The sequence below is a fragment of the Ruditapes philippinarum genome, unplaced genomic scaffold, assembly GCF_026571515.1.
Source record: "Ruditapes philippinarum isolate M1 unplaced genomic scaffold, ASM2657151v2 ctg7939_1_1_1_1, whole genome shotgun sequence".
NCBI lineage: Eukaryota > Metazoa > Mollusca > Bivalvia > Venerida > Veneridae > Ruditapes > Ruditapes philippinarum.
This window is the reverse complement of record NW_026865547.1, coordinates 1-72,089: the sequence shown is the minus strand read 5'-3', so window position 1 is coordinate 72,089 and position 72,089 is coordinate 1. Positions and strand designations below refer to the sequence as shown.

General features: G+C 33.0%; 2 protein-coding genes and 2 long non-coding RNA genes across 6 annotated transcripts; 3 read left to right on the top strand and 1 right to left on the bottom strand.

Moving 5' to 3' along the window:
* The first annotated feature begins 607 nt into the window (after positions 1-607).
* LOC132729489 (uncharacterized) lies at positions 608-4,283 on the top strand. Of its 2 annotated transcripts, XR_009625632.1 has the most exons (5): positions 608-1,258; positions 2,794-2,970; positions 3,375-3,480; positions 3,648-3,758; positions 4,146-4,283. It is a non-coding gene; the product is annotated as an uncharacterized LOC132729489 (long non-coding RNA). The 2 variants fall into 2 exon arrangements; XR_009625631.1 differs by lacking the exon at positions 608-1,258 and having other exon boundaries at positions 2,689-2,970.
* A 15,714-nt stretch (positions 4,284-19,997) lies between these two features.
* Positions 19,998-22,116, top strand: LOC132729490 (uncharacterized). Its single transcript, XM_060715261.1, has 2 exons — positions 19,998-20,470; positions 20,832-22,116. Exons 1-2 carry the CDS (start codon positions 20,167-20,169, stop codon positions 21,275-21,277), a joined length of 750 nt encoding a protein of 249 aa, XP_060571244.1. The 5' UTR covers positions 19,998-20,166; the 3' UTR covers positions 21,278-22,116.
* An 18,394-nt stretch (positions 22,117-40,510) lies between these two features.
* On the bottom strand, positions 40,511-70,386 carry LOC132729492 (uncharacterized). 2 transcript variants are annotated; one of them, XM_060715263.1, is made up of 6 exons: positions 70,238-70,386; positions 43,777-44,396; positions 43,293-43,451; positions 42,458-42,847; positions 42,193-42,252; positions 40,511-40,669 (listed from the first exon to the last, which is right to left on the bottom strand). In XM_060715263.1, exons 2-4 carry the CDS (start codon positions 44,356-44,358, stop codon positions 42,617-42,619), a joined length of 972 nt encoding a protein of 323 aa, XP_060571246.1. In that variant the 5' UTR covers positions 44,359-44,396; positions 70,238-70,386; the 3' UTR covers positions 40,511-40,669; positions 42,193-42,252; positions 42,458-42,616. The 2 variants fall into 2 exon arrangements, with proteins under 2 accessions (XP_060571246.1, XP_060571245.1); XM_060715262.1 differs by lacking the exon at positions 40,511-40,669 and having other exon boundaries at positions 41,263-42,252.
* Positions 55,772-59,121, top strand: LOC132729493 (uncharacterized). The gene is made up of 3 exons (XR_009625633.1): positions 55,772-55,850; positions 57,921-58,115; positions 58,935-59,121. It is a non-coding gene; the product is annotated as an uncharacterized LOC132729493 (long non-coding RNA).
* Positions 70,387-72,089: the final 1,703 nt, after the last annotated feature.

Here is a 72,089-nt window from a genome sequence, read left to right as displayed (position 1 = left end):
CCAAAAGGAAAGGTTTGCCGCAAACTCGCCGCAACTTTGCCGCAAATTCGCTGCAAACCTTTTAGTTCGCCAAAACACTGTGTCAAGTGTTTGCCAGATATCGCCACTAGTGGCAACTCTGTGGCAAACATTTGGCGACTTTGCGGCGAATTCACCAGAATATTAAGTTGTTCGCCAAAAGTTTGCCAGAAACTTTCAGTGGAAAACTAATTTGCCAGAGATTGCCAGAATCTTTCTATCAAAAAAATTATTCGCTGAAAGTTCACCAGAAACTTTTCTATAAAAACAAGTTTGCCAGATAATCGCCACATATCAGTTCTGAAAGTTAATCCAACTTTGTTCAGTAAATAACTATTTTGCCAAGGAATTATATTATTATGCACATATAAAAAAAGTCCTTCATGTACCTACCTATAACCACGGATGTAAATGTCAATTAAAGTCCGTGCTATAACCTACCTACCTACCTACCCAGCCTTATTTTAATGGGTCGGGAAGTGGAAACAAACAAATTTTTATTTTTTGCCTAAGAGTTATCAAATTGAAACATCATATGTATCATGGAGGGTATTTTAGTTCACAATAACAGTTAAAAGATTATAAGGTAGAAGACCCATAATGAAATCGGCAATCTTCGACAATTACCGCCATATCTCGCCATTTATCGTAACGAACTTCGTTTGTTTACGTATAAAGTCGGAATTCTAATAATAGCGAATATCCCCGGTCACGTGGTAGTATTCCCCAAGAAAATGACGTAATTTCCGCAGATATCTAACATGGCGTCTTACAGCGTGATACGCTCGGTCGATTCAAAAAAAGTGTATAATAAAAAGATGCAGAAAACTCAAGTATTCCGACTTTATTATAGAACATAACTATAGTGCAGGTAACCAGTATTACGTGTCAACCAAACCAGCTCTACAAGACATCAACTCTTCCTAAATCGGTTGATAATGAGGGTTGGAAAGAGGGAAGAAAAATCGTTGAGTTTGGCGTGTTACGGTCAAACCTAAGATTTTGTAAAAAATGTAGACTTGGACCAGTTGGCTACCATTAACAGCACTGATTAACTTTTGACAACATGTTAGGTGAATTTAAACAGGGCGGTCTGGTTATTTGTATGTGAAATGTCGAAACACAGAATGCGGTCATGTGAATTGTGTTCCCTATGGAAAAAACACACAGACTCTAGTAGATTGAAGACCTGTGAAAGTTGGAATGCCATGTTTCGTTGTCAACACAAAATTAGGAACAGGTAAGTGATTAATGTATTGCACGGGACCGGAAAGCACTCGATATATCTATTGTCCTAAATAATCGTTATAATAATCATATTATAATTATAAAAACATGTTGTCTGGAAGATTTTGATATAATCGATTGGTAACACTTTCAAACCAATAAAATAAAGTTTTCATGTATTACTTTGATAAACTATATTGCTATTCGGTAAAGTACATGTACCTTAGCAGGACCGGAAAGCACTCGATATATCTTATTTTCCTAATCAAACGTAATAATAATCATATTATAATTATAAAACATGTTGTCTGAAAAATTTTGATATAATATATCGATTGGTAACATTTTCAAACCAATAAAATAAAGTATCCATGTATAACTTTTATAAACAATATTGCTATCCGGTAATGTACATGTATCTTAACAGGACCGGAAAGCACTCGATATATCTATTTTCCTAAATACTCGTAATAATTATCAATATATATTTATAAAAATGACTTGTCTGTAAGATTTTAATCTAATAAATCGATTGGTAACACTTTCAAACGGATTAATTAACGTTTTCATATGTTTTTATGAGAAATTTGAGTGCTTTCCGGTTTTTCGGTGCTATCCGGTGCTTTCCGGTTTTTCTATGCACCCGCATCATAGTTTACATTAAGTACTATACACAGGCGCTAGTCACATAATCAAATATTTTACATAATCGGTCTATATATGTATATAAAGATATCTTTATATACATATATAGACCGATTATGTAAAATATTTGATTATGTGACTAGCGGTTGTGGTACTATATACTGATAATGAATTCATAGATGTAATGTCTCGTACCAAAATGAATATATCGATACATTATGATTTATCAGTGTTTATTTACTTGTCTTCCAATGATGTCAAACATGTAAAATTATGCGGACCAAATTTATGTTTCAGATTTTTAAATAATTAATTTATTATACAGAATACATGTATCTTGTTTGTGTTTAGCTGTAAAACACTACTCCTTATTGTGAAAGAAGCCGCTAGCCAAAAGTTCTAGCCGTACGTGACTCACATACTCCATATAATTTTGAAAAGTGCCGTACGGCTAGCCAATACAGTGTGTCCTGGCTAGTCGTACGTGACTCACGTACGGCTAGAACTTTTGGCTAGCTGTACGGCTAGCCACTTCCTATTGTGAAATGTTTTATAAACTTCCCTCTGAACTGTTTTAATTTCCCCAAAGTCACTGAGAAATTTGAAAAACAAATGATAAAACGTTGCTAAATAAAATTTTGCAACAATGCAATTTTTAGTAAGACATTACAGAATCCTACATGTACATTATATAAAAGACACAGTTTACACTATGCTGCCAATACACACAGTCACAGTAGTACTAATATTCAACGTACATGAGCCAGCTAAAAATAGCTCTATATAAATTTATGCAATGTGTTATTATCATGGTTATGTAAATTACAATCCATGTGAAGTTTTTTTTGGACAAAATATTTGTATACTTTAATGAAATAATTTGTTTCTTTCATTTTCTTACAGCAATGATTGATAGTGTAGGTGGGCCGGTGAGGGTCAACAATTTGTTGTCAACACTAAATATACCAACAATTGGAAATAAAAACATGAAAAGAAATGGAGAGACGTGTTGGAAATATCATTGAGACAGCACTGGCTTCTATGCCGACAGAATCTGCTGCATAAGATCAAGGAAATGGAGTAAGACACATTTACATTTACAATGATATTTTCGAAATAACATGTACTTGAATTGGAAGAATTTCAAAAATTATTTTGTAATTATATGTCTATGCATATTATCATGGTATAATCCTATATTGCTGGCACACTCATGGTTTAGGGAACCAAAGAATAGTACTCTATATTCATGTACATATTTCTTTTTTCAAATTAACATGAATGTGTAATTGTTTTTTTAAAAAAGTATTTATTTCTACATGACAAACTGGGTCCGCCTGGGCTCCTTGCCATTGGTACGTTGCTTGGTCATATGGGGGTTGCGTTCATTGAACGCCGCCTTTCCTTGTTGATCTTGTTTATCAAATTTTACCTTCATTGGTTTAAGACTAAAATTCATATTAAATACATGCATTCTTTTTAAGGGATGTGCATCATGAAGAATCAATGGTATCAGAACACAACATCATGGAAGATCTTATTGACAAGATCTCGGAGGATGTCCTTTGCCAGATGTTTGCCAGCACTAAAGTGAGTACTGGTAGTTTGTTTTCTGTATTTTGTTTATTTACGAAAGTAAAGGACTATGCAAAACTGACTGGTGTTGTTGAACTGTTTGTGTTATGTCAGTTGCTTCAATATATGAATATCTCTCCATATATACTGTTTGTACATATGTATTTTTTTTTTTATTCAAGGTCTATTCATCAGTCAGATGCTACAGTTACAAATGACAGTGAATGGTCAGATTTATACAATTGTGATTAACAATCATCAACAATACATCAAACAAAAATGCCTATTAAACTGTAAGTTGAAATCTATGAGGTTTTTTTATATATATTTATAATCATGGTGGAGCAATTAAATGATAATACTGTGATAATTTTGTAATGCTATTTTGGGTCATCTTCAATAGAAACAATTTGATGTATCTTCATGTGATGAATAATCAATATGCAGTCCGAATTATTTCATAAAAGTGATTACTAAAATTGGTCTGGAAAAAGTCGTGCAATTAGCATTAATAATTAACAAAACTTATTTTAGTAACTGTATGAACATTGTGTTACATTAATTATAAATATGTTATTGTCAATTCATTGGTGTTCAATCTTCAATATTGTCAATATTACGTTTAAAGATGAATTTTAAAATACAGAAAATATTTTTGAAATATATTTTTACAATTACAGTTCTCACAGACAGTCAAAGGTTGAAAACAAATCAGAAGTGGTCCACATCTTAAAAAACCTCACAGCAGATTAAGACTTTCCCCGAAATTTCCCTGTAAAAACCGCAGTGGTATGTCCAGTGCAGTAGATACTGCCTGGCACAAAAAGAGGATTTGACAGTTTAACATGTAAGTAAAATAAGATTATTTTTATCCCCCACAATGTGGGAGCATATAGCGTGGCACTTGTCAGTCTGTCCCCAAAATCTTGTGAACGCAACTCCTCTTTAAACCGGATGGCAGATTTTGCTTAAACTTCCAGGGATTAACAAACTTAATGTGTAGATGGTAGTAAAGGGAAGGAATTTTTTCTGCAAACTAAATTAAACAGAATAATGGCCCTTTGTTGATTTTTAGTTTTCAACTTGTGGCACATGTAGTCCAAAAACTATTTGACCTAGAGTCATAAGATTGACAGAACAGTGGCGTGTGGGGGCATCCGTGTTTTATTGACACATTTCAAGTTTTTCTCAGTCATCATGTCAGTAATGATTTAGAAAAGTATCTGTGTATATTTTAACCACTGTTATTGATGTATAATTGAAAAAGTGAGTTTTGCATACAAGTAGACTGGTTAGTCAACATTGTTCTTTCAAACAGTGGCATTTAGAAGAAAAAATCCTAATGGTTATTTGAATTACCCTGGTTCTGACCTAGCTGTCATGTTCACAGCATGGTTCATTTTTGTGTCGCCTCTAATGGAGTAGTGGCAACATATAGGGATCGTTTCTCCGTCGTCTTTGTCTATCTGTCCGTCCGTCACAAAAACTTGTCCGGACTACTCCTCATAAACTACTGGTGCAATTTCATCCAAACTTTACAGGAATGATCAGTACCAAGTCTAGTTGTGCATTTTGTCAGCATTTTCCGGTTCAATGATTTTTGTCAGAGTTATGGCCCCCCCATTTAATAATTTTTATTTTTAAAGTTTGTCTTGACTACTTTCTCTTATACCACTAATGCAATTTCAATGAAACTTTTACAGGTTTGATCTGTAGCTTAAGTCCTTGTGCATATTTCATGGGTTTTCCGGTTGAATGATTTTTGGATGAGTTATGGCCCTTTGATAAAAAGGTGTTTTTTTCTGTGTGTTGCCAGATACACAAAAGCTTGTCCTGAACTACTCCTCATAAACTACTGTGCAAATTTCATCCAAACTTTACAGGAATGATCAGTACCAAGTCTAGTTGTGCATATTGTCAGCATTTTCCGGTTCAATGATTTTTGTCAGAGGTATGGCCCTTTTTTAAGTTTGTCCGGACTACATCTCTTATACCACAAATGCAATTTCAATGAAACTTTACAGGATTGATCTGTTGCTCAAGTCCTTGCACATATTGCACAGGTTTTTCGGTTGAATGATATTTTGGCAAGTTTGATGAAAAGGTGTTTTTTTTTTCTGTGTGTTGCCAGATACATAAAAGCTTGTCCGGACTACTCCTCAAAAACTACTGGTGCAATTTCATCCAAACTTTAAAGGAATGATCAGTACCAAGTCTAGTTGTGCACTGTCTGTCTGTCTGTCACAAAAACTTGTCCCAACATGAAATTGGCCATCATTAAGGCGACACATGTGATCACTGATCGCTCTTGTTTGTTATTTTGGTGTTTTTTTAACATGATACCTTGATTTCTTAACTAAGTTAGATAAACTTATAATATATGAGCCACTTGTCATTTGTAAATAAATCTAGGTTTTGCAATGCAAATACATGTTCATCCCAACAGATCAAAATCAAGCCAGCAATAAATAATAATTGCCTTTGGTGTTTATTTTCTTCATTTGTAGGTGGGCTTTACTAATAGATTACTGCCACTTTAACTTCAAAGTGGGGTTTTGGGGTATCATTCACCTTCAGTGATAGTTCTATTTTATCCAGTATAAACATGGTAACATGGAAATGAAAAATAAACCTTGTTTTTTTCAGTGTACTGCACCAATAAACTAAATATGGAGAGAAGCTTAGTCACCAAAGCAGTCAACACCCAAAATACACACAATGGCCAGGGCACTGAAACTTGGGAGAGTGAAAGAGTAAAGTAGTGCGTTTTTAGCTAACAAAGTGACATTGCGAGCTTTTGTCTATCTTTCGTCCGTAAACTTGATCTTTAAACAACATCTCATAAATTGCCAAGCAATTTCATGCAAACTTACGATATTGTCTAGTCAGTTTTTGTTTTGCTTGCAATGGTTATATGACATGACTAAAGACATTTAGTTTTATTCTTAAGTTATTATGTTTATGTTTGTATAAGACCCAAATATATTGTTAAGATTCATTTTTACAAATTTGAAAGCCATTATTGTTCTAGTCAGTTTTTGTTTTGCTTGCAATCATTATATTACATGGCTAAAGACATTTAGTTTTAATCTTTAATAGTTATGTCTATATTTGTATAAAGACCCAAAAATATTGTTGAGATTCATTTTTACAATTTTGAAAGCCATTATTGCTCTAGTTTGTTTTTTGTTTTGCTTGCAATTGTTATATGACATGACTAAAGACATTTAGTTTAAATCTTTAGTTATTATGTCTATGAGGGGCGTCCGTGGCCGAGTGGTTAAGGTCATTGACTTCAAACCACTTGCCCCTCACCGCTGTGGGTTGGAATCCCGACAGGGACTTTGGAATCTGTCTTGTGAGGAAGCTATCCAGCTAGCTTAACTGAACGTCAGTGGTTCTACTCAGATATCCGTTCGTGCCTGAAATAATGCAAGGAAGGGCACCTGAACGTCACGATATGACCTTTACTGTGTTGATGTGACGTAAAAACCCAAAACAAGCAAACAAAAAATTATGTCTATGAAATTCGTTGTTTGTATAAGACCCAAATATATTGTTGTGAAAAAATATAAACAATTTTGAAAGCCATAATTGTTCGTGTCAGATATTGTTTTGCTCACAATCATAATGTTATATGACATATGAGTTTAAATCTGAAGGTATTATGTCCATGAAATATGTTGTTTGTTTAAGACCAAAATATATTTTTGAGATTCATTTTTACAATTTTGAAAGCCATTATTGGTCTAGTCTGTTTTTGCATAACACATAACGCTATTGTTAGTATTTATTGTTATTAATAGTGATTTGTCTAAGTGGATGTCGAAGTATGTATGTTATTCCATGCCAGTTCATGTTTGAATGAAACTTTTTGTCCAGATAGAAGATTTCAAACTGTAACTTTTCTGATTTTTATCTTTTACAAACAATATTATATTTCCCATTTATGGTGCTAAGAAATACTGCAACATGTGCTGAATAATAGCTATTGTCAAACATTGTTTATATGCTCCCCGAAAAATTTCGGCGGACCATATAGTCATTGGGTTGTCTGTCCGTCTGTCTGTACGTACATACGAACCTGAATTCGTGTCCAGCCCATAACTTTGTTATTTCAAGTTGGATTTTAAAACTATTTCACAGAAATGCTCACCATATTGAGACGACCTGTCGCCCGCAACATTTGGGTCGCTACCTTGAAGGTCAAGGTCACAGCATGACCTTTAACAAAAATTGTGTCGGCTCATAACTTGGTTATTTGATGTCGGATTTTACAACTATTTCACAGAAATGATCACCATATTGAGACGATGTGTCGCACACATCATTTGGGTCAATACCTTGAAGGTCAAGGTCGCAACATGACATTGAAGCAAAATCGTGTCCGGCCCATAAATTCGAAATTCGTTATTTGAAGTCGGATTTTACAACTATTTCACCGAAATGATCACCATATTGAGACGATATGTCACATGCAACATTTGGGTCATTACCTTGAAGGTCTAGGTCACAGCATGACCTTGAAGCAAAAATGTGTACGGCCCATAACGTCGTTATTTAAAGTGGGATTTTACAACTATTTTGGAATTATCACACTTTGAACTTTGTCTGGGACATAACCCTGAAACTTCAATAGATATACTTTTCTGTATCTAGGATCACCCCGGTTCAACCGGCTCTTGTTTTAATTAAATATTAAGTAATATGAACAATTCATGATAGCATCATAACTAAAGAGTGGAAATTTATGAAAGTCAAATATGTATAGAATCATTTGCTAATAAAATGTGTGTAAAATTTATCTCTTTTTGGGAATTAATTTCTTTATTTTACAAGTTTATCAAATTTCATTTTATTCTACTGATATGTTTGTAATATTTCTTTTATTTTCTATTGAAAAAATGTGTTAAACCAATATGTATTTGTTTTCTTATAATTCAGCTAGTTTTTATTATTCCAATGTTTGAAAAAATTGTTTGCCAGAACTTTACCAAAATGTTTGCCAAAATATCGCCATAACATATTTGCTGAAACTGGCAAATATGCAAATGAAGTTTGCCGCAGTGTTACAAAAAGCTTCTGGCGAAAATCCGCAAACTTACTATGCAAATGAAGTTTGCTGCAAATTTGCCGCAAACTTTTGGCGAACATCTGCAAACTTTTACCATGCAAATGAGGTTTGCGGTAAATTTGCCGCAAACAGAAGCTACCTCCCCCTATAGTTAGCGGCAAGTTTGCCGCTAACCTCATGAGTTGCGGCAAATTTGCCGCAAACCTCATTTGCATGGTAAATAATTGCTGAAAGCAGTTTGCCGCAAACTCACCGCAATGTTTGCGGCAAACTTGCCGCAATGTTCACCAGAGAGCCCTTTTTTTGGTAAGGGGACATAAGAAAAACAAAAAATAATAATACAAACATCTCTGTTTCTGTTTAAATCTGAAACCTCGTGGTAGAACTACTTTCAATCCGTATTGTTTCCGAGGTTATTATAGATAATAGCCGAGGCAGTTCCGGATGACCAACTAAATGAAGTGACGTCATAATTTATATTGCAAATGACACGTCATACTATACATGTAATCTGATAACAAACAGGCTAGACGATTTTCTAATTTTTACTTTATTTCGTCGGATAATTATTTAATAAGTGAACGAATTGTTTCAAATGTTTGTGATTGCCGATTCGACTTTTGTTTGATTGAAATTATCGTAAACTTTTGAATTTGAATTTGACAATTCAAGACAAAATGTGCAGTAAAGTTTATGTTATTGTTAGGATATTTTTGGATCGACAGAACAGAACATATCGTTTATTAGATTTTAGATTTAAACAAAGTTTATCATCTTTACATGCATTACATTGAATATAAAGGTCATGTCAATTAAATAATAAAATTAATATGAATGTAAATATTATTTACGTAAATGAAGGTATGTGTTGACAAGCAAATTAATTAACTCATTAAACAGTCGGCAATAACTTTAAATATAGAGTTTATGATAAGTCACTTTGTCGTAGCATATTTTCTCGAATTTTAAGTGCACATTTGATGAACATCACCAAATTGGTCATTGTCTTGTGATTCACAGATCTTAGCAGTTCAATTAGCTTAAACATACTTGGTCGAAGTGTAAAATATTCATTAATATATCGTTTTCTAGCTAATGACTCTGTATCTCGCACATTTAAGCATAAAGTGATATTCGTCCTCTATCTCGCCATTTTCACAAATTTGACACAGTCTATATTCCCTGTCTATTCTATTATTTCCATAACGCCCGGTTTCTATGCGTAAACAGTGCGCAGATGTTCTCATTCTTGTTATGAAAAGTCTCTGTGTTTTGTTCAACAAGTCTAAATAAGAATCATATTCGAAATTCTCTTTAACATGTTTATATACCATTAGATCTATTATTCCCTGCGGTCTGGAGGGTATTGGTACGCGTTTAACTTTTGAGGCATGGAGGAGCACGTGACCTGTTTTCGGTACATGGAGGAGCATGTGATCTGTAAACCGTACATGATTGGTTAATTGACCTTTTCGAAAACCTAGCTAAATAACGTTTGCCGGTACGTTACGGATTTACCTGTAGGGAATTAGTCCGAATTACACCTAATTAAGAACAAAAAACTATTGCGTGATATTAATTTTCTAATTTTCTATAATTATTTTACCATTTAAGGTGGAAAAACTTGAATGATGTGTTTGAAAATTATCAATGTTTCTTTAATATCTATCTCAAATTTTACAAACAATAAATTGTTTATAAATACTGAAAATTATACTGAAAATCTACAAAATTAAAATATTCGTAGTGGCATCTGCCATAATAAATAGAGATATTTTCTGCGTAAACTTGTGTGTTTACTTTATTTATTTTTTGCTCGGAATAATTCATAAAATGGTAGGCCTATTTAATCATTTTCTTAAAAAGAAATAATTGTTTTATGTCCGACCTTCTCCGGTCTTCAACGGTCACCAGTTTCGAAAGACCTTCTTCTATATTGATCGTTTATTCATCCTGATACAAACGTTTATTTATCCCCCAACCCCCAAATAATGTTGAAAATAGTGAAATGAAATATCTTTATATCATTAAAATGTTCACCGCAGGAAACCATTTTATTTGTAATATAATAATGAATATGATTTTATAAAAAGTTATGTTGACTACAGTTTGCTATTTTTAGATCATATATTATATGATCTAAAAATAGCTGCAATCTCATTGGTCCAAACTGTAGTCAACATAACTTTTTATAAAATCATATTCACTGGGTGTAGTATCATATTAACTGGCTGAATTGGATTTTCCAAGTCTAAATATAGATTGAGACTCATATTCAATGACCATACACCGTAGACTGTTAATTACGTGTGTTAATTAAAAAATAATTGTTGCGTTTTGTTCTTTATGGCATATTTCTCGATTGAAATATCATTACTTTACTGTTATACTTAAAGGCTAAACCGCATCGATGAGTATAAACTTGAATTACTTTTGTATGCGCAGCGTTCGCGTAGTTGTTGCACGCCTAACACGTGCGTCTTTTTTCCCGCGCTTCAACGAGGCAAAATTTGTACATGTATATAAGGATGTACTTTTTCGTGATTTTTTTTAATTCTTAGCCTATTCATATAATAAAACAATTATTGACTAGTGAGCCATTGAATATGATGTGATATTCACCGGCAGAAAGTCATATTGACCTCGGTTATCGCCTCGGTCAATATGTCATCAGTTCTGCCGGTGAATATCACATCATATTTAATGGCTCACTAGTCAATAATTGTATAATAATACAGGTTTGCTATCAATATCACTTCTCCACTCCTGAAGGAAACAGTCAATCACTCTTTGTTTAAAGATCCTGTAACACATTTTTTTCATGGTTTTATTTCATAAATATGATGCTCAAATTAAGATTTGTCAATCTTGTAAGTTCAAATAAGCATTATTTATAAAGATATTACCCAATTTAACATTTTGCGTAAATAAAGGGAGGTAATTAGAAATTTATTTTCTATAAATTCCAAGTCAAATTTTCCAATAAGAAATAAATGCATGTAACTTATTGATTAAATATAATGTGCACAAATATTTGCAGCACACATTTTACATATTCTTGGATGTTTGAAAATTGTTTTATTTGCATAATTATATACATATATAATATTTTGCAAGTGTATGATACATACAGTAACAATATCAATCACAAAACATACAGGATCTTTAAACCACGGATTCAAACTTTTACCGTCAATAATACTGTCCTGTATTTCACAAAGATATCCATATCCATAGTTTTCTAATAAATCTTTTATCTTATAAACCCAGTTCTTTTTACCATGAATAGCATCATTTAACAGCTCCTTATAAACGTTTTTAATGATACAATCATTGGAATTTAAAACTTTAATCCAGAACTTGAATATCTTAACAAAACGATTTATATAAAGCGGGTAGCTCTCCATATACAGACACAGTACTTACTGACATTTTAACATTAAGAAGTCTTTTACAAAACTTTAACTGCACTCGTTCAATTTCATTAGCTTTTGAATTACCCCACACTTCTGCTGCATAACTTAGTATAGATGTTACAAAAGAATCAAACAGCTGACATTGATTTTTTAAGAGTAAAATCAAATTCACGGATATTATAGTTTAACAAATTCATAGCTTTCATTGCTTTGCCAATTCACAATTGTTGATTACAGTTAAAATTACCATTTGAACCAAATACAGTTCCAAGATAATTAAATGTATCTACAATATCCAACGTTTTCCCGTTATACTCCCATTTTTCATCGTCTCTCAACGCACCTCTACGTCTAAATACCATTATTTTTGTTTTCTCTTCATTAACCTTTAAACCCCAACGATCACAGTAAATTCGTAGATTGTCTAAATGTGACTGCAAACCCTGCACTGTTTCAGACAGTAGAATCATATCATCAGCGTATAAAAGCAATATAAGTGTCAAGTCTGCTATATTTTACACTATATTACATTTACATTATCAATATTTGAACCCAAATTCAATTCGAAATCTTCGATGAAAATTGACCACAGCACAGGCGAACATATCTCTCCTTGCTTTAGGCCTATCGCTACTTAACTGAATTCAGAAAACGTATTGTACAGTGACGTACTTGACTTTTCACGTGCTCATACATCGACCTCACTACACGTAACATTTTCCCAAATATTCCAAGGTTAAACATTTTGTACCATAACGCGTTCCTATAAACGCTGTCGAAACATTTGCTCATATCAATGAACGCAGCATACCAACGAGAGCCATTTCCAAGAAATCTTTCTATTAATCCGTTTAAAGGTAAGAATTTTATCGTCTCACATTCAGTTGTATCTTTTATCACAGGAAATGATCTCGAGTCAAAAGAAAAAAATGGCCGCCATGTTTCAGGGGCGGAGGAATTTGCTTCAAGAATTATTTCTTTGATCAAAAACGAACCTTTCTACAAAATTCGCTATTTAAAAGTAGATTACTTTTTAATTTTGACAGTTTTTATGTGTTACATAATAAATAGAAAAACATGCTACTGTCTGTTGATATCAATTTTATCAGGCTCGGCTGATATGGGCAGAAAGGGCTCGGCAAGCCTCGCCCTTTCTATCCCATATCAGCCTCGCCTGATAAAATTGATATCAAAAGACAGTAGCATGTTTTATTCTCTATAAACATAGCGTTAAAGCGCGATAATGTTAGTGTTACACTATAGGCGCGTCAAGAAAAATGACTTGTTAACAGTTAACCGTTCTTATTTTATATATGTGATAGATAGAATATTATATTCGTGTTGTTTCAATACTTAATGTATTGAACTCTTTGAAAAAACCAATATGCTTGCCAGAGGCTCGCATAATTATTTAAATATGATTTTATTCAACTCGTTCAATAAATTTAATATTAAACCTACACTCATTCAATATCCTCTATTTATCACACACCCGTGCCGATTTTGCGACTCCGTAAATATGGTATTGCACGGCTTTGCATATATTTTGAAGTGACGTCATTAGCGTAATACAAACATAGGATATTTAATTAATGAGTCAAAGTCAAATAGTTTATTAATGTCTCTTCATACGTACAACATGATATAAACTGTAGTTTAAAACATAATAAAATACGTATGCCTTTCAATACAGAAATATAAGAGACAAATCAATCTAAACATTACTTAAAACGTTACATAGCATCTATTTTAAAAGACCAAGTATTAAAATAATGACTTGGCCTAAAATATTGTTAACAGATTTATACAATGTTGTTAATAATGTGAAGTTTAAATGTATATGAATCATGAGGAAACTGTGTGTCCATCTGATACTAGTCTAGTAATATGTATCCAATAAATTTTACACTCTTAACAAGTGTGTCACAAAAAAAAAGTTATTGACAATAAATTGATCCATTGTTAACTGCTATCTAAAATATCAGCATTAAGTGAAGTTATTTTAGAAACAATTATCCAAACCCCAATGCTTCAAATTGATGCTGATAGTATATATCCACAATTTCAAGTTCTTTTTAATTGTGTGCCTGGACTAAAAAAAATGAATACTTAATGAGTGTAAGTTCAAATCTGAATTTATTGCACGAGTTGAATAAAATCTTATTATGCGAGCCTCTGGCAATTACCGTATTGTTTTCTGAATAGCGTTTTACTATTTCATATTCAGATAAATAGTTACATACAATATCAACATGCACTGTTATATGACCGAGTGAACCGTGTACCGAAATTTTGCTGCTCCTTAAACTTTTTAACCGGTACGACTAAATAACGCAACGGAGATTTTTTGGCGCAAATGGCACAAATTTTACTCAAGATTTTCATCAAATATTAATTGTGGTTGAAGGCATGCAGCTTTATATACTGTTTATTCCAATCAAATGATATAAACATTTTTTTATGTAAATCTGGGACTTAAAATACTTTATGCCCGTTTTGGAAAATGTAGAGTAAATGTTTCCATATACTTACCAAAACATTAACCGAAAATTTGCTTATTGAATTTTACAAGAAACTTTTATTTTGATACTGCTTTTAATATATATACATGTGTATATCATTTATTTTAAATTTAGTTTGATGACATAACATAAATTATTCCCTTTGTAGAAAAAGTATCGCTAAAGCGAAAGAAAAAAGTCCGTTTCTCCGGCATATAATCTTTCAAAACATTAAAAAAAAAATGAAGTGTAATACAACTTTTATTATGATACTGTATTCAATGTATATAATAAATTCTATTTGTTTAATAATTGTAATTTATAACCATTTATTGTGTCTTTTATGCAAAAAATATCCCCAAATGGAGATAAAGGTCTCTCAGCTAAGATATAGAGGATATTTGTTTAGTTCAGTGTAAGATCGGAATATATTTCACCGAGTGAGCACCAAAAGGTATATTTCACGAGTGGCGCAGCCACGAGTGAAATATGAACTTTTGGTGTTCACAAGGTGAAATATATTTCAATCTTACACTAAACTAAACAAATTTTCTTTTTATTACATGCAAAGAAACGTTTTAAAAAGACAATAAACCTATACTGAATTAAAAGCGCGCCAAATAATAATTGAACGTGACGTCATTTGCGACGTCACGTCATTAAATTGGCACCCAGTACTGTGCACGCTGGTATTTCACTGAAACAACGTAAGGGGCTTAAATTCAAAACAGTGAAATTATCAAAGTGGTAATTTCACTGTTTCAAACAGTGAAATTACCAGTTTTATATCACTGATATATTTCTATAAACCACTGAAAAGCATGTAATAAACAACAAATAATAGCCCGTCAAGAGAACTCAGGAACTAACTAACTAACTAACTAACTGACTAACTAACTAACTAACTAACTAACTAACTAACTAACTAACTAACTAACTAACTAACTAACTAACTAACTAACTAACTAACTAACTAACTAACTAACTAACTAACTAACTAACTAACTAACTAACTAACTAACTAACTAACTAACTTACTAACTAACTAACTAACTAACTAACTAACTACCTAACTAACTAACTAACTAACATATTTACATACTAACTAGTTTACTAACTAACTAACTAACTTATACACATACTTTAAATTAATTTTCATGCTGTAAAATAAATAATTTATTATGGTGGAAAAATTTGGAAATGATTGAAGAGTAGATGGATTTCGCAAGCATGACGTCTATTAGAAAGTATCATGAATAAATTAATATTTTAAATAAACAAAAAAGTTTTACGCTTTTCCTAGTTAATGTGAGACGAACCCGAAATGACGTCTGTATGGGCGCCGCCATTTTGAAATGGACGTCACGCAGGTTACAACGTAAGTCAACGGGGAAAAATATAATTTTAACATTTTGACCATATTACTGACTTTATGGAAAAAATGAAAAACATGCCTAGAAATATTGACGTCAGGATTATCATGATATTAATTTAAATGATTTTACTATTATATTTAATAAAAAATGGAATATTCAAATTTGATGGGACAGACTATAGTGTAATATCGTTTTTATTAAAGGCTACTACTCTCCTGCGCCGAGGAATTTAATATTCTTATTATCACATACCAAAAATACAGACCATTTAAAGTGAAAAATAGTGTTTGACGCGCCTATACACTATGTTTGTATAACGCAAATGACGTGACGTCAAAATAATTTTATATGCACGGCCGTGCAATACCATTTTTACGGAGTCGCAAAATCGGCACGGATAGGTGATAATGTTTCATAAAGGTAAAAAAATCAAACAAAGTTATTTTTCCATACAAAATGCTCATTTACAATGATTGTATCATAGTTTGGGGACGTTTCTGTTGAAAATGTGTCAGAGTTAAATCGTAAACATATACATGCACAGTGCGTTAACTAGAGTGCAGGTATTAGTTACCCGCACTCCAGAGCATGTCCATTGATTGGCTCATTTTTGCTGGGGTTTACTTATTGTGACGGCAGAGAAAGGAAAAGCGATAGAAATATCATATTCAAATGTTCTTTCATTGGTTCCTTTTTTTCTGGGGTTTCATATTGTGACAACAGGGAACGTGTTTTTATGTTTGACTACGATACAAAGAGAAAGAACATTAAAACACTCGGCTATGTGATTACGCCCCCTCGTACAAATCAGATAGCCTCGTATTTCGATGCTCTTTCAATTACTTATTACCACTTTGTAACAGAGACAAAAGAGCAAAAGAAAGTTTATGTAATGAAAGTGTAACATGATACCAAAAAAACAGAATGTGTTTTTGAAATAAAAATGATAGCATTTTGAGGCCTTAGGCCTTTAAGGGAGGGAGAGACGTAGGGCTGGCCAAAGACTGAGTTTATTTAATTTTCGTCATGTATCATGTACATGTACTCATGTGGTACTTTTCAAGTGTAACAAGCCTAGAATACACCAAATTCATGAATGGTATAGCAATGATAAAATGACTGATAATATCAGCTTATTAGCGCTGTGTTTCAAGTAGCTACTGATTTGTCTGTAGTGGTCTTTATGTAAAGAGAACTGCTGAATAAAAAGGAAATGGTAAAGTTTAACTTAAAATTGTATTCTTCTCAAGGTTTTATTATATTGTGTTGCTATGTCGTATGTACTTCTGTATTTTGTCTTTATTTGTATAAGTGAAGTACATGTATAGTGTACAAAACTAGAAGATTTAATAATACGACATTTTGTCGGGTTTAGTAATTCATGACTGATGATGATTATCGCTTGGGCTGTGACATACTAATATTGATTTATCTAGGCAAGACTTAACATTAGCTTCTAGTTCAACATTAAACTTCTCTGCACATGCGGTTCATTTCGAAAGGGAAAAAACTGCTTACAAGCGAAATGAAATTTGATAGGAAATATCGATACGGATCAAAACGAGAGTCGAACCCGGGTCGCCGATTTTAAAATCCAAAGCTCTACATATCCAGCTTTTCTAAATTTTAAATTTCGATCTTCGAGCTGGCTCGAAATTCAACTGCAGCTCGAAATTAGGGTTTTTTTAAATTTCGATCTTCGAGCTGGCTCGAACTTCAACTCCGTTTCGAAATTTGGGTTTTGAAAATTTGAATTTCGATCTTCGAGCTGGCTCGAAATTCAACTCCAGCTCGAAATTCGGCTTTTTTTAAATTTTGAATTTCGATCTTTGAGCAGGCTCGAAATTCAACTCCAGATCAAAATTCGTCTTTTCTAAATCTTAGAGCTGTCTCAAAATTCAACTCCAGCTCGAAATTCGGCTTTTGAAAATTTGAATTCCGATTTTCGAGCTGGCTCGAAATTTAATTCCAGCTCGAAATTTGGGTTTTGAAAATTTTGAATTTCGATCTTCGAGCTGACTCGAAATTCAACTCCAGCTCGAAATTCGGCCTTTTAAACTTCGAATTTCGATTTTCGATCTGGCTCGAAATTTAACTCCAGCTCGAAATTCGGGTTTTAAAAATTTTGAATTTCGATCTTCGAGCTGGCTCCAAATTGAACTCCAGCTCGAAATTCGGCTTTTTTTAATTTGGAATTTCGATCTTCGAGCTGGCTCGAAATTCAACTCGAGCTCGAAATTCTGGTTTTGAAAATTTTGAATTTTGATCTTCGAGCTGGCTCGAAATTCAAATCCAGCTCGAAATTCGGCTTTTTTAAATTTTGAATTTCCATATTTACACTCATCATGATAAAATGCCACATTATGTTCACGAGCTGAGACGGCGAGCGAACATATGTGGCATTTTATCATGTACAATATTTCACGAAAACGAAAATAAACTTTTTTATTTAATTTCATTATCAAAGAAAAATGGTTACGAATCCCATTGCTTGCTACGCAACTGTAATGTACATCGCGCAGTAATATACTGATTATTTATAGATGCGTGACGCGGTTCAATGCACATGGAATTTTTGTAAATTTATTTTATTTTATTTTATAGTTTTTCAAGCGAAATACAGAGTATTTATGGTTAAATAAATGTGATATGTAATTGGTTTGCATTTTTGAAATAGCGGTCGTGTTTACGCGCTGTTGACGCTACATAGTGACGTCACGTAAACAACTCTTTTTAAGTATCAGAAACTGGGAAGAAAATATGGCCTTATTGATAAAAAAAAACTCTGTATTTCATGTTTTCCAGTGTTTTACCGTAATATATCTACGGAAGCGTCCTGGTGCCAATTCATAATGTTCTATAAAAAGATAAACTCCTACGTAGGAGATAAAAAACCCTAATTAGGAGTTTGTAACTCCTACGTAGGACTTTTAAACTCCTACGTAGGACTTTGTAAGTGCTACTCAGGACTTTATAACTCCTACGTAGGACTTTATAAGTCCTACGTAGGACTTTGTAAATCCTACGTAGGACTTTATAACTCCTACGTAGGAGATATAAAAGCCTAATAGGAGTTTATAACTCCTACGTAGGACTTTATAACTCCTACGTAGGATAAATTTCAAAGTACTGAAAGCACAGAGTTCGACGGACATGTATACTAGAGTATTACTTAAAATAGCATATAATGTAGGAAAATAAATTATAATTATGTGTCAAGTTGTAATTGTGACAAGCCGCTTTAGTAAATGCCAGAGATGATTTTGTCATTCTCTGTATATATTAAACAATGATTCTGTATTATGTACGTTTAGTTATATTTCTTATACACATGTACACAAAATGGATGGGTTAAACTTTGTTCAAAGTAGGATATACAATATAATTCATTATTAAACATATAGAGGATATTTGTTTGTTTTGCATGTAAGATTGAAAAATAATTTCACTGAGTGAACACCAGATGCAATATTTTCACGAGTGGCGTAGCCACGAGTGACATTATAATGGCTGGTGTTCACGAATGAAATATATTTCAATCTTACATGCAAAACAAACAAATGTTCTCTATATGTTTAATACGAACACGTATAAAGCAATTTTTCGGGATACATCGCCAATGCTTACAGACACCTCACCCTAAGACACTGTACAATCAAGAAACCTGAGACACTTTACTAAAAGGTGAAGTGTGGCGGCATGGCCGTGTGACTAGTAGCCAATGATCGCTTGCCGCATGGGTTCAAACCCCGTTAGGCGCAAGCCGTTGTTTCCTTGAGCAAGAAACTTTACACTCATTGCTTTAAAGTACGTACTGGTTGGTTCCAGGAACGGATTCGAAAGTGTGTCTATAAGCCTATAGCTTCCTACACAATCAAACTTAAATAATTCTGTATGAACAAAGGTGAAATGTCCTCTATATTAAAGATTTGAAATTTTGCCGGGGGGGGGGGAGGTAAGTGTCTAGTTCCTTCGCCGATATACCGGTCCGGGAATGTTGAGATTAGCAAAGCATTCTGTATGCATTTCTTATAAAGTCATAAAGTCCTACGTAGGAGATACAAACTCCTAATTAGGCTTTTTTTATCTCCTACGTAGGAGTTTACTTCTTTATAGAACGTTATGAGTTGGCGCCAGGACGCTTCCGTATATTTTTTCAAATTATCCGCGTTACAACGTATAGCGGATAATTGTTGTCTTGTCCTTACCGTGTTAATAAAACTGGATTGGTCAGTTTTTTGCTTGACTTCGTCGGAGTATATATAGTCACTGGGTGTGACTAGTAATCAGTTTCTATCGAGTATCTCACAGAGAACAGCCATTATCTTTTACAAATGTTTACCATGTCGAGGGAAATGAGTAAAAGTTCTGTGGAGGAGAAAGTCACAGATTTGTTGGCTCTGCATAAGCAGCAAATGCTAAAGGAGATGGAAGGCATGTTTCTTAAAATAACAGCGACTTCTCAGAGCAAGCTTTCCAGTCAAATTGCCTCTTCTTCGCTGACAACAGTCAAGTTTCGACGTAAAAGCAACGAAGAGCAATTCAAGGTCAATGCGGACGTTTTGAGCAAGCTTGAGGACGCTGAAGGCTCGCTGTCAGTTGATAACATGGAAGAAACCAGGCAGAGTATTATTAGCGGTACGTTATGCTATTGTACAATTTATCAGCTGTTTTTTCTATTTTTATCACAAAATTGTAGACGTCTAGCCTATAGTTTATTTCATGTTACGCACGTGGAATGTGTGTTATTTTATAACGGTCAACTGTCTGTGTACTGCCCGGTTTGTTATGACTGTGCTGGTTTTGTTTGCCGCACGTTGAAAGTAATAATGTAAATATCCAGTTTTATGTTGTTTTTTGTTTTTTAAAACGTACAAATGAGTGATATCATATCGAAATACATGTATATTGGTATAATATAGTATACGGGAGATAAGTACTGAGTTAATAAGTAAAATAATTTATATTGTTTTGTCACGCTTGTTTGGCATATTTTCAGCAAAATCGTTGCTTCAGCATCGCCAGAAGATGATTAAATTGGCCGATGCATCGGATTTAGGATGGAAGGTCGTATCAGAATACGAAACCAACCCGCTTGCTAGTGATAGTGACGATGAAAAGAGGATGTACAAGGCAGAAGCCCGTGCTAACATGAAGGCGAGAGCAGACAGGACCAAGAAAGTGAGGACATCTAGGTTCAATCCTTATCGTAAGAGGGCATCGTCACCACAGGACAGAAGAATTGGCGGTTTTTATCCTGTTCAACCTACAGGCACAAGACGTATTCCTCCAGGACTTTATTTTGCCTGTGGAAAAGCAGGACACTGGAAGGGTGCACCGGAATGCGCAGCAAATATATCAAATAATAAGATAAGTACCTATTATGTTAATAGTAATATAAGTTATGTTAGTTCTGCAGACACGAAGTCTGATACAGGTGAGTAAATCCTGAATATGAAAAATTTGAGAGTACTTGGAAAGCTAAAGGGCTTGTTTAGTCTGACATGGATGAGGTCTATAAAATTAGTGAAAAGGCACCGGAAGTGCATGTCGAGCTGTACTCTGATGACGTCATTCATTATCTGGAAGTAAGTAATATGCAGGAAATGTTTGTTCAGGCTCCGGAGGAAATAGTTTTACCTGTCGGTAGGTTGAAAAGTTGTTATAACAAGTTGGAATCGGTGTCTTCCAGTGAGTACTAGTATATCAAAAATGTTATAAAAGAAGGTTACAAGTTGCCTTTTAAAGATATTCCTGAGAAAGTAGTGTTACGAAATAATAGGTCTGCGAGAGAAAATCCTGTTTTTGTAAAGAGCGAAATTTATTCTTTACTTAGGAAAGAAATTATTTCTGAGGTAGACGAAGTCCCTTATGTTGTTAATCCCTTAACGGTTGCATATGGAAAGTCCGGCAAGCCTAGGCTAGTTTTAGACTGTCGACATATCAATGAATGTTTACATTTGTTTAAGGTCAAGTTTGAAGACGTTAATGTCGCAAAGCAAATATTCGCTGAAAATACATTTCTATTTACTTTTGATTTAAAGGGGGCATACCATCATGTGAATATATTTCAACCACATAGAACGTATCTAGGGTTTTCTTATCAACATGAAAACACAATGAAATATTATCACTTTAATTCTCTTCCCTTTGGGATTCGAACCGCTGGGCATATATTTACAAAGCTTTTAAGGGAAGTCGTAGCTTTTATCAGAGGTTATAGTCATAGAATAGTGATGTTCTATAATAAATTCTCGAAATGCACAACTGTTGTTGTTTTATGATAAGGTAGAGATGAGACCAAGGGGGCCGTTTTATCAACGCTCTACGACACGTCGTAGGCTAGTTTTTTGTCGCAGACATGTCGCAGAACGTTAACACCGTTTTATTAACGTTTGTCGTAGCCTACGACGTCGTAAAAAATGTCGCAACTCTACGACAGGGTTAGGGCTGTCGTACGACGTTACTGTAACGTCAAGACCGGCGATAACTGTTTACATGTATACATGCTTAGCACATTAATTTTTATGAAATAACTTTTTCAGAATAAAAAAAACAAACGACATATTTCAATTTGTTTTCTTTTAATGTCAATCGCTTATAAAGGGACTTTATACATGCGCTCTAAGTATAAGAAAGAGACAGAATATACAAATCTTATACCCTATAAAAATGTCTAAAATATCGTTCGTTTGGAGCAAATATACCTTTACGGTCATACTCTATTCTATTAATAATGAGTTCCAAAGATGTCTTCGGAAAATAGAATAAAAAATAAATTAACTCACATCTTTTTTATTTCACATTAATATTGGAAAAATCATAATATTTTAACTAGATTTTACATAAATTTAGATATTTCTTTGAAGAAACCCATATGGTATAAAATCAAGGACACAGGAAAGTTACTGTGGTCATGACTCCGGAAAAACAATTTTAAAAAGAGAAAAAAAAATAGTCAATAGAATATAAAAAAGATCAACAAGACAAGGCGACATTAATTAAAAGTTACCGTGGATGAAAAGCACTAATGTTTAAATTATCAATTTTATGGTAAACTGCAATATACAGTGTACATATAATAATTCAGTCTGCACAGTCTGCACAATTTGCATGGTGTATTAATTATGCATTTTAAATCTTTAAAAAAAATCTAGAATCCGAACTGTAACTACGTAAATTGCAATTCCGGATGGGGAGTTATTTAGTATACTACAACTACATGAGATATACGTATATATATGTATAAGTAGCCTGTGATTCATGGGTTGATATATTTTTTGCTTATTCATAACTTACGCGCTATTTAATACTCATAATCGTCATAGGTAACACAACATCTTTGGTTTTGATAGTATCAATATATGAGCCGCGTCATGACATGATCAGGATCCATGCTGTTCGCTCTCAGTTTCTCTACTTGTTATATGGTTTGTAAGCGAACAGCATGGATCCTGATCTGACTGCGCGGAGGTGCAGGCTGGTCAGGATCCATGCTGGTCGCAAACCCACTATGTTGGTTTTGTCATGACGCGGCTCAATTATGTCAATTTGCCGACAAGAAGCACATAAAAAATCGACAGATTGGAACCCAGGCTAATCTATGAGAAAAATTAATCCGCTTTCCGTAAAAAAACGCAACAACAACTAAAACAACAACAAAAAAGCTACATTTTAAAGTGAATTATTTCATATAAATTACAACGGGCGTTTCAATTTAAAAGCAGTGCGATTAATATAACTTTACGAAAATATGTCAAAACATCAATTCATTATTTCAATACTTTAGCAATAGTAAATCTATAAGATTAATTATATATATTTATTTCAAACTACGAGAAGGAACAGAACTAGTTTGAAATCTTGTGTGTACTGAATTCCTCGGAAAATGGGTAAAATTGTGCGCCACACGTTATACTACATTGGGTGCCATTTAAGTAATTCATATGTACAAATCATTGGTTTTATCATGATAGCTAGTACTTTAAACACAATTTTGGCGTTTCTAAAAAAAGCAGCTACAATTGTTTCTAACGCGCAAAAATCCTTTCATAAAGGCCCATAAAGCCCTAGAAATGCTTTTATTTTGTAAAGCTTTTTATCTATATTTTTTTATTTTTATTTTTTTTTATTTCCATTATCATTAACCTGAACTAACGTTTGCTGCTGTTAATTTTTGCCAATCAAGAATGGTGTTAATGATTTAGTAATTTGTATGAAAGTCAAAATTTTGCTATAGTAACAATTTTAATACTTTCACATTCACAACTACTTTCTTTAGAAATACAGGCAAAACAAAAATGTAAGTCTGCACAAACTGCATGATATATTAACAAGTTTGCTTCTTTAAAAAGAAGCATGCGAGAGGTCTTTTTGCTGCTGTGAGAGATTTGTGTAATTCGAAAATATTTGGGGATATTTTTTGCATAAAAGACACAATGAATGGTTATTAATTACAATTATTTAACAAAATAGAATTTATTATTATATAGTATCATAATGAAAGTTTGTTTTACACTTCATTTTTTAAAAATGTTTTGAAAGATTATATGCCGGAGATACTTAAAGCGATACTTTTTCTACAAAGGAAATAATTTGTGTTATGCCATCAAACTAAATTTAAAATAAATGATAAACACATGTATATATTTATATTAAAAGTAGTATCAAAAATAAAAGTGTCTTGTAAAATTCAATAAGCACATTTTCGGTTAATGTTTTGGTTAGTATACGGAAACATTTCCTCTACATTTTCCAAAACGGGCATAAAGTATGTTAATCAATTTTAAGTCCCATAATTTACATAAAAATGTTTATATCATTTGATTGGAATAAACAGTATATAAAGCTGCATGCCTCCAACCACAATTGATATTTGAGGAAAATCTTGAGTAAAATTTGTGCCATTTGCGCCAAAAAAATCTCCGTTGCGTTATTAAGTCGTACATGTTCAAAAGTTTAAGGAGCAGCAAAATTTCGGTACACGGTTCTCTCGGTCATATTGAATGGTGATATTGTACCTGTTATGTTCACTGTTACTATTTATCGGAATATGAAATAGTAAAACGCTATTCAGAAAACAATACGGTAATTGATTTATACAATTAAAAAGATTAAAACGGAATGACACATCCACGTAGCTTTAAGTGACGTAAATGAAATTTTCCGATTTTTCTACGTACCGATTTGTTTACTTCGATGTTAATTTTTCGTTTAAGTTAAGTCGTATTTTGAAACGGAGCATGCGCAAAACCATTTTTGTAGACTGCTCCCAATGATTTTACGCTATAAATGAGATTCATTCACTACAATCAGATACGCAAAAATGGATGCCGCCAGCAATCGGTCTGAACACTGTGAAGAGGTCTGATGACCTCTCCAGTTATCTATTTCAATTCTTTTTAAGACTTGAAAAAATATAGTACCCGAACTGTATTTACAATGCCGGGAGTAGGGGATTATTTAGAATACTACATGAAATATATGTATAAATACCTTTAAACAATTAATATAATTCTGAAAAAACACTATTAAATAAATATACATGACACTTAAATGGAAATATTTCATTAAGATTACAAATTGGAACAGAATACAATTACAATTCGTTTCAATTAAAAACGAAATAAATAAAAAAATCAAAACAGCAATTTATTATTTCGATGCATTGGCAATGGTATATCTATACTATACATGTATATTATATTTTTTGTTTCAAACAACTAGAAAAACAAGGGACTAGTTATTCGCTTGTTCATATATTCGAGTCTGTACCGTATTTCTCGGAAAATACTATGAAAAATGGCTATACTCGAGTGCTTTCAGGTTATTATTTTTTTAGTTTTTATATACTGTGGGTAGCTTATATAGTCACGGGTACTCTGCACCTTATCTCGTTAAAATCAGTTGAATAACAGCAAAGTTTGAAAAAAATGTGCGTATTCCTTACGTGGTGTAACTACTTTCAATCCGTATTAACTCCGATGTTATTATAGATAATAGCCGTGACATTCCGATTGATCGCCACACGATATACTTGAAAAGCCCGGTGCTATTTAAATTTTAATTTACTATTTAAGTACTATTAACATACTTTTTGGCGTTTCTTAAAAATGCTTTTGATTTTTAGTTTTCTGTTTTAATTTCCAAAAGTGGCTGATCGGTCGTTTCCATCTTTTGCGTCTGTTAATTTTTGGCAATTTAGTTATGATAGTTATTTAGTATTTTGTATAAAAGTCAAATACTACTTTGTTGACATTTTTGGTTAATAATTTTACATTCACCGCTTCAAGTCATAAGCGGCTGCATGCTTTGAAATAGTTATTTAAAGTCATTTATAAAACCCGTGTTCAGAAACTTGCTTAGACTGAGACATAATGTGCCTTTAGCATTCAGTACAGACCCGGCATTAATGGTGGAACCGTAGCGTGATTTAGTATTTTAAGGGTTGAATCGAGTGCAGAAAATATATGCTGTATTTCTCACTAAATTTGTTCTTTTAATGACATTAAAAAATATTTATCCATTTTCTAATAATCATGTAAATTTATCCGTTTGATAATAGTCATGTAAATTCTACCAGTACTTTAAGTACTTTGATTTCATATGTGACGTCAAAACGCGCACTGGCTAGACTGTGTCTCGCAAGAATTATTGTCTACGACAAAGGCTGCGACGTCGCAGAAACACAACGTCTGCGACACGTTTCATAAAACGGTCGTACGACGTTGTCGCAGACGTACGCCACCGACAAAAAATTGTCGTAGACTACGACACGTTGATAAAACGGCCCCAGATGATTATATTGTGATAAACCACTAGTGAAATTTATAAAATATAATTTTCGCTGAAGCCGGACTTTATCCGAATGCGGATGTAATAAGATCATAACTAAATTGAAATACAGACAAAAGTGAATGCTGTTATCCGTACATTTTGCTTCTTTAGGAAAAGGAAGTCGATGTCATCATGCATCATGTAAAAATATAACAAGCTTTAACGGGATTATAGTTCAAAATTGTTGATGTGACGTCATGATGTGATGACGTCATATAGGAGAATGCGCGACGTTACGCGGCAAAATCAGTAAAAAATACTTAAAATAACTTAAAAAGCATTAAATAAAAAGAAAATTTATTTGTTTAACACATAAGATTGAAATATGTTTCATTCGTGAACACCAGCTTTTCTATTCTCACTCATGGCTACGCTATTGCATCTGGTGTTCTATAGAGGATAATCAAAAAATATGCACGACCGTGCAATACCATATTTACGGAGTCGCAAAATCAGCACGGGTGTGTGATAAATTTCATTATCACACAGCCGTGCCGATTTTGCAACTCCGTAAATATGGTATTGCACGGCCGTGCATATATTTTGACGTGACGTCATTAGCGATATACAAACATAGTGCAAAGAGCGCTTAAAGTTAGCGTTATACTATAGGCGCGTCAATGAAAAATGACTCTTATTTCACTTTAAACGGTCTTTATTTCACTTTAAACGGTCTTTATTTTTGGGTATGTGATATAAAGAATATTAAATTCGTGTAAGTTCATTACTGAATTTATTGCAGCCGTTGAATAAAACGCAATAAATTCAGTATGGAACATACACTCATTCAATGTCCTCTAAAATAATAACAGTTAACTGAAATTATTGCTCGAGAGATGATACAACGAGGTTATGTTATGTTTTGTATGGTGGCTGATTTGGAACGCTTTTGTGCGTCGTGTTGGCGCGAGCGACAACAGGACAAAGCGCAAACCGGCGCGTTGTCGGACTTTCGTCTTGTCGTCCTGTCGCTAACGATGTACGCTAAAAGGCGTGTTGTCGTGCGGCGTGTTGTCGCGATGTCACAGTGTCGCTCGGTTCAAATCGAAGGATTGGCTTATAAGCCAAGCGACAGGGCAATAACGCACCGCACGACAACTTGTCGTTTGGTGTGTTTCACTTGAGACATGACGACAAGACGACAGCGCGACAACGCGCCGACAACGCAACGCGCAATCTACCAAATCAGCCACCATAGTTTTTTGACAAGAGCGGAATGCTACTTTGCTACCCTAAACCCAATGGATCCACTGTCAATGCTGACTAGATATTATTCAAAGGTATTATTTAATTACTTATTTTAAATTATTTCATGATCACATGTTGTCTAATCAACCGTATATGACTTCATTGATATGTAGTAAATAAGCAGCGTGTTACATTACCCATGATGATAATATTTATACCAAGAACTGAACTATCAATTAATTGAAAAGAATAATCCACAAATTAAAAGAATATAATATTTATATTTTATAACCTTATGCCATCTATAAATACCAATTTCTTAATAACAACTGTTTAATTGAAACGCTGAAAGCACGTATTAGCTATCACGTGCGCACGAAGTAGATAAAATATTTCTGATGGCCACTTTATACCACGGTAACAATAGATACAAAATATAAATAAATATATATACATGTACCATATATTTATATAATTTCTCTATCGCCATCACCCCAGTAATACATTAAATGGTTGCTGTATGTACAGTGACGTAAAAATATCGTCTGCCACGATGTTGATTATCGAGGCTGATGACCTTTACTATACGAATCATTGCAAGCAAGAAATCACATGTTTAGGTGGATTAGTATTAAGGTGACATACAATTCTATCAGGATACAGAACAATATATGAAGAGAACAAACAACCAACAACACGACGCGCGACGAAATAAGCGACACTGGCGTGAAAATAGGCAAATTGTTCGCCATACTGAGTTTGAACAAATAGTAAAAAAGGAATCCTATAGCTATGTGGATACGTCATTAACTAAGCCGGAGTAACGTATGCATTACTATATGACATATAATGTCCATCAGGCTGCAGTAAAGCCCTTTCCCAAGATAAAACTAATGCACTTATAAATACATAGATATAAAACATATATACAAATGATCTATAACCAACACTATAAAAACTAGGGTGCACAAGTTGTTCACTACAGCCTAGTAGGGCTGGCACTACAATAGGGCATAAATTGTTGTATGTATCTATGTCGTAAAAAGTCATCTGCTTAGCAACAGCATAAGACATATACCCATGGGTCTTCAATATTAACAACGCGAATCATTAACAACAGGGATCAAATAAACTATAAAGCAAAGCGCACTACAAATCGGGCGCGGCAAATAAAATCGGTGTTTTTCTATAATTTCCAATCACTAAGTATGACTTATTGATATTTTATTATGAATAAAAGTATATTGTATTCTTAAATAAATAAATGCATTTATAATAAATACTACACTTATCAGAGCGAGTATGAATCATGTAGACATATTATGTTCATCAGGTTGCAATACAGCTCATACTCAAAGTAATACAAAAACTCTTACCCCTATCACAATCATAGTCAAATAACACTCTTGTATGTTTGATTATATTGTTAATACATGCTTTATCATAGATAGAACTGTCACTGATTAGCAGTGAATCTATAATTATATTGTAGTAAACTTTTATTATTAAACACATGATATATTTTCATCCTTGTAAGTAAGAATTGTTATTATTGTTGTTGTTATAGTGGGGGTGGGAACTTTGTATGATTCATTATTACCCGTTTTAGATTACAAATTCATAGGAACATTCCGCTCTGTACATATAGCCCGTGGAATAAGAGTGGAATGCTACTTTGCTACCCTATACCCAATGGATCTACTGTAAATGCTGAATAGATATTATTCAAAGGTATTCTTTAATTACTTATTATAAATGATTTCATTTCATGATTTTATGATCACATGTTGTCTAATCAGACGTATATGATATGTAGTAAATAAGGAACGTGTTACATTACGCATTTTGATAATATTTATACCAAGAACTGAACTATCAATTAACCACAAATTAAAAGAATATAATATTTATATTTTATTACCTAATGCCATCTATAAATACCAATTTCTTAATAACAACTGATTAATTGAAACGCTGAAAGCACGTATTAGCTATCACGTGCGCACGAAGTAGATAAAATATTTCTGATTGCCAATTTATACCACGGTAACAATATATATTAAAAAGAAATTATATATATCTTTTTAGAAGAGGCTATTGAATCATTAAAGGAAATCCCACTAGAAAATAAATCTGATGTTAAGTAAAGATATCTTTTTAGAAGAGGCTATTGAATCATTAAAGGAAATCCCACTTGAAAATAAATCAGATGTTCATTCTAATTTAACGAAGAAAGATAGATCAGCATTGAAAAGTATATTATCAAAAAGTCATTTATCATAAAAGAAGCAGATAAAGGCGGTACTGTAGTTTGTATGGACAATGGCTACTATAGAGATCACATTTTGAAAATGTTGAGTGATGAAAGTTACTATTCAAAGACAGATGTTAACGCAGATTTAAGGACACGGAAAGAATTAATTGATATTGTAAATAAACACGGTAAAGGATTGGTAAAGGAGGAATCAACATATTTGACTAATTTTGAAAGTTCAACCAGCTTTTTTTTACGGATTATCTACAATTCACAAAAGTAGGAAAATTGAAGAGGCAATTAATAATAATAAATCTGAATACATTAAAGTTTCTGCACCAGATGATTTAAAGTTTAGGCCTATTGTAGGGGGGACCTAACAGTGTTACACAGAGACTTAGCCACCTTTTAGACCTCATATTAAAACCATAATGCAGACAAGTTCCAAGTTTTATTCGAGATGACTTAGATTTCCTGAATTACTTGCCGGAAAATGTAGAAGAAGTTTCTATTTTAGTTACCTTAGATGTCGTAAATTTGTATACAAACATTCCACATGATCTGGGCTTACAGACAATTCAACACTGGATAGAAAATTTTCCCGATAAAATAGATACTAGATTTCAACACCAATTTATATTGAAATCACTGCAACTTATCCTAAAGAATAACGTATTTTATTTTTGACGGCAAATATTATATCCAGAATAAAGGAACAGCTATGGGTACCAAAGTCGCCCCAACTAATGCTACTGCAGAAAGACATTTAAGATAAAACAAAGTATAAACTGTGTTTAAAAAAAAAATGTAATATATTCAATAATTTGTGACAACTGTAAACAGTTTTATATTGGCCAAACAAAAAATGAATTATGTAAACGTATGCATTTACATAGGCAACAAACAAACACTGAAAAACTCAGAATGTTGCAAGTAAATAAACATTTACATAATTGTTCAGGAGGTAAATTTAGCAATTTCCCTCTATATAAGATATTAATCGAAAGTGACAATTTAAGAGAAGAAAAAGAAAAACTTTTAATCAAATTATTAAAACCATAGCTAAATGCTCATTTGTAATAATCGTTTAACAAGGCATATATATATATATATATATATATATATATATATATATATATAAGTACATCATATTTATTACAATCTCTTCATTTTTAATTATGAAAGAAACGCTTGCGATTTTATTCAGTTCAATTGTTTGTTTATTTACTAATATTTATTGAGTAAAAATTGTTTATTACCATACAATTTTTGGCCATAAAATCATTAACTTGTGAATTTTATTACCTCCCTTTATTAAATGTCATTAATTCACAGTCAGATTGTACGGATTATGCTCAAAGTCCGTAATATTATAATTTTATAGTATAAATAACCATATTGTGTTTGCCGGGAAATACGTTATCATTTAACGTTCCCACTTTTTTTCATGATTTTTTTCATGACGTTACGTCATTTGTTTATATGTTTATTGTTTATTAAAGTTTCGGCTGAAGATATGCGAAGAATGCATTGAAAGCGCTACCGAATTTACATAGAGTTTGTTATTTCTTAAACATTATAATTATAATTTCAACACTGCACAAGGAACATTTATCACGTTTTAATATATATATATATATATATATGTTTATATAATATCTCTATCACCATCACCCCAGCCAACACATTAATTATAAAAAAGGCCTCTACTGTGCCGCTATGATAATGTGAGAGTGACGTTGCAATTTTTGTGTACACAAAAGTTTACAATTTTTGTCTGAATAGGTAAAACAGGGTATTTAGAAGTGAATATGATTCAAAATCAGAAATAGAATTCGAAAAGTCTCGATGGCAAAGTTGGTTAAGTCACTAGGATGCCATACAAATTAAATTGTATCATGAGTTCGAGCCACACAAGTTGTCAAACCTTTTTTCCTTTTTCTTTCCCTATTTTTATTTTTACATGATATGCAAATTAATTGGAATATAAAGGCAGTTTTGTTATAATTTCGAATAATTTATATATACCGGAAATAATAATTTTTATTCTGTGTAGTGTGTAATATATATTAGTAGTACTTTTGCAGTGCATAAGTTTTTCGTGCCAACTTAACTATAGTTGAATCAATTTATGTACATGTATGCATTCCGTATCGGGTTGCACCAACTTGCTAGATATAGCAACATTTAAAAACAAAAGTGAAATAAGAAGTTAATAGAAAATAACACAGCGCTAATAATCTTTACAAGAAAAAAAGAAATTCTTAATCGATTGATAATTATACAAAAAAAATTGGGACCGAACCTGGCTGTCTTGCATTGATATGTAACTAAAAATTTACCACACAACGTTACCTACTGTGTTACGCCGCCAGTTGGTAAATTTGTCGATATTTTAATTTATATGGCAAGCCTGCTTGACTTAAGATATTAAACACAATATGATAACTGTTTTACACCGTTAAAGTGGACTTGACCACCGCGTCACTAAATAATTATCCTAAACGCACAGTACCTATGAACAAATATGTGTAAAAAATTATCAGGAACCCTTATTTTTGTTTATCAAAATATATGCAACAAATTTCTTTTAAAATCAAAGAACAAGTCGACAGTTTTGTACTGGACAAGTTGTAGTTTGAATAGACAGTAATGTTAGAAAAGAAAATGTATTGAGAGAAAAATACCTTTAGAAATGAGAATGATTGTTCTGTAATAATTATTGCATCTTTATGTTGATCTAAATATAAAGTTCAAAAGGGGAGAAAAATCAGCCTAAATGCAAGATAGAATTATGGATCTTGGTCAATGACCTACAATTATAACCCTAAATGCATATGTGGAGTTTTAAATAAATATCTTAAATAGTTATTGAGATCTTTAAAACTTGCATTTTAACATTAACCAAAATGACTAAGTAGAAGAATTGGTTAAATCAGTCTAAATGCAAGACAGAGTTATGGAACTTGGTCAGTGAAATACATTTTTTTTTGTACAATTATGACCCTTCATGCATATGTAAAGTTCAAATCAAAATCCCTGATAGTTATTGAAATATGTAAATTTACACGTAAACATTAACCAAGAGACTAAGTAAAAAAGGGGGAGATAAATCAGCCTTAATACATGACACAGATATGAGTGCTGGTTTATAGTTTCAGAGATATGCAGCATGTTAAACTTAACCAAGAAAAGGAGATTTTTTAAGTACAAAATGGAGCATAATTCAGTCAAAATACACGGCAGAGTAATAGATCTTAAGATGTGGCTTCAATTATGACCCTTAGTACATGAGTAAAGTTTCAAGTAAATATCTTTGAAAATTTTTGAGACCTGTAACCTTTAACCAATAATTTCTAAGTTTCAAAGGAGCATAATTCTACAAATATTGCAGGCAGAGTTATGCAACTTTGCAAACTGATGTACATTGTTACTACAAAAAAAAAATTGTAAATTTCAATTGAATATGTCAAGCAATAATTGAGACATTTAACTTTCCAAAAATTTTTAACCAAAATTTCCAAGTTAAAATTGGCATAATTCTGTGAATATTGTAAGCTGAGATTTCCAACTTGTCAATCTGATGTACATGTACATTATTACTATAAATACGTATTGTAAAATTTGATTGAGTTTTAATTGAATATCTCAGGCAATAATTGAGGTATTTGACTTTACAAAACAATTTAACCAACACCGACGCTGACGTGGACGCCGACGCCGGGGCGACTGCAAAAGCTCTCCGTATTTTTCGAATAGTCGAGCTAAAAAGACAACAATAAATACTTAAAAACAATTAGTAATACAAACATTCTCTTTGTTACCAGTAAAATTTTAAAATGAAATATCATATCTTTAAAAGTTTTGCTTTCGACATATTAGGGACGAAATTAAACAGCAAAGAATAAGATATCTCATATGTATGACCTAGATAGAAAAACAACAATAACATAATTAACATTTTTACGAATTGTTGTCTCTACTTGATTAAAAATTTAGCTAATCGCATTCATTGGTGTAGCACTTAATTGCAATTTAAGTCAGCATTTTAATCAAAGTCAAGAAAGTGATACCTATCAAAATAAAACATCATCAGATATGCCCATGCAATATTTTGTCTTCAACGTTAAATATAATCTATCTAAATTAGTCAAAATAAGTATGTGAGTATCTGACCAAATTAGGGCAGAAACTAGAATTTCATATGCTTGATCAGGATGAAATGTACAATACAAAAGCAAATAGTACTCATAGAATCACTAACACACTATATGAAATTAATATTGATTCAAACATCAATATTAAAATCGCAAGATACGGAATGCATGTTGACCGGATAGTAATGCTCTAGTTTGATGGAAACGTATCATCTTTAAAATTATTGATTCACGTATTAATATTTATTAATTATTTATCGTGGAAATGAACATCTTCTGCCACCTAAACCAAAAAATATGATAAACAAGATCAACAAGGAAAGGCGGCGCCCAGCGAACGCAACACCCATACGACCCAGCAACAAGTACAAAAAAAAAATTGTAAATTTCAATTGAATATGTCAAGCAATAATTGAGACATTTAACTTTCCAAAAATTTTTAACCAAAATTTCCAAGTTAAAATTGGCATAATTCTGTGAATATTGTAAGCTGAGATTTCCAACTTGTCAATCTGATGTACATGTACATTATTACTATAAATACGTATTGTAAAATTTGATTGAGTTTTAATTGAATATCTCAGGCAATAATTGAGGTATTTGACTTTACAAACAATTTAACCAACGCCGACGCTGACGTGGACGCCGACGCCGGGGGCGACTGCAAAAGCTCTCCGTTTTTTTTCGAATAGTCGAGCTAAAAAGACAACAATAAATACTTTAAAAACAATTTAGTAATACAAACATTCTCTTTGTTACCAGTAAAATTTTAAAATGAAATATCATATCTTTAAAAGTTTTGCTTTCGACATATTAGGGACGAAATTAAACAGCAAAGAATAAGAGTATCTCATATGTATGACCTAGATAGAAAAACAACAATAACATAATTAACATTTTTTACGAATTGTTGTCTCTACTTGATTAAAAATTTAGCTAATCGCATTCATTGGTGTAGCACTTAATTGCAATTTAAGTCAGCATTTTAATCAAAGTCAAGAAAGTGATACCTATCAAAATAAAACATCATCAGATATGCCCATGCAATATTTTTTCTCAACGTTAAATATAATCTATCTAAATTAGTCAAAATAAGTATGTGAGTATCTGACCAAATTAGGGCAGAAACTAGAATTTCATATGCTTGATCAGGATGAAATGTACAATACAAAAGCAAATAGTACTCATAGAATCACTAACACACTATATGAAATTAATATTGATTCAAACATCAATATTAAAATCGCAAGATACGGAATGCATGTTGACCGGATAGTAATGCTCTAGTTTGATGGAAACGTATCATCTTTAAAATTATTGATTCACGTATTAATATTTATTAATTATTTATCGTGGAAATGAACATCTTCTGCCACCTAAACCAAAAAATATGATAAACAAGATCAACAAGGAAAGGCGGCGCCCAGCGAACGCAACACCCATACGACCCAGCAACAAGTACCAGCAGCATGGAGCCCAGGCGGACCCCAAACAAAAAACAGGACAGGGCACAAGAAAGAGCACGGACAGGTTAATCACTAAATGATAAATAATAAGTAACTGATTAGGAAATCAAAAAAAAATAAATAATTGACTAAAAGGCACAGGGTAAGGGGACAGGAGACCGGGGGAAGGGGGGGGGGGTTAATCAAAGAAACAAAAACCAGAGGTAAAGGGGGAAGATACTTACCGTAGACGAAGAAACAACAAGGGAAACAAGCAAAAGTGTCATCAAAACAGTATGAAACAACATAGACATACATATGAGGATCACAGAGGGGTGCCGCCTTGGACCGGTCAGCAGCATAATAATGACGCTGGGGAGTTTTAACCGGCCAACGCTGCACCAAACCTTAGAAAAGGCTTTCTTTACGACATCTAAACAAGGATATTCTAGCTTTTTCATTCAACATTTGTTTTGGTGCCAGTGGACAAGGCAGCTAATAATATTATAATTGTATGAAGAATCCATTACATTAACGTTTTGCATAAGGAACTAAATAGCACTAATGCGTATTCTAAATATGCCCGGGAAAAGTTACCTTTCTAGCATTTAATTCTAACAAAGCTTTTTTACTAACGGTATTGTTAAACATTATACTGTGTGGACCTGTGACGAAGTTTGTAGAGCACTCTTTTTTCTTTTAGACAACATTTAGGTCAGGTTTGGTAATACCCTAGTTAAACAGATCATAGAAATTCCTATGGGTACTAACTGTAAACCCCTGGTCGCCGGTTTGTTTTTGTACTGCTATGAAAGAGACTTTATGTTGAGTCTCTCTCAACAACAGGATGTTATAGTCGCATTTAATAATACTTCCAGATACCGTGATGATATTTCTAATTTATATAATTCTTATTTTGTTCAAATGGTGTCTGACATTTATCGCAATGAAATACAACTTAATAAAACGAACTCTTGAAAGTTTAGTACATCATTTTTGGATGTTCATATAACTATCAACAACAATTCTATTCACACGAAACTCTATGATAAAAGAGATTACTTTGACTTTTGTATAGTTAATTATCCTCATTTTGATGGAGACGTACCCCATGCAACATCTGTTTCTCAGTTAATAAGATTCGCTAGAGCGTGTAGCAACGAAAAGGATTTCAACGAGCGGCATATTTTCATTACCAAAAAGCTTCTTAAACAGGGCTACCGCTATCATTAATAACGGAAATATTTTACAAAATTTTACAATCGTAATTTTGATTTAATTTCAAAATTCAATAGTGATTTAAAAACTCCCTGTGACAAGGGATTAGCCAGCCTGGTTTTTATGGCGATGTGTTTTACAACCATCGTAAGATTTTGGGTCATGGTAATTTTTCTGCTGTTTTTACTAAAATCATAAAACTTTTTATTCAAAGAGGTTATGACTCTCCTTTTTTAAGACATACTGCATGCTAAGTGTTCAACCCTTTTACAATTGGACTCTACAGTTTCCTCTTTTGATTATATCTGACAGACCAAGTGGGAGACTCGTTGATGTATAGTTCTTAAAGATGCCTTAATGTTCGTCTTCTGCCTTGCTTCGTGGGGCCCTTGTAGGTGATTTTCTTGTTGCTCTGTCTTTCTTTAGGACATTGAGTACTATTGTTATGGTCATTGGGTTTACTTTTATATATTTCTACATGATCATTTTGGTGTTTTACTTATTTAATCTTTTGTAAACCATGACAACTGCTAGAATTTCACTTGGCGGGGATTCATTTTATATACCCTGTCTCGTTTATAGGAACATGGTGGGGCTAAGAGTGAGGTTGGTGCACCATTAACCGGTTTAAACTCCCCAGTAGTACTTGTGCTGCCGACCGTTCCAAGGCGGCGCCCCTCTTTTTTCCTCAGATGTATGTCTATGTAGTTTTTTACTATTTTGGTGACACTTTTGCTTGTGTCCCTTGTTGTTTTCTTTAAAATACCCCCGTTACCCGGGTTTCCTGTCCCCTTCCAATGTGCCCTTTAACTTTGTGGGCCTATTTTTCAATCACTTATTTGTTTCTTTGAATTCATTGTCATTTACAAATCATTCAATCATTTAATTCTTTTCTTTGAACTCCTTACAAGTTACAAGTTATTTATCATTTTAGTGACTGGCCTATCCGTGTTCTGCCTTGTGTCCTGTCCCGCTTTTGATTGGGGTCCGTCTTGGCTTCTTGCCACAGATTCTTCTTGCTGGTTCGTTTGGGGGTTGCGTTCATTTAACGCCGCATTTTCCTGTTCATCTTGTTTATCATATATATCATGCCTTCTTGACGCCCTGATATAGTTTTCAAAACGCTTCTAATTAGCCAATTGCCTAAGTCATCTTTTAATTCTGTTACTTATGGCAATTGATGGTGTTACAATTAATTATTGTTTTTAGGAAGTCAAGGTAATATATTGTTTACATTTTGTTACTTTCATGAAAAACAATTTTATATTCAGCGCGTCATCTTCCGGTGATAGGAACATAATAAGCTCTAAAGCTATTAAATCGTTACACCCAACTAGCCAAAACAAGATATTTATACTTCAAAACTTGCTGACATATTATTGTTATATCAAACTAACTGACAGAAGCTATACTAGTGTTTTATCCCACTTGTCGACATAAGCTAAACATAATGTTACAACCAATTTCTTGACGTGAGTACTTCATAGTACCTTTTTATTCATCTTGCCGACACAAGCTATATATATCGCTACATCCAATTTGCAAACACAAGTTTTACATACTGATATATCTGACTTGCTGACAGAAAAGCTGTAGAATGGTGACTCTATTGCATTAATCATTTTTTGCTATTGAAGTGAGTGATTTTAGATTTCAAATCTTTTTTTTCCAATTAGAAGAAAGGAATTTTTGTTTATATTTTATTGATATGGTCACGTGCATATTATTTGGTGCAGAAATGTTGAGCATTTGAATTCATTTTTTGATACTAATTCAGAAATATATAATTATGCATCCAGTAAAGTATTTGTTGCACCTGTTCACACGGCCAGACAAACAGCTGGACATACAATTAAAAAGTATAAGGACCCTTTGGTGGCACAACAAATCGGAAATGTTGTTAAATAAAAAGTCAACAAAATAATGTTTACAGTTTCAGTAGCAAAGAACTGCTCAAAATAATGTTGATTATTGATAAGCCCTTTTTACAAGGTGGTTTTAATCATCTCTGATATCAAGCTCATTTCATAATTATCACTGGGTAAAGTCTAGCAAAGTAGTTTGATACTCTGAAATATGACCATAAATAATGTCCATAAATGGTGTCCATAAATGATGTCCATAAATGATGTCAAATATGTATTCTACAGATTTCAGTTGACCGGAACACGCTTGTCATAATCATCAAGTAGAATTAAATCAACACTGATAGCTCTAGCAAACCAATTTTCTATATATTTAATATTTTCGTGTTTATACGACAGAAATTGAATTACTTGTTCAAACGGATAATATGATTGGTATATTCTCGTCAGCAAATTCCTTATCTAAACTTAAGGATCAAATAATAATGTTACTGTAGGTGCATTCTTTATTGAATCGATTACGTATACAACATGATTACAAGTAAAATATAAACCTTGATTGGAGTAAAATGCAAATTCTCGCTTTTTTAAGTACAGATGGGATTTTGTAAACAAGTGCCTCCTCATAAAATGCACATCCATCAAAATTTGGACGTTGACCAAAAGTAAAACATTCCAAATGTTGGTGCTGAGTCTATTTCGTACATATTTATTGCCAAGTTTCCAGACGAAATTCTCTCTAGAACCATAGTACACTTTTTACGCTAACAACATTATATACTAGTAGCTGTTTCGGATGTGCAAAGTAAAATGTAAGGTGTCTGGTAATTTGCCTTGTATTTTGATATAGAACGCATTACAGCTCTCTCTGACATGTGTCTAATTCTAGTTGCATCACCGCCAAACTTTTATTCTTCACCTGGTCCTTGTGATATCTTATATATTCAATGTTGCATTACGCATACTCATGTGAAAATAAGTAAATTGTATAAAATGTCAAACTTGTACGACATTTGAACTTTCTGTGATTGATGTACGTTGGTAAGTCATTATAATGACTAGTGATGAACGTGTTTGTTAAAGGGAGACACAGGCAAAATTTTCATATTTTAGTTTTGAATTTGTCATTCATTATTTTGTAAATGCCCTCAAAATGAATATATTAAACAGTCAAAGGTACAATACTTTTCTCCATATAAAGAATAAAATGGTGGTTTTCTAACTTGACCCGCGTGGGTCAGGTTAGAGCGCTAGCATTTCACAATAGTTGTCAAAGTGGACTCTGGAAACGTTAAAGAACATGTCAAATGAATGACTTAGGCTTGTTTCAATCATACAATATCCACAATATTATAACTTCCAGGGTTTGTTCAAGTCACCTGACTTGTTTAAAAACTATTTGGTGATTCTATTGGCGTCTAAATTTTGTTCAACATTAATAGATATATTTACGCTTCAAACCAAAAATATATAGAATTTAAACAGAAATTCAAGCTTAAACCTCAAGAAAAGTCAAAAGTACATAGGATCATTTTAATATTTTTGTCATTTTTTTGCCTGAATATCCCTTTAAACACAAATGCCCCCGGCTCAGATTCTTGTCAGTAACAATATTTAAAATAAAGGCTGTATGGGCAAAAGTGTAAAAAATCAATTTAAGCACTGGTGACCTTGACCCAACTGACCCCTACTTCCAAAGGAAGAATATATTGCAACTTATTTTCCAACCAAATATGAAATAAATCTGTCAATATATTAAGGCTGTATTGGCAAAAGTGTAAAATTCTATTTTTAGCACTGTCGACCTTGACCCCTAATTCCATCCAAAGGAAGAATACCATGTAAGTTATCTTCCTACCAATTATAATACAAATCTGTAAATAAATAAAGGCTGTATGAGCAAAAGTGTAAAAATCTATTTTTAGCAATGGTGACCTTGACCCAACTAACCTTACCTCCATCCAAATGACAATACCTCAATTTTATGTTCCTACAAAATATACAAGACATCTGTCGATAGAATAAGGTTAATACACCTGTAAAAGTGTAAACAATCTAAAAATCTATTTTTGACATTAGTGACATTGACCCAAATGACCTCTTACTAAAAGAAAAGGAAGAGGACCTCCCTTGGTATGACTGTTATAAACATGAAAGACATTAAATTAAAAATAAAGGCTGTATATGCAGAAATGTTTCTATTTATTGTTTTACACAAGTGACCTTGACCTTGACATAGAGACGCCTAACGCTTTAAAAAATTAAAGGACCGTTAAAGGTATCCACCTATCAAATATGAAAGATATCATTAAATAAATTAAGGAATTAGGTGGAATTTTTTGATAAATCCAACTTGGCGGAATAGGTTAACCATACAAGGCCCTATTTTCAAAGTGATAAAAAGGGAAATTACTGGGAAAATAGATGACACATTTATATAACTTGGAAATATCATGTACATTGTATTGATAAGTAAGTGTGAAAATTATTAAGCAATTAGTTCAGATAGAACATAAGATATTTTCAACTTGCCGGTTTAGGTTAACCATTATTCATTTTCTAGGTGCTGAAAAGGGCCATAACTTTGTGCAAATGGAAGCCATAGTTATGTAACTTGCCCAAATCATATACTTTGTATGGATTAGTAAGTGTGTAAATTATGAAGCCAATGGTACAGGTAGAAATTTACCTTGAACACAGTGCCCCAAAACTCCACCCAAACGTGAAGAAAAACCTAAGGTATGTTTCTTGTAAAGACATTGAAAAAAATATACAAAGGCTGTATAAAAATTGTAAGAAATCTACTGTTAGAATCAATTTCATTAATCTTGTAATTCCCAACACCGGACCATCCAAGATATGTTCCTTCCAAATATAGTAAACTTCATTCAATAAATAAAGACTGTAAAAGCCTCTGTGTCAGAAACCATTTTGGCACTTTTGAACTTCATCCACTGACTTCTTACTTGATCCAAAGGAAGAAGACCGTGCAAGATATTTTCCTACCAAATATGAAAGGCATCTGTCCATAAATGAAGGCTATATGAGCAAATGTGTAAAATTCAATTTTTAGCACTCGTACCCTTGACCCAACTGACTTAAAACTTATTCCAAATGAAGAAGACCACGCAAAGTATCATCCTACCAAATAAATATATATATAATAATTAATTATATATTAAATATATATTAGAACTATCGTTATTTTATATTTCCATGTGCATAAAATATATACAAAACCTTATACTCATAATGAAAATATGAAGCGTGTTCTTCAAAATGTTTTCAGCTTTATGATGTTTCTTCTAAGAACGATAAGCATGATATTAGCATGTATGTTAATGTTGAGCTTGTTATATTATTCATAATGGTGATAAAATTATGGTTGTTTTTTTACCTTTTTTCTTCTTTTGATATGTTTCCTCGGAGATCTCAGCATCGGCATCGTTACCTCTGGCTGAAAACATATTATGATAAACATAATGCATGACGATAAAAGTGTGAAAATAAACATATGATTATTATCATTAATGTCATAAAAATAATAAGAAGAATTATTTGAATAAGGAAAGTGTAGGTTGTAAAACGTACATTTTGTTGCTTTAATTAGCTTAGGTTTGTAAGAACATATGTAGGCTTAGATAACTGAAGTATTGCCTTACATTTTTCTGCAGCTTTTTGTATCTCCTTTATTGCATTTTCCTTTTTCTTTGTTGACGTTTTGAACTCCATCATTGGCAACACTTTCAAGGGTTTCTTTTCCTTTTCTTGCCAAGTTTTCTATCTCCTTAATCGATTGTTTTACCTTAGCATCAAAAGCATCAATGGACGAGTTTTATCGCATCATTCAGCTTGGCAAGTGAAACATTTCCCTTATCTTCAATATCTTTTACTTTTAAGTTAATTATGTCAATAAGCTCTAATTTTCTTTTTTCAGTCTCCTGTTTGTATTCATCCATCTCATTTCTTATTTGTTCCTGAATCGTTTTTCCCACATCTTCCAAAACTTTACGTACAACGTCTTTTCCAATGATCAAATCGTCACTTTGAAGCTGAAATTATGGAGAAAGGATTGAGTGCATCGAACTATTTATTATCAATTTTTACAGAATACCGTGTCATTTACATATATAGTGCCTCATTTCATACATTTTCATGCAATTAAGTTAATATTGATCTTTTTTATTTTATAGATTTTTTTCCAAATTTTTTAAATACGGATTTCCCTAGCCTTTCTTAATGTGGAACAATTTGAAACATTTATTATGAAATAATTTAGGAATGTAAGCATTGGCACATAGCATTTCAAAACGATATTAATACGAGTATTTATTAATAAATTTCTTTGTCAGATTTTCATTTTGAGAGGATTATTCTTAAAAACAGTCAACAAACTATTTCAAATGTGTTTTAGAGAATCAGTTTCTTGGGAACTAGGAAATAATGCCAGAATAACAAAGTTACATTTGACATACTGATAGAAACAAAAATGATTACCTTTGCCAATTTTTGAATTGCATTGTTTGGTGATTTATTCAATGCTATGAATCCAGGATCCGTCAACATATTGTTTAAAATGGTAAAATACTGTGTTAGATCTGTATCCTCGACCTCCAGATTAGGAGAATGTCTGACAGCTTTACCAACATCTCTACCCTAAATTGAAATATGTCAGTACAGTTTGAACAAGTGATTAGCTCAGATATGATATTTCTTTGACCAATATATGTTTACGATAAATCTCAACAAATTTCGTTATGACAGTTGTAGAGCACGTCTTTACAGTACAAGATGGACAGACTGTGACTTGAAACAACAAAACAACAACCAAACGGTGTCAATAAGTCAGTTGCTCGTTCATACTTGTTTCAATGATGACTCATATGATCTTTTATTGTTTCCTAACATTTGTGAAATTAAAGAAAATTTAGAAACCAAATTAAATATACAATAAATATAAGTCACATTATTTAACTGTTACCTTGTCAAATACATTATTCTTCTTGGACAGGTCGTCTTTTATTTTCGCCTCAAATCCTTTGTGATTAATAATGACACTAATGATGCCATTAAAATCAGTATCTCCAGCGTTCGATACATCCTTGTATCCGTCTGGCGGGAGATAACATTTGGCAATTTCCCAAGCATTGCTGCACCATTTGGTTGCGTCCGTATTTTTATATGACGGACCATGATATCGATGTGCGCTTTGAATCTCAGATTTTAAATGATGACAAATTTTATTCGGGCAGCCAGATGGGCGATACTGTGTTGCAGCGTTTTTATGGTAACTGCATTTTCCGCGTTTTGCGTTGCAAATTCTGTTTGTTGGACAAACAATCAGACTTTCCGTACAGCAGTTTGAACATGTGCTTCCGGCTGGTAGGATGTTTGATGAGGAAATAGTATTTAGAGAGTTCTGCTGGAAATCTTTGACTTCATTAACAATAACTGGCTCTATTTCGTCTTTGGTGTAAACAATGGCTATTGCAGCCTTAATCCAATTAAGAAATTTTGATTTCGAAAATTGTGTCTGCACTGTTGGCACTGCTGTAGCCATCATATCATGTTTCTGATGAGCTAGGTCATCGTCTACCGTTCCTTAAATCAAAAATAAGAATTGTAAATGCAATTAATCTATATTATTTAGAAGGATTACAACAAGTTTAGATGATTTGCTCACATACTGTAGGAGATGGGTATTAACTGTTAACATTGACAAAACCAAAGTTATGTTGTTTTTTTTTTTTAGAAAACGTGGACCTTTTGCGTGAAAATGAAAATTAGTCTTACAATGACACAAATATTTAGCTGTTGTAAAAAACTTTAACTTTTTAGGTGTGGTGTTTGACTCAAATGGAAATTTTAACTCTAATACACAGTTGCTCGTCGGCAAGGTGCTTAAAGCTATGAATTGTTTAACAATTAATACTAAGGACTTTGATTTTACCCCAAAGACAATGTTGAGTTTATTTGATTCATTTGTTTCCTCCAATTTAAGTTTCACTTCTGCAGTTCGGGGATTTACTGAAAAAGACATTGAAATGATAAATTTTGCAAAAGAATTCTAAATGTAAAATAACGTCCAGTAGTGTATCTATAAATGAAGAATTAGGACGATATCCATTGTATGTAAACAGATGTGTTAAAATTGTCAAATATTTTCTGAAGATCAAAAATACTTAAGTATAATAAGTCAAATATATGAACTGTTATTAGAGGCTTTGTGTAAGAATAAGATTAACTGGGTTTCAAATCTAGAGACAATAGGGTTAAATTCTATATGATATGACTGTGTGTGTCCCTGCTACAGATTTATAAGAAAACGTTACATTGATAAAAAATATTATGAACGACCATCTATGCTTAAACTAACCCCGCTGTTCTCACAAGAGGGCCGTGATGGCTCTGAGTCGCTCAACAGAAACAACTGCTTTTCATTGTTGGAAATTATTTTTCAAATTAACTTGCTGAAAGGCAAGTCCAGCTCTTTCGTGCAAGTTCAGCTCAGCTTTAAATTGCCCCTCTAGTAATATTCTAATATTCTTTCACATCACTGATTGTTTTATGAGCAAACTTTATAAAAGACTATCTAAGAATGCTACAGACAAAGTTTATCAATTGTTTCAGTATAAAATGATCTTTAAAGGTTTTTCTATTTTTAGCTTTATAGACACCTTAAACAAGCCAATTAAATTAATATGAGCAAACTTGATAAAAGACTACCTTAGAATGCTACAGACAAAATTTGGTGACAATCCATCAATTAGTTCTGTAGAAGGAGACATTTAAAGGTATTTCTAATTTTAGCTTTATCGGCCAATCAAATTAGTATGAGTTAGCTTGATAAAAGACTACATAAGAATGTTACAGACAAAGTTTGGTGATCATACATCAATTAGTTCTGTAGAAGGAGACAATTGAAGGGATTTCTTTCTTAGCTTTAGCGGCCGCTTAAAGGGGCCAATCAAATTCATATGAGCAAACTTGATAAAAGAGTACCTAAGAATGCTACAGACAAAGTTTTGTAATCATCCATCAATTATATAAGTAGGAAATGAACCTCAAACATTTTTTTAAAAGTTTTTTCTATTTTTAGCTTTAGGCACCAAAAAGGGGCCAATCAATTTAATATGAGCAAATCCCGTACCAAAAGGAAAGGTTTGCCGTAAACTCGACGCAACTTTGCCGCAAATTCGCTGCAAACCTTTTAGTTCGCCGAAACACTGTGTCAAGTGTTTGCCAGATATCGCCACTAGTGGCAACTCTGTAGCAAACATTTGGCGACTTTGCGGCGAATTCACCAGAATATTAAGTTGTTCGCCAAAAGTTTGCCAGAAACTTTCAGTGGAAAACTAATTTGCCAGAGATTGCCAGAATCTTTCTATCAAAAAAAATATTCGCTGAAAGTTCACCAGAAACTTTTCTATAAAAACAAGTTTGCCAGATAATCGCCACAAACATATCAGTTCTGAAAGTTAATCAAACTTTGTTCAGTAAATAACTACTTTGCCAAGGAATTATATTATTATGCACATATAAAAAAAGTCCTTCATGTACCTACCTATAACCTACCTACCTACCTACCTACCTACCTACCCAACCCTATTTGAATGGGTCGGGAAGTGGAAACAAACATATTTTTTATTTTTTGCCTAAGAGTTATCAAATTGAAACATCATATGTATCATGGAGGGTATTGTAGTTCACAATAACAGTTAAAAAATTATAAGGTAGAAGACCCATAATGAAATCGGCAATCTTCGACAATTACCACCATATCTCGCCATTTATCGTAACGAACTTCGTTTGTTTACGTATAAAGTCGGAATTCTAATAATAGCGGATATCCCCGTCACGTGGTAGTATTCCCCAAGAAAATGACGTAATTTCCGTAGATATCTAACATGGCGTCTTACAGGCGTGATACGCTCGGTCGATTAAAAAAAATGTAAAAAGATGCAGAAAACCCAAGTATTCCGACTTAATTATAGAATATAACTATAGTGCAGGTAACCAGTATTACGGGTCAACCAAACCAGCTCTACAAAACATCAACTCTTCCTAAATCGGTTGATAATGAGGGTTGGAAAGAGGGAAGAAGAATCGTTGAGTTTGGCGTGTTACGGTCAAACCTAAGATTTTGTAAAAAATGTAGACTTGGACCTGTAGGCTACCATTAACTTTTGACAACATGTTAGGTAAATTTAAACAGGGTGTGTCTGGGTATTTGTATGTGAAGTGTCGAAACACAGAATGCAGTCATGTGAATTGTGTTCCCTGACCCTATGGAAAAACACATAGACTCTAGTAGATTGAAGACCTGGGAAAGTTGGAATGCCATGTTTCGTTGTCAACACAAAATTAGTAACAGGTAAGTGATTAATGTATTGCATCATACTTTAGATTAAGTACTATATACTGATTATGAATTCATAGATAGCAAAGGTAGAGACAGAGCGCATATTATTTACATCGTGTAGCACTGAATTTCTTCAGGAAAACATTGGACAACATTGGACGTGAATGAGAGCCTTAGCCCTTCTCTGTATAATTTGTCGCTGAATGTTGAGATAACCCCTAATCAATGTGTAAATCGGAATGAAACTATACCCTTCATGTGCCTAACTGTGTGCATTAATTAATTAATGTTTAAATGACAATAATCCTGTATTTCTGGATCAAAATGTCCAAAATATTTAGGTTTGTCTATATTTTCTCCATGGTATTATAAGAAAAATAACCGCTACCGTAATCGTTGATTATATAAAGAAATGTTGACCTGGATCATGCTATGTTACGTTGTCAGACTGAGGCGGAGCTACTTCTTTCAGTTAATAAATGCGCACTTCGTTCCAATTTTCATATAAAATAAAAGAATATTTGCACCTACGAAGTTTGAAGATAGTCCTTTCAAAACTATCAATGTAAAAGCAAAACAAGCACAATTAAGACATTTGACCTCTAAGTTCAATGTCATTTATGATTGTAGGTCAAGTTTAATCTTGTCCACTTGAAGGTCTTGTCCCAAAAAATTTTTTTGGTCAAGTATGAAGACAATACACTATTAACATAAAAGGTAATGATCAACGTTAAAGTTTGGGGGCGGCAACGGCAACGGGACCGCCGCAATGACTTAAAAAAAAATCTGGAATCAAAGTGATCCCTCGGAAGCATTAATCACAACAAAATTACAAGATAATTGCAGACTCGGTTTGATTGACTCTGTACATGAGGGAAAATGAATACGTGCAACATCCCTCACGCCCCCTAGCACCGGCCTGAGTGGTACTTAATTCTCAATACTCAATAGTGCTGGCATCAATGATCCTGAAGGACCTGAAAAATATAACAACACTGAAGTGAAGTACGGGGCAACTTTTTACACCTGGCACCTGCTGTTGTTAAGTATAGAAATCTAAAAACAAAGTGATCCCTCGGAAGCATTAATCACAACACAATGACAAGAGAACTGCAGACTCGATTTGATAGAGTCTGTACACGAGGGATAATGAATACGTGCAACATCCCTCACGCCCCCTAAAAGTCGAGTAAACAAGCAAACATTTACAAGCAATACATAAGTTCCTCACCGGTTAGAACCCCAGCAACAGTCTGAAGAGCATTTGCCATTCAATTATTGCACTGAATGAATGAATGACATGAAAGAACTAAAATCGTTTGTGTTCTTAGCTAGTTTGTCTGTATCATAGTTATGTGTTAAAGATTTCCTGTCTTATAGGGAAATTATGTTTAATACGACACATAATCAAAAGACTCATTTTTATGCATTAGAAATGTTTCAAATTTTTCTCTATTTTCAGGAGATTTGTTGAAATTATTTTAGGAACCGACTGACAGACAGAGGGCAAATATTTAAACATCACTTGTTGTAACCAGAAAATAACACTTTTAAAATCAAAATTCTTAAACTAAAGAGGAAACAAGAAAAGCATTGATGCAAAGCATCAAAGGGCGTCCAAGCAAGAAATGCAGCAAGTGAAGATGAACTAGTACACATATGATGACAAGATATTCTTATAAACTACCAGAAATGTATACCACTTATGAATGAGCGGACGAAAGACATTGTTCATTATGAACTTTGATTGGCATGCTAGAGATTAGAATATTACTTGTTATTTCTTTATGATCGTGGTTATTAATAGCAACGGATATACATGTATGCAATCATTTATAATCCATATGTGTAACGCATGATCAAACACGTACCACACATTTGTCCCTTATTATGTACATGTTATCGCTATTAGCGAAGACCCCCTTAAGGTATCTGTTCACACTTTAAGTTAGTAAAAATATGACACTGGTTATATTACCATGTTGATCATGTTGAGCATAATTGTTTATTATACAATAATTGTAATATCTATTAATTTTAATTTAAAAAAAAAAAAACAAATTTTATGAATATTGTTTTCTTTTATTCTTTTTTGTGTTTATGTGCTATTTTAATACTGAGTTTTTACTACTCCTTTTTATTAAAATTGTAAAATAAATTTTAAGAATTCAATTGTCATATTGACCGACGATTATAAGTCAAAGCTTAACTGGAAAAAGTCAGTAAATTATGGTTTATCTTTCAATATATAATATTGTTTATTCTTAAACCATGTACATGTACATTGTATTTTTCTTTATCATTTTTTAAATTATCGATCAATTGAATAATTCGTAAAATCTAATTTGTAACTTTGAATAATTCCTCGGCATCTTTACTAAACACGGATAACAAATTGAACAATTAAATAAAATGTTTCAAAGTTGATAATGTCATTTTAATACCATAAAAAATGTACCTTTTTCTCAATTATTGTACATATCACGGATTTATATTACATATAAATCCGTGTACATATTTATTGTTTTTATCTCATATAGATAAAATGAAACATGCTATTGTTTTTTTTTCTAATTGTAACGATATCAAACATCTACTCCAAAACCGGGAGAGACCGGACAATATAACGTGTGGTACTATTCGCCGGTCACTAGTAAATCCTGGTCAAAATAGACCGGGAGAGACCGGCATTTACCGATAGGAGTGATAAAAAGATATATCTATAAATAGGTTTTTGGAATATTTAGGTCATCAACTGATCATTCTAGGATACATGTACAACCATAACATACCATGACATGATAACCGACTGTGTACTACAAAATGATAAATAGAAAACCCCGAAGAGCGCGATTTATTGACGGAAAAGGTTATTTCATTTGTAAATGTTTGCATTGCGAAAATTCATTGTAACATATCGCGACATTTCATTCTTATTTAATAATCAAGCACCCTCATACCGATCGGAATTTTCGGCTTTTATTATGACCGACTAAAAGGCTCGAGAAGTTGCTGTCGCCCTTTCACAAAATCTGATCTCATTCCATAAGAGCGCCGCGCTTCGGCGCGGACGCCAATAACTGTTGAAATAAAGATGCTTATATTATGAACGTTGTCATACATGATGAAGGTGATGGGAAAGAACAATTATCTTAAGTCTAATGTGCAATGTAGATATCATTTACAGTAACTCAGAAGAAGTTTAGAAATAACAATTTTTAAAACATTTCCAAGGTCAAATGAAAAAAATCATGGAAAGCCATGTGCTTGACTTATAACGCTAATTGCATATAATGTTGATACTGAACATATAGTTGAAAATAAATTCATGAAGAAAAAAAAACAACAGTAAATTATCATTATACGTATAGGTGCTAGAATTATGAACCTTGTCACATATGATGTGAGTGATGATAAGAAACATATATTTGAAGTTTAAAAATGATACGTTTAGAAATAAAAAAAAGTATACAATAAAAACAACAATTTTTCAAGACAATTCAAGTTCAACTCTTATTGTAACTCTTATTATTTTAAATACTATCATATATCCACATTTTATGTTTCATAAAAATATGTTCAGAACTTTTTTTAAGTTATCACAAATATTGTTATATTTGCCATATTTTAAGTCTAGTCGTCGCCATAACAACATATTGTTCAACATAAGAAGAAAATAAAGAGACGTGTATAATCTCCAAACTTCATCTTCAATATCTGACCATATTTTAAGTTTTATAAAAAAATCAATTCTTTTTGCGTAATCACGGGATCCAGTTTTGTGGACGGAAGGACGGATTGACTGACGGAAAGACGGACGGTGCCTATAGGGAAATTATTAACTCGTTGTTTACCTTTGATTCTAAATTTAATTTGAATACTTATTGCAGATGAGTTTTACAGTAAATCTAGTATTTGGATTTTTTGACGGGACTGACACGATACGCATTCCGTCATGTAATCTTGACCTAGTGACGAAGGAAGGGCCGAAAAATAATTTGTTTAAATGTTAAAAAGAAAAGAAATCAAAATGATATAAATCATTATTTAAAGTGGAAGAAACACTTATGTTACCTTATTCGGTAACACAAAATTGCTGATACCTTACCATTTTAGATCAAGATGCCAGCCAATAAATCTCGCGCAAGGGATATCCGTCAGTGTATGTCTACTGCTAAATTACAATTTTATGTCATTTTCTTTCATATGCCTCCAACTTATTGACAACTTCATTAAAGCTACATTTATTCTATTTTGAAGTTATTTGTTTTTTCGAGTTTCCTGTTGCTAGTGTTACAATTCATTCCCACTTTCCGATCTTGAAAAGTTTATCTGTGAAATTATAGATTGACAGTTATGTATTCATTTGACGTTCGTGCTATTGAATGTGATAAGAACTTCACAACTATTTAAGTCTTTTATGTTCCTTAATGTGTATATATCGGTTTTTATTTAACATTATTCTTGTTTGCTGCCACAAGGCTGTTGTTTAAATTGAATATTTCACAAAGTAATAACGATGGAAAAATATGTTTTAACTTCAGGAATATATGTATAATAATAACATGATACATAAACTTAGTATAATAGTCAATGGGTTGTTAACATATAAACTTCGTGGGGAACCAGTTAAGAATTTTAAGATTCTAGCGCAAATTATTATACGCGGTAAAATCTGGATATATTATTGCTTTTATCACAGGCCACATCTCAAATCATTACAAAATATACATTATGTGTTCTGTGGATGGATAAGGTTGGAGAAAACTTTTCCATTTTTCTGGGCAAATCACCCTTTCTTAACGGAATGAAGGAAACATATAAAGAAACTAGTAGAGTTTTAGTCATAAAAACATATGTCATCCGAAAATGTATAGTCACTCATGTGAAGTTTCATTGAAATCCCACCAGTAGCTGGACCTGTAGCTGAGATTTCCTTCATTTCATTTGCCTCTCCGTAAAGACCAACACGGAGACAGTCATGAAGGTGTTATTATATATGTTAAAAAGAATCTTCACTTCAAGCATAAAGCTGATCTTGAACCAAATAACCTAGAATACTTATGGGTCGAGGTTACATTGCATAACAACAAAAAGATACTTTTTACAGGCCACCTAACGCTGATTCAATTTATAATAGCTTAATAGAAGACTCTTTTTCACTGGCTGTCGATACTGGGTTTTCCGATATATTCATCACGGTAAATTTTAATTTCAATACTTAAAATTGTAATGCATCTGTGAATATAGCTTCACTCTGTCGCGAGAACGATCTTGTGCAACTTATTAATGAACCGACACATTTTACCGAAAACTCAAACTCAACTCTAGATCTAATATTTGTATCTAAAGCTGAAAATGTTTTATTTTCTGGTGTCGGTGACCATTTTCTTGACCAAAATGTTCGGTTTCACTGTCCAGTCTTTGCTCTGTTGAAATTTCACAACAAAGTTAAATACAGAATCCCTAAATAGAGCCCAACACGGCAAAATTGAAAATGTTGCAGGCTCGGTTTGAGTGAGCCTGTTCATGGACGGTACTGGAAAGTGCAAATTACCGTTCACGCCCCCTAGCACCGGCTTAAGCAGAATTCAACATTTAAACATGAAGTAGTAAAATTGTTAAGCACAAGCCAAAATTGTTTTCCTATTCAAGACACATATGGATGTATGACCGTTGTGACTTTAACACTCTGAAACAAGCACTAGGTGAGTTCGACTGGCACTCTTGTTACCATGAGAACATCAATATTCATATAACCAACAGAAAATATTTTAGAAATCAGCAGCAAATGTATTACTAATAAAATTTTCAGAATACGCCCTAACGATGTACCATGGATTAATACTTTGTTTGTTTGTTTCTTTCTTTTTACGCCTTTTTCCAACAGTATTTCAGTCATATAGGCGGGTAGTTTCCTAACCATCGTTCCTGAAGAGTTACACAAGTACTAGACTACCTTCCTCCGCGCTAAACTACCAAAGCATCTCCCGGGAATCGAACCCAAGCCAGAGAGGTAACTGGATTAGAAGTCATCGACTCTAACCCCTCGACCACGGAGGCGGTCTATGGATGAATACATCAGTCCGTAAAGCTATTAGAAAACGTAAATGTGCATACAGGAAGGCCAAACGAACTAACAGCGAACCCTCTTGGGCAAAATTTAGAAGACTTCGTAATGACACCGTCACATTAATACGACGCTCTAAACTTGATTATTATGAACAAATGGCAAAAAAACTTAAATCCGAACCTCTCTCACCTAAGTCTTGGTGGTCTACCCTTAAGTATTTTATTTCACCAAATACAGACAAAACTATACCTCCTTTAAAAAGCCCATATACTGACAATCTTATATACGATTCCTTCGCAAAAGCTGAACTGCTGAATAACTATTTTTGTAGCCAAACTTTACTGAATGATAGTGGCAAGCAAGTCCCGCAAGCAATTCCTCCAACTGACACTAATCTCCTAACATCTCTGGTTCTTAGTCCACAAGAAATAGAAGACGCATTAAATAATCTCTCTCCAGGAAAAGCATCTGGCCCAGATGGAATAAACAACCGTAATCTCAAAGAATCATCAGCTGAATTATCAATCCCTCTATGTTCTCTCTTTAATCACTCTCTTCGTGCATGTATAGTCCCTGAAACTTGGAAAGACACAAATGTCTGTGCTATTTACAAAAATGGTGACACTTGTCTCCCTGTCAACTATAGACCTATTTCATTACTCAGTTGCATTGAAAAGGTTTTCGAAAGAGTTATCTTTAAACACATCTATAATAATTTAAACGCTATCCGCTTTTTGTCCCCTTTTCAGTCTGGATTTAGACCAGGTGACTCCACAGTTAATCAGATAACACTTTTATACGATACATTTTGTAAAGCGCTCGATAATGGTTTAGAAGTAAAAACGGTTTTCTTTGACATAAGTAAGCATTCGATAAGGTGTGGCACAAAGGCCTGTTGGTCAAACTAGAAAATGCTGGTATTTCGGGTAAATTATTAGACTGGTTTACTAATTATCTCTCCGGAAGACGACAATGCGTTGTGCTACCTGGTACTCAATCTACATGGGATGCAGTAAACGCTGGAGTTCCTGAGGGCTCAATTTTAGGACTCCTATTGTTTCTTATTTTTATAAATGATATTGTCGTTGACATTGGAATCATATCCGTCTTTTTGCTGACGATACCATTTTATATATTGTTGTTGAAAACCCAAATGCTGCTGCAGAACTCCTCCAATCTGATATTCTAAAAATAACAGAATGGGCCGATACGTGGTTAGTTAACTTTAATCATGTAAAGTCTGAATGCCTATTGCTAAGTAGAAAAATGCATCAGCAAAACCACCCATCTCTAAACATGCATGGCCAAATTATACCGAAAGTAGAACACCACACACATCTAGGTATCATTCTTTCAAATGACTGCTCTTCGCATGAACACATTAACTATATAGTAAATAAAGCATGGAAACGGGTTCACATTATGCGTAGACTGAAATTTACTCTTGATAGGAAATCTCTTGAAGTAATATACACCTCTTTCATCCGACCAATTCTAGAATATGCTGATGTTATATGGGATAATTGCTCTATGGCTGAAAAGGATATGCTTGATAAGATCCAAAACGAATGTGCTCGTATTGTATCGGGAGCAAACTAACTGGTCTCTCTCGATAAACTTCAACAGGAAGTGAATTGGTCATCCCTAGAAGAGAGACGACGCGTTCACAGGCTTATAATGTTCTATAAGATGATAAATGGTCTTGCACCAGAATATCTAACAAATCTCGTCCCCCCAAATATTGGATCAACGTCTTCGTACAACCTTCGAAACCCAGAGCAGTTGAGACCTGTACATTCCCGAATTAACCAATATTACAGTTCTTTCTTACCCGTGACAGTTCGCGATTGGAATAACCTATCAACAGATGTAAGAAATTCACCCACTTTAAAAGTTTTTAAAAGTAAACTTATGCCAGTCCGTGATAGTACGCCCGCTTATTTTTACAGCGGATCACGAATGGCACAGGTCTTACATGCTAGACTCCGCATGAATTGTAGCAAACTAAATCATCACCTTTTCACTCGTAATATAGTCCAATCTCCCCTTTGCCATTGTGGACAACCTGAAAACAAGTATCACTATCTTCTCGAATGTCACTTTTATAGTTGCCACCGTACATGCCTTCTCACAAAAGTGCGTCAAATCACTCAAAATGTCTCTCTTCATACTCTTCTGTTTGGGGATGTTTCTCTTTCTCAATCAGACAATACGGAGTTATTTCTGGCCGTCCAAAAATACATAATGGATACTGGGAGGTTTGCATGACGAGTAAATGTTGCAAAGTACTGTCTACGACTTAACAATTACATTGGTAAACACTTAAAAAAATCATATAGGCCAGTCATAATAGAAATTATGGTAAAACTAATTCCTTCAGAAATGTTTAACGATTAAATAAAAGATAAACATTATCTACATTTTGAGAAAAAAGTCCTCAAAAAACCTCCTTGCAGAATCCTGAAAAATCGATCATAAAGATTTATTAAAAATCAATATTTAAATGTGTCTCTTAAATTACACAGTACTTTGATTTTATACACGTTCAGTGACGTCACGTTTATTATATTTTCGTTGAAAGATCTGAAGTTACTTCAATTCCAGCATTCCTAGTGCAAAGGTGAGTAATTTTAGTCATCTTTATATTCTTCTGTATAAATTTTAGGGAAAAATATGTCATTAGATAGATTTAATTGATCACCAATCAATCGATTATGCAGATGACAAAATGTGTCATATAATTTCGCGATTTTAAACACAATTTTGAATGAAGTATCATTTAAAGAGACTTAAGAGAGTTTATCTTTTACTCACTGTTCTATATTGTTTTCTTTTGTATAATTATCTAAAATGACACAGAATTAACCACACAACTTACTGAGAATTAAAGAAAAATGTGTATGCACAAGTTATGTAAATTTTTCTTCTCTACTGAAGCGTGTTGTGACCAAATCCACGAAAATCTAGGGATATTTTTTTAAATGTTAAATTTGACTTATTTCAAAGAGTTGGCATGTTTTATGAATTGTGGAAATCATAAATAAATCAAATAATATGATAACTTGATGTAAACAAACGTATTTTGTAATACATAATGCATTTCTAAGCGAAATGATAATATTCCAGCATGTTATATGAAAAATAGACAGCGAATCCAATAGGGTGTAATCAAGCTAAAACTATTTCCCATTAACGAGGAAGCTGTTACTGAAACTTTATACATTACTTTTATTTCTTAACAGAAGACATGGATTTAAAACCCAAATTATTATGCCAATTATTTGATTCTTTTCTAGGTTCAATCATATCATATGCACCTGAGAGTATGGGGTTATAGCATATCAAAAGATAATTGAGCGTATTCACTTGAAGTATTGTAATAGAATTTTAAATGTTAGAGCCAATTAATACAAGCAATGTTCGTATATACGGCGAACTCGGCCGTTACCCATTGTATATAAATCGATACGTAAGAATAATTAAGTTTTGGTGCAAATTGATAAATACTGACAATATAATTTTACGGAAAACATATGAATTAAGTTTATCTGACTGTTAGTAAAAACTGGGTATCAAATGTTAAAGAAATGCTAGATATATATGGTTGATCCGAATACTTTTTTGAAAATAATATCGTAGATAGTAAATTGTTTCCAAAAATATTTAAACAAAGTTATTGATAATTATATACCAATATGGCATTCATCTTTAGAAAATAATTCTGTTTTAGAACTTTATAAAAAATGTAAAGAATTATATTCATACGAAAACTATCTTAACATATTACCAAAGGATCTTAGATTTAACATCACAAGAATTAGAATGTCTGCACATACACTAAGAGTACAAACGGATAGATATGGTCAAAATAGAATCCCAAGGAGTGAAAGATATTGTTTATGTTGTAATACTATGGATTTAGAAGACGAATACCATTTTGTTTTGATATGCTATGTTGACATAAGGAAACAAAATATGTGAAACGATATTATTACAAATGTCCGTCAATGTGTAAATATTGAACTGATTTCTTCTAATAATAAAATTATACTCACTAATCTAGGTAAATATTTGAGAGAATCGATTAAAATCAGGAACATTATTGTTAGTACTAACAACTGAATTTTGAAATTTTGTTACAAATTTATACTAAAAATTCAATTGATCTGTTGTATACTCTGCGTAACAAATTGTTTTATAAGTGGTAATAATATTCTCTTAATCCATTATTGTTCATTCTCCAGCTTTACATGAAATTCAATAATACATATTAAATCCTATATTATTTGTTAATAGAAACTTGACATCTTTACAATATGTTGTTGTCAGCATTTATAGAACAGTTGTTGTATAATTAGTTAGAAGATGGATAGACACCTGACTTCTTCACAATGGGTAATGGGATGTGAGAGAAAAATGGCTTTTTACGTAGATATATCTTATAAGACTTATTGAATGAATGAAAACAAAACAATTGGGTGTCTTTCAGGTTTGTTAATACAACAGAAATTGATATATCAACACAAATTTACATCATTGTTTTACAGCATGGTTATAATAAATGCACATACAAAAGAGTTTGCTCATACCAACATTTTCTCAGGCGTTTCCCTACTATATCATTTCAATACTATTTCTTTTTAATATCTTTTTGATAATGTTTTATGGACTTTATATATCTTATTTTCAGAGGAAGGGCTAAACATAGTATGGGATGGTTGATTGCAGAAGACAATATTAAGCGAGAGTCCAGCCTTTCATATTTTGGCGAACATAAATCAATCCGTTGATTGGATGTGGCAAGAGCTTTCCATAGTTCCAAGTTAGGAGAGGCTAAATGGGTTCTGTTTGAAAAGATCCAGCATTTTTGAAAAGCAATTAACAGGTAAATCAAAGAAAACCCCTCTATATTTTTAATACACAGTTGGTGATTTAATTTTGTGTGCTACTGCATATATAACTTTTCTAAAGGGAATTCACATTTGTAAAAGTTAGATGGTTTTCTTTTAAAAGTGTTTTATTTTTAGTGTCCAAAACTGCAGTTTTCTTACATTCTCGGAATTACTAAGATCAGAGATTTGTTTGTTGGTTTTTATGTCACATCAACACTTTACATGTCATATAATAACTTTCAAGCTTTACTGGTGAAGGAAAAAGTGTTACATAGGTATTATTTTTAGAGCGTAGTACCACCAATATTCTATAAGCTAGTTTGGGATAGCTATGTCAGATAATAGATTCCAAAACTAAGGCAGGTCTCGAACGTACATCGTTAACACCGTAAGAAGCAAGTGTTTTGAAGTCAGTGACCTTAAACACTCGACCAAAACTTCCAATTTAGTTATCTGTATGAAAGTATAGGTGCCGTTGTGTTCAATATTTCCTACTTATATGGTACATTATGATGTTTCACAGTCAGCGCTTCTTTCAGCTGATAGCTTTAAATTTGTTATAACAATATAACATGAAACATATTTTCTAAAGAAGAAAGCTGAGGCACGTTTTTGCTGAGGCTAAACGTGCCTCATTAATGTATGAATTATTTGTAGATAATTCAATATAAAAATATAAATCTAAAAGCACAATCCTATCTTGCTTTTCATAGTACCTACATTTTCAGTTTGACATAAAATTGTTTTATTTTAAAATCAGAATGCAAAGTTCGCATTTATATTTATCATATTATGTTGTAACAATTTTACAGATGCGAAACAATGTGTCTCTGTGAAAAGGGCAGGCTAAAGGTTTCAACAGCACCGGCCGAAAAAGTGGAGATATAATTTCAGCATTGAACAAGGACAGGGCAATATTTATATATACATGTGTAGCGTTGTTAGACTATATGGATAGTCGGGCCTCGGTGACAAAAATGATGAAATAACATTGTGTTTTTTTCAGTGTCTTAACATTCAGAATATTCATTTTATTTTAAAATGTCTTTTTACAATATTTTTTTACAAAACTTCCATGGTTACTTGGTAAAGTAAGTGCAATTTTATATATATATATAAACGTGCCTCAGTAATGTATTATAATAATAATTTGTGTAAAATGTATTGCAATTTTGAATCATAATATGAATTTAGATAGATTCATACAACTTTAATCTTGGTAGAGCTAATTTGTAAGAATATTAAATGGAATCTGACTTGAAGTAAATTGAAGTAAAAAAAAAATATTTATCATTAGTGGGTGGGGTAATGTTTAATACCAGTCTAAATGATGATGTATAGATTATGCAGTGTTGCGACTTTTTGAATGTAATCAACATTGGTTGAAGTGTTTTGGATTAAATAAAGCATGTTTGTGTATTAATGTTTTACTTTGTTAATGACCATATTTGCGTAGAATATCTTGGTTATTTAATTTCACAGATTATTCTAATTGAAAACATATGATTTCAAAACATGACATTTTTAGCATTTTATACTTTGATTTTTTTGAGGACTTTTTTCCTGTAGCAACACATATATAGTAGATAACAAATATGCAAATATCTTTTCTGAAGGAATTAATTTGTTTGAGGTTGGGTCTTATTTTTGGCTAAAATGCCTAGCCTAATAGTCTTTATACTGTCTGTGTGCTAAAAATTATTTGTCTCTTCATCTCTAAACGTTGGTTTTCATCTTAATATTCCTTCTTCTTTTTCTCTTTCTTTATTTTTTTCTATTAATATATTATGTTAAAATATCTATCAATTACAGATAATGCAAGAGCCTTACCACATAACCTAGTTTTGTGTATTTTTCAAAAAATATTTTGTATACAATCAATAGAAGCGGTTATGGTACACATTTGTTATATGCTCTTTACTTGCTCATAGATCTACCAGCCATGTATTAGTTATATTGTAATTTATCAATAATGGAGATTGACTTTAATAAGCACTTTAATAAGCACTTAGTGCTTCCGTCAAAATCCTTTGCGTGTATTATGTTAGTATGGTTATGAAACTGAATGTATGTATAATGTATGTTTAAAATATATGCAATAAATATGTTTAAACCAAATACTACAAATATAAAAACAAAAAAGCGGTTATTCGTATCCTTATATGTTTGATAAAATCCCGGATTCCGTGTGCGTTCCGGAAAACAGGTCGCGATATTGTGCTGTACGATCACGTGATACTAGAGAAAAAACCCGGATGAAAGAACTCCGAGGTATAATAAAAGAAGTTATTTTCCGTTGGTGGAAAAGCGAACTGTTTGTTTTCAGAGCAATAATGTTAAAATATGAACATTTAGAAAAGTCATTTCAATTTCTTTCAACTATATAATGATTTTGAGGGAGGATTTTGAAATATTAGCAGTACGGCATTTTCCGGTATCTTCTGGTTAAGGTATTAGATGTATAAATATCACTTTTTCAAAAGGCTTTTAAAACTTTATACATTTATTATTACACTTTACTTTACTAAACTTTATACTTCTCTAGACATAAGTACAAAAAAATACAAAAGTTTACCCTTTTGTTTGAAAGATATTGACAATTTAAGATCAACTTTGTATCAGTTTTAAACAACAACATAAACAACAACAACAACAACAACAGTTATGTTTTCATTATCTGTAGACAAGTTTTACTTATTTAATATTTTCCATACTCGAAGAGTGATTATAGTGAACTATATTTTTAAATAACTTTAAATAAATCAATGTTAAATGTATATAAAAAGCTTTTTGGTTTGTTTATTGAGACAGGTACCGGTTATTTTACTTCAAATAAGAAGAGGATGAGGTAAGATAAAACATCAGATATTGTCAAATATAATCGGGGCATCAAATATTTTTCAATAATAATTATCTAGAAACTATTCTTATTATTTGTGCAAAATATAAAGAAAGTTTACCATGCCGATTTTAAATTATAATCATTTCAATTCGCTATGCTATCAAATTTAATACATTTCAAAGTAAAAATTAATATACATAAAACTTCGATTTTTCTCAATTACAAATTTTAGGTGTAAATAAAGAAAGAAAATAATCATCTGATGAAAAAAGAACAAAAAATAAAAAAATATTGTATCATCTGGGGTTTGAACTCATGCCCTATCGAAACACTGTCTCCTCAATGGAAAAGAAAACTATTTAAAAAGAAGATATTCCATTAGCCATCCAATACCTTAATGTTAAGTGAATGAAAGTTCATGCTTGACCCGATAATATGGTGTAACGTCAGGGCAAGCGCATTTTCTTTAAGAACGAAAATCGCAAAACATGACAGTAACTGTTACCATCGTACTGTCGTATTGTAACCATCGTACTGTCGTATTGTAACCATCGTAATGTCGTATTGTAACCATCGTGATGTCGTATTGTAACCATCGTAATGTCGTACTGTCACAATCATACTGTCCTTATGTCACCATCGTACTGTCGTATTGTAACCATCGTACTGTCGTACTGTCACAATCATACTGTCTTTCTGTCACCATCGTACTGTCGTATTGTAACCATCGTACTGTCGTACTGTCACAATCATACTGTCTTTCTGTCACCATCGTAATGTCGTATTGTAACCATCGTACTGTCGTACTGTCACAATCATACTGTCCTTCTGTCACCATCGTACTGTCGGATTGTAACCATCGTACTGTCGTACTGTCATCATCGTACTGTCGTATTGTCAACATCATACTATCCTACTGTCACCATCGTACTGTTGTAACAGTCACCATCGTACTGTCGTTCTGCCATCATCGTACTGTCACCATCGTACTGTCGTAACTGTCACCATCGTACTTTCGTACTGTCACCATCGTACTGTCGTATTGTCACTACCGTATTCTATCGCCAACCTAATGTCGTAGGTGTCATCATCGTATTGTCGTACTGTCTCAATCGCATTGACGTATTCTCACCATCGTCATCGTAATGTCATCATCGTACTGCCATTATTCGCGCTTTCGTTCTCCAAGAAAACGCAGTGGTCCTTACGGAACACCGTACGATAGCGTGCTTTTGCAATCGTAAAAAACAGTTGCGCTTAATCATTTATTTAAAAGAAATTCCAAATGTCCGCTAAAATTGATCAAGAAAAAAAAATATATCAAATCATATAATGTTCTACATCTGCATTGTCCATAGAAATGATTAAATAATGTCTTAGTTTCTCTTCGTATTTTTGCACGGGGCATAATTCTGTCAAAATGCTTGATACAGTTACATTGTACCTCCTCCTGTCTACAGGTTGGGGTTATAATGGTGAAAAAGTGTGCAAAGTTTCAAAGGCACATGTCAATGGACTTTGAAAATATTTGAGGTATTACAAAAACTTTAACATTTATAAGTGGTTACACCGACGCCGACGCCGACACCGACGCAGACGCCGACGCTCGGGCGACTACAATAGCTCTACTTATTCTTATCGAATAGTGGAGCTAACAATGCAGACTTATATTTTACTCTTTAGTCAAGGTTATTATCAAAATACAGGTATATTCCACATTCATTTATAAAATCACAACACATGTCATTAATAGAACTACGATATTGTATATCATATTGAAATAGAAAATATTTGATAACATTTATAATAAAGAGATGTGTATTAGCCGGGATAGAATTAGACATAAAGAGATCCCTGGGAATTAACCACTCCGAAATGCCGTGATAGCGTTAAACATACAGTCCCCGGGGATAGAATTATCGTTCTTAAATTAGACTAGAACTATCGCTAAATGTGATTCATACCCCCACCAATGTCCTTGACAGAAGACGACTTGGAAATGTGGTAAAGGAAATAACTTAAGTGGCGCATAAATACATAAAAAGAAATTATCTCTGGTGAAAAAAAGACTAATTGTACAGGTAAAAGTATAAATATTCATTATCAAATCATGTTCGAAACAGTTACAAATAACCTTTCATTTTCCCAATATTAAACTTTTTATAAGTCAATTTTTGACTTAAAGTGTAGCCTTGACTTTCAGCTGGCACCAGGGTAAGATGGATTCTGCACATCGCCCAGTTGGGGTGAACATTTGAGTAAATTTGAAGAAAATCCTTCCATTAGTAAAGAATTTATAGAGTGGACACAACATATTGTCTAGTATTAATTGTATGTAAATTTAAAGACTCAAAAAAGGGGCATAACTTTGTTAAAATGCAATACAGAGTTATGAAACTTGACCAGCATATCTTCATTGTGACCTTTCCTATATATTTTAAGTTTCAAGCAAATACCTTTTCTAGATTCAGAAATATTCATATAAATGTTAAAATTTAAGAATATTTTCTAAGTCAATTTTTGACCTTCAAGTGTGACCTTGACCTGAAGCCGGCAAAAAGGTGACATGGGTTCTGCACATTTCCTTGTTGAGGTGAACATTTGAGCCAAGATTGAAGAAAATCATTCAATAAGTGTAGGACATACAGAGCGGACACGACATACTGTCTATTATTTGTTTGTTTGATATTTGATCTTCAAATGTGACCTTGACCTTGAGCTGAAACATGGGCAACATGGGTTCTGCACATCCCCTTGTTGAGGTGAACATTTTAGCCAAATTTGAAGAAAATCCTTCAATTAGTGTAGGACTTACAGAGCGGACATGACATATTGTGTAATATTTGATTGTTTGATATTTGACCTTCAATTGTGACCTTGACGTTGAGCTGACACCTTGGCAACATAGGTTCTGCACATCCCCTTGTTAAGGTGAATATTTGAGCCAAGTTTGAAGTAAATCTTTCAATAAGTGTAGGAGTTACAGAGCGGACACGACATACTGTCTAATATTTGATTGTTTGATATTTGACCTTCATTTATGACCTTGACCTTGAGCCTACACAAAGACAACATTTGTTCTGCACATCCCCTTGTTGAGGTGAACATTTGAGCCAAGTTTGAAGAAAATCCTTCAATTTTTGTAGGACTTACAGAGCGGACACGACATACTGTCTAATATTTGATTGTGTTTGATATTTGACCTTCAATTGTGACCTTGACCTTGAGCTGACACATGAGCAACATGGGTTCTGCACATCCTCTTGTTGAGGTGAACATTAGTGCTAAGTTTGAAGAAAATCCTTCAATTGGTATAGGAGTTATAGAGCGGACACGAAAATGGAGACGGACCGACCGACGGACGGACCGACCGACGGACCGACCGACCGACGCGACAAAGCGAATCCATTATAGCCCCCCCACCACATTTTGTGGTGGGGGTATAATAAATAAACCCATCAAGTAAACATGAACTGTTTTACTTGATTTGACATAAATGCAATGTATGCTACTGCATGTCTGTATTGACTTAAAAGGACAAAAAGACTTTTTCTAAAATTTTAGTGGAAATAAATTTTGATCATCACAAAAATAAATCACATATACGAAATAAACAAGCAAGCACTTTTCACTTTGCATACGGTCATAAAGACAGAAACGACCAATAATTTGATGTTTTTATAAAGCATGTACATGCAGTTAATATTTACCTTATCAATAACACAAAATTTGCTATTTTGAACAAGACTTATATCAAAAGCAATGATTAACAATCTTCAATACTTTTCCTGACAAAGACATACACACTTTTAAAATTTTGCATTTCTGTACATAGAAGATGGAAAAATCTAATATGCAATCAACATACAACATGGATTGGTAACATTCAGATATAAACATATCATTTTGAGATACATTATTCCCCTCCTATGTTAGCATGCTACGAAATCTATTTTTGACTTTAAACTACCTTACGACTTATATGATAACGTTAAACCTTTCAACACGCATACGCAGAAAGCATGAACAAGTCGGTCAAACTTATGCCCATCTTAATGCACCGTGTATATCTAATAACGCGGGAATGTCAAAATAACGCACGATTCGTGCAATAAGTAACGCAGAATTGTGCAATTAATGGCGGCTACCTGACAGGATTTCCAACGCGGTAAATAAACTGGCAAATATATTTTTTATTTAACCGAACTGACAAAAATGAACAGCTACATATGGCTGCAAAGACATTACTCTTTATCCCTCATCACGATTATTTCCACGAAATTGTTTACTTTTCAAGTTCATTCGTGAAAATGATGACTTGACTACCGTTTTGAGCGAGATTTTGGCTTTTTGTCGACTCGTGTAAGTACAACAATGCATAATTATTCCGTATAATTTCGATTTTAGGTAGGCAAGTGACATTTACTAAAATTCTGGTGATAAAGAAAATTGAAATAAGCCGATTAAATGTGATTCAAGTCGTTTTTATGAGGTAACGCTGATGTACGAGAATATAGTGCTTAATGGTAACGCCGGAAAATGTTATTTTTCATATATTGTATACTGAACCGTTTGTTTGTTTCATTTTACGCCTTTTCCGAACCGTATTTCAGTAATATAGGCGGGTAGTTTCCTAATTATCGTTCCTGGAGAGTTACACCAGTACTAGACTACCTCCATTCGTGCTTAACTACCAAAGCATCTCCCGGGGATCGAACCCATGCCAGAGAGGTAACTGGATTAGAAGTCATCGACTCCAACCCCTCGCCCACGGAGGTTTAACGCTATTAATCGGGAAACTTTTGGGGAAACTTTTTATACAGAATTTATTTTAGTTTTCTCGCGTAAAAAGAACCCGTCTCGAATCTGTCCTTGAAACCATAGAGCTAAAAGCTTCGTTAGATAAGTCTTTGTTGGAGTAAGTACGAAGCAATGCGTGAAAAAGTTCATACTCAAGAAAACAACGGGGTAGCAAATTCTCAATACCTATTTGAAATTGCCCTTTGTTTAATTATAAAAATTTTCATTTTTCTCACTCTTTATTAATTATTAGACATGAAAAAGTCCTTTTTTAGACCTTCACGGCATGGATAGATGAAATCTTCCATAAACACATCTCTAGAAGCTCTCAATATTCATGTACATTGAAAAAGTAACCAAAATATATTCAACCTATCTTTAGTCTATGTCACCCTTTACCTGGTAAATTTATGAAATGGTTTTGCCAAGCTGTGAACTTGGAACAGTTGTTCAAAGTCTGAGAGATTTCTATTAGATATTTAATGTATTTGTACAAATGAACTACCTGAGTGAGCAAATAGTCACTCTGTATGGATGATACCTGCATCTTTACTGGTGGCCTTTTTTAGGGTCATTAGTCCTGTTAGTTTTGAAAACGTCTATAGTAATGCCTAGCATAAATTCGTACGGTAGATTCATTTGTTTTTCCCGTACAAGTTAACATATAATACATGTAATAAGAAACCCTGAGAGTTGGTAAATCTTTACCCAAAGGGTTACTATTTATTCAACTTTAGCAGAGGACAATAAGGTTATGCTTTTACAAGTTTTAGGCATTAAAGTTTCTAAGTAAAATATCTTTTGAATACAAGTTACTTCCTTATATAAGAGAAAAAATAAATTAAATAAATAATCTACTTTCACAGAAGTTAACCACTGCAGGCATATTGCTACAGCCAAATATTTGTTTTGGCTGGGTTTCACATTGCATCCAACACAGAAAACGCATTGACTATAGGTCGCAAATAACTTGATTATATTTGCCTATAAGAGGCGTTATATTTGTGTAACAGTTCACATTTTCGGCGTTACCGCGAAGCACAATGCACGTACATCGGCGTTACCTAAAAAAAACGGCTTTTATCACATTGTATCAGTTTATTTTAAATTTTCTATATCACACGAAGTTAGGTTTATGTCACTTGTCTACCGAAAATCGAAATTATACGGAATAATATGCATTGTTGTACTTACACGAGTCGACAAAATGCCAAAATCTCGCTCAAAACGGTAGTCAAGTCATCATTTTCACGAATGATCTTGAAAAGTAAACAATTTCGTGGAGGGATAAAGAGTAATGTCTTTGCAGCCGTATGCGGCTTCTGATTTTTTTCAGTTCGGTTAAATAAAAAATATATTGGCCAGTTTTCTTACCGCGTTGGAAATCCTGTCAGGTATCCGCCATTTATTGCATAATTCTGCGTTATTTATTGCACGAATCGTGTGTCATTTTCACATTCCGGCATTACTGGCTTTTGAAAAGTATTCAACTGTTAAATATATTGAACTTGGGGCCATGGGTTCAAACCTCAATAAGGTCTTTGTTCTTTTAATTGTATTAATGTATCTTAAATATCCCTTTTGCGAAGAAAAAAAAGTTTAATTTTAATTGTTTAATTAATTTAAGTATTTATTAGCTAAATAATGCTAAATACAATAACAAATATGCTACTTGATATTTTCAAAGTACAATAATATTAAAACTAGACGGTAAAGTATTTAATATTTTGCATAATTAACCACTATTCTTTGAAAAAAAAAACAGAACAATTTTGAAACTTTGAAAACAGGTACCCATTTCAGTAAGTTTAGGGATTTTTTTTTTCATTAGGCTCTCTAAGTAGGAAATTGGATTACATTTTTATATAATTATATTTCTTAAACTTCAATCATTTTGCTGAATTGGATTGTTAGCTTAATGTTTTTTTGGTTTTTTTTTGCATCTGTTAAATATTGTCTTTAAATTAATAACAAAAAAAAACAATTTCGACGGTCAGAATGTAATTATTCGCATAGTTATCGTTGGAAAAACACTAAGCTCAAACGGGGTCACACAGAGGCGCCTTGATAACTCACTACCCCCCCCCCTACCCACTTTACAACCGCCTACCTCTCCAAAACATTGTATTAGAACAAATTTAAATATTTGATATATGCTTTTCATTCAATTTCCTTCGTACCCCGCAAAAATAATAATACATATAGTAAATATATATGTATCGCATTTTTATCTATTGATTTGTTTATCTTTTTTTGTTGCGAGCTGTGAAGGAAACTGAATGAAAATCAAATCAAATATTTAAATACACCCCAAATGAAAAAAACTGCAGTGTACACTGTTTTGGAGATGTTGGAGGGTTTGGAATGGGTAACGGGGGGGGGGGTAGTGAGCAATTATCAAATTTATCATCAAATCATAACATAACATAACTTTTTACATAGCCTTTCTGATAATTTTGTAAATTATTTACATAACAAATTGGATCTTTAAGTTTTTGTGCAACAAAATGTTTTTAAAAACTGTAACTTTGTTTTTCCTTTATTTCTAAACTTCATATATATGTCCCAACTTTACCCATATTTCCAGGATACTACAAACAAAAACTTCCATGAAATAATGTTACATCTTTATTTATATAGATATTTACTTAAAACTTGAATTGTTTCTGTCTTTATAATCACAAACATCGGTTTATATTTCGAGCACCACTTTTTTTCTTTGAAAAATATTTAATTTAATACACAGACATTTTAAGTACAGTTAAGTGTTTTAGTAAGCATTTACAAAATTAAACATTAAGACCAATTTGATTTATTAAATGTTTACTAATAAACACTAATTTAGTATTTACAACCCTAAACGTATCTTTCTTTTCGTTATTTGTGTGATGTAAATATAATGGTATATACTTATTATCCATATCATCCATGGATGATTGATTACATATATATATAACAAAAGTGGAAAAATAATACAAAGTATAAACATTCAGTATAGGTTAAAGTTTATTAGAACGTATTTACAAAATTAAATTGGTTAGGCGCGGTGCAGCCGCGCGACAAAATTAATTTTGTAAATACGCACTTAAAACTTTAACCGGCATAGTGTTTTAAATGTTTTTAATTAACAGTCGATCCACCAAAGGGCCTCGTCCAGTCTTGGTGCCATACAACCCCCATTCCACCCCCCCCCACACAAAAAAATAAAAATAAAATAAAATTGAAAATTATAATTAAAAAGCTCCAAAACAGCTTGTCTGTGGAAAACGAAAGTACACAAACCTACACAGTTTTGTTCCGCTGCCCTGGTCCCCTGCGACATTCACTGACTAATAAACAACAGTAACCAATGCAGTAAATTGATGGTTACCGTTGTCATCTGTTCTGCGAAATGTAGTCGTAGGAAACCAGGAGAACGGAACAGTACGATGTAGGTTTTCGGTTTCGACAAAATGGCCGATCAACACAGTTATTTTGCAACTTTTAACAAGTTGGAGTGTCCGAGTTTAAATGTAAGTTAGTTAAGATTGTATATAAGGTAGAGAAGAATGTAAACAATTTTCTTAAATCATGATGTGGTTGTTCCACAGCTTGTCCTAGCAAAGCTCCGTAGGGTTACGGGTATAAGTATACAGTAAACTTCACTTATAGCGAACACGGTTATAGCGAACTTCCGGTTATAAGGAACAATTTATTTTGGCCCGAATTTTGCCCTTCTTTATTTAATATTAAAATATATGGTTATAGCGAACACGGTTATAAGGAATTATCGCTTATAAGGAACTCATTTCTTAGTCCCAATTTAGTTAAAAGTACAGAAAATTACACTTTTATAACGAACTCCAAAATATTGGCTATCCGTAAGAAGATGCCGCATTTTCATCTTTCGTTTTTATTGGCACGGATTCAAACTCGGCCGAATGTTCCGTTTATTGTTGTATGTACTTCAATACATCTATTAAAAGGGAAATTAATATTTATTTTTCGTTTATCACAGAAAACTTGTTTTGAAGCTTTTTTATTTTTGTTTCATTTTTTTCTTCTTTTTTTTAGTTTGGGGGTGTATGGGCACTAAGACTGGTCGAGTACCTGTGCGATTTACTACACTGATGAACAGTTTACCGATTAAATAAAGTAAATGTGTTTAGATTTATTTGAAATACTGCAATCCTATTGGACAAAAATAATTTAAAACACTAACACATGTAAAAAGTTCAGAGAAGAGGTTTTATAGTATTCGCACAACGTCAATAAAAGCGATATATAAAGTTATGGAAGCAAGAACTACTATGATACAATCATAATCACGTTTCTCGATATGCGCTTTTGAGACGTAATTCTTCAATACCTTCATGTATATAATAACATATTCATATCTCCCGTTCCCATGTCACTATGTTTAAACCAGATAAACAAATATAATTTTCATAAAGAGAAATATTACTATTGAATACTAGTAATTGTAATACTTACACAAATCCTGATTTTTAATCAATGTCTCTCCTTCATTTTACACGTCATTTGTCCTTTGTTGATAGGGAATATCACAATATGTATCTTTTTTATATCCAAATATAATATAACAAGATCAAACATGCCCGTATATATGTGCAAAAATTACGCGCACACTTACAAACTTGCTTGCATGATTTCAGTCGGCCCTATTCCCTAGCCATGAAGGATAACTCCCTGTTTCCCTGTCTAAAATTCCACCAAATCATTCCCCTTTTGATTTTCCGGTGTTGGGAAAGATGGCGGTTTTTTGTTTACCGGAGAAAAATCAATGATAAAAAAATGATAAAAAGTTAGTTTTAGAGTAAGTTTAGACGGGCCATTGCTCAGAAATCTTGCTTAGATGGTAACATAGTAAACTGTATAAGTGACATGAAGTGTATTTGATGATTATTTGAACAATAGACGTACTATTAGCCAACTTTTAGTAAACACGTCAACACGTCAGTGATTACACACGGGTACACTCGTACGCGAGTTTACACCTGATTACACCTGATTTCACGTTTCACCTTTTATTTATATCAATGCCTAAGAAACGGGAACGAACTAAATCTTCCCCGTGTGAGCAAACTAAAAAACAGAAACCCAACCAATTCATAGCAGACGGCAGCTTCGTCGAAGAAACTGAAAGCTGGGAGGAAAATTCTATTTATATTCCCCATACCCCGGAACTTGATCTCACAATGACGAAAATATTAAGTCGCGAAGACCTAAAAGAACTTGTGTCAATATTAGGTAAAGAACTTAAAGCTGATCTTATCGAGTCAATCAAAACTGAATTAAAAGCTGAAATAAAATCAGAACTTAGATCTGAAATCATAAAAGAAGTCCAAGAAGCAGTAGACAGTGAAACTTTATCTCTCCGAAACGAGTTATCCTCCCTTAAAAAAGCACATGCTGAATTGCAGCAGGCATCGCTCGACAACTTTTTGGCAACTGATGAGGTCGAGCAATACAGTAGAAGGTTATGCCTTGACATATCCGGAATTCCGGGGGATACCAACGATCCTAACGAGAATGTTACAGGAAAAATTCTAAGCCACTTCAAGAACTGGAAGTCAAGTGAAGGTACCACTCTTGAAATTGACCCCTCAGATATACTTGTTTCTCACAGAAAAGGCAAGTTTAAGGAGGGCTTCAGCGTCAATCGCAAGTGTATTGTTAAATTTTCAAATCATGCCGCATGCCAACGCGTGTACAACGCAAGGAAAGATCTCGGATCAGGTATATTTGTGCAACAGAATATTACACCGTATCGTGAAAAATTGTCTTATGAGGCTCGTCAACTCATTCGCGCCAAAACTCTCCAAAAAACTTGGATATCTGGATTTAAAGTCTTTGCGCAATTTCCGACGACGACGAACCCTATGACTGGTAAATCTGAACAAGGAGCGAAGGTCCACATCAAGAGTATGAGAACTATTGAAGCAATCAAAGACGGATCAATATTCAAATCATAAATCAAACTTCACTGCTTTCAAATATATTTGTAATTCCTAGTAGTTCGAAATACATGTCACCCTCAATTAATTCTCGTAACTAGAATTATCGACATATGAACTTGTTATTTTAAACACAGCATTATAAAATACTTAAGCTGTCGGTCTTAACCCGTACTCTTTATATTATGTAACCTTTGTAAATAGAGTGTATGCCCTACATAACTACGTGAATCCGCTCGAGATTTTTTATTCACTAACTTAGCCGTGGTTTATCGTTATAGTTAAATTGGCTACTCAACTATAACGCTAGCATACAGCCGCGTTGTGATAGTAACTTTTGTTGTCTTGTTCAAAATTAATTTCCAAAA

Excerpts from the sequence above, each read along its gene's own strand:
- LOC132729492 (XM_060715263.1), bottom strand. The coding sequence starts at position 44,358 with ATGATGGCTACAGCAGTGCCAACAGTGCAGACACAATTTTCGAAATCA. Across the intron at positions 43,452-43,776 it reads AGAATAATGTATTTGACAAG|GGTAGAGATGTTGGTAAAGC; the intron begins GTAACAGTTAAA and ends ATTTCAATTTAG. Across the intron at positions 42,848-43,292 it reads CAATTCAAAAATTGGCAAAG|CTTCAAAGTGACGATTTGAT; the intron begins GTAATCATTTTT and ends CCATAATTTCAG.
- LOC132729490 (XM_060715261.1), top strand. The coding sequence starts at position 20,167 with ATGTTTACCATGTCGAGGGAAATGAGTAAAAGTTCTGTGGAGGAGAAA. Across the intron at positions 20,471-20,831 it reads CAGGCAGAGTATTATTAGCG|CAAAATCGTTGCTTCAGCAT; the intron begins GTACGTTATGCT and ends GCATATTTTCAG.